At 43.6% G+C, this 72,089-nt stretch overlaps 1 protein-coding gene across 1 annotated transcript; it reads right to left on the reverse strand.

Moving 5' to 3' along the window:
• Nucleotides 1–10,431: 10,431 nt before the first annotated feature.
• On the reverse strand, nucleotides 10,432–12,481 carry LOC109759302 (myb family transcription factor EFM). The gene is made up of 5 exons (XM_020318124.4): nucleotides 12,147–12,481; nucleotides 11,868–12,022; nucleotides 11,329–11,743; nucleotides 11,092–11,168; nucleotides 10,432–10,958 (listed from the first exon to the last, which is right to left on the reverse strand). The coding sequence occupies exons 1-5, from the start codon at nucleotides 12,346–12,348 to the stop codon at nucleotides 10,737–10,739; spliced, it is 1,071 nt and encodes a 356-aa protein (XP_020173713.1). The 5' UTR covers nucleotides 12,349–12,481; the 3' UTR covers nucleotides 10,432–10,736.
• Between the last annotated feature and the right edge of the window lie 59,608 nt (nucleotides 12,482–72,089).

Below are 72,089 nucleotides of genomic sequence, written 5' to 3' on the forward strand. Positions count from 1 at the left end.
TCCTCCGGTAAACGGGAGTTGCATAATCTCATAGTCATAGGAACATGTATAAGTCATGAAGAAAGCAATAGCAACATACTAAACGATCGAGTGCTAAGCTAACGGAATGGGTCAAGTCAATCACATCATTCTCCTAATGATGTGATCCCGTTAATCAAATGACAACTCATGTCAATGGCTAGGAAACATAACCATCTTTGATCAATGAGCTAGTCAAGTAGAGGCATACTAGTGACACTCTGTTTGTCTATGTATTCACACAAGTATTATGTTTCCGGTTAATACAATTCTAGCATGAATAATAAACATTTATCATGATATAAGGAAATAAATAATAACTTTATTATTGCCTCTAGGGCATATTTCCTTCAAGATCATCACCTATGTACCTTGGTAATTCCACTCATGTGGTGTAGGTGAGGTATCCAAGACCAAATTGTGGTCAACGTCATCATCGTGATGGGATCATGTGGGGGGTGCCTCATCGTCCACCATGGCCATCCTCTTGTCCAAAGGAAGGACGAAGTCGTCGAGAATCGGCGCGTCATCATATATGGGACCTAGCACCAAATGAGAAGACACAATAGAGGTAGAGGTTAAGTTGTTAGAAATCGAAATGACCTCACTCTCTCTATGTGGTGGTGGCTCACTCACTCCCTCAAGGTAGGTGCACTCAATGTCACATATGGTGGAGTCACTCAAATCACTCAAGTGGTAGTGGTGGTGGCTCTCCTCACATGAGAATTGGGGCAACTCGTCATGTATGGGGCTAGTGGTGAAGGCACTCTCACTCTCAATATGGTGGCATAAGTCACTCAAGTCATCATACGTCGTCGTGGTCGAAGGGAAAATCCCATGCTCGACCATCTTGTTGCCGTCTTGTATGAGGTCCATATGATGTGGCACCTCGTAGGTCATCTCCATGACCGAAGGGAATTTCCCAAGCTCGGCCATCTTCCATGAGGGGCTTCCGAAGATGGAAGTGTCGCCCTCGCTCGTAGTTGATCGCCTTGGACTTGATGATGTCGAAGTAGGCATACTCGTGGGAAGTAGGCGAAGATGTCGTACGTTGATGACCCACAAGTATAGGGGATCTATCGTAGTCCTTTCGATAAGTAAGAGTGTCGAACCCAACGAGGAGCAGAAGGAAATGACAAGCGGTTTTCAGTAAGGTATTCTCTGCAAGCACTGAAATTATCGGTAACAGATAGCTTTGTGATAAGGTAATTTGTAACGAGTAACAAGTAATGAAAGTAAATAAGGTGCAGAAAGATGGCCCAATCCTTTTTGTAGCAAAGGACAAGCCTGGACAAAATCTTATAGAGAGAAAAGCGCTCCCGAGGACACATGGGAATTATCGTCAAGCTAGTTTTCATCACGCTCATATGATTCGCGTTCGTTACTTTGATAATTTGGTATGTGGGTGGACCGGTGCTTGGGTGTTGTCCTTTCTTGGACAAGCATCCCACTTATGATTAACCCTTATTGCAAGCATCCGCAACTACAAAAGAAGTATTAAGGTAAACCTAACCATAGCATGAAACATATGGATCCAAATCAGCCCCTTACGAAGCAACTCATAAACTAGGGTTTAAGCTTCTGTCACTCTAGCAACCCATCATCTACTTATTACTTTCCAATGCCTTCTTCTAGGCCCAAACAATGGTGAAGTTTCATGTAGTCGACGTTCACATAACACCACTAGAGGAGAGACAACATACATCTCATCAAAATATCGAACGAATACCAAATTCACATGACTACTTATAGCAAGACTTCTCCCATGTCCTCAGGAACAAACGTAACTACTCACAAATCATATTCATGTTCATGATCAGAGGAATATTAATATGCATAAAGGATCTGAACATATGGTCTTCCACCAAATAAACCAACTAGCATCAACTACAAGGAGTAATCAACACTACTAGCAATCCACACGTACCAATCTGAGGTTTTGAGACAAAGATTGGATACAAGAGAGATGAACTAGGGTTTTAGAGAAGATGGTGATGGTGAAGATGTTGATGGAGATTGACTGCCTCCCGATGAGAGGATCGTTGGTGATGACGATGGGGATGATTTCCCCCTCCTGGAGGGAAGTTTCCCTGGCAGAACAGCTCCGCCGGAGCCCTAGATTGGTTCCGCCAAGGTTCCGCCTCGTGGCGGCGGTGTTTCTTCCCGAAAGCTTGCTTATGATTTTTTCCAGGGTAAAAGACTTCATATAGCAGAAGATGGGCACCGGAGGCCTGCCAGGGGGCCCACAAGGCAGGGGGGCGCGCCCAGGGGGTAGGGCGCGCCCCCCACCCTCGTGGCCAGGGTGTGGGCCCCCTCTGGTGGATTCTTTCGCCAGTACTTTTTATTAATTCCAAAACGTGCCTCTGTGAAGTTTCAGAACTTTTGGAGTTGTGCAGAATAGGTCTCTAATATTTGTTCCTTTTCCAGCCCAGAATTCCAGCTGTCGGCATTCTCCCTCTTCATGTAAACCTTGTAAAATAAGAGAGAAAAGGCATAAGTATTGCGACATAACGTGTAATAACAGCCCATAATGCAATAAATATCGATATAAAAGCATGATGCAAAATGGACGTATCATACGTCCAAAGGCGAAGATGCCTTGATAACACTTGGCGAAGATGCCGAAGTAGTTGTGGTAGCCGGAGCTTCCTCTTGGTGGTGCTTGTCTCACGGTCTTCTCTTTTGCTCATGAAGCTTATCCTTGGTGTGAAGTAGAGCTTGTTCGGACTTGTAGGTTTGCGCGTGTCGAGCATCTTCATGTTGATGGAGACGTTGTCACACTTGAGCTCGTAGTAGATGTCGTTCGTCGTCGTCATGCACATGTTGCTTGGAGGTGACTTGCCCTTCATCGCGAATGTGATGGTGGTCGCCATGGAGATGTGGACGTGGACGAATTGCGATTGCATCGTGTGGGCGCTCCGAAGATGATCGACTTGCTCACCGCCGCCTTGAAGATGACGAAGGGGAAGTAGACTTGACCAAGGCCCGAATCTCCTCCATCCTTGCATCATTCTCCTCCTTTTGTGCGGAAAGCTTGTTGTCGAAGTAGTCTCTTGTACGTAGTTCGGAGTGTCGTATGTCGATGGCGAGGTTGTCGATGCACTCTCGCAATCGTGATTGTGCGCCTTGCATTTGTCGTTGTAGGTCAAAGATTGACGATTTGGTGATACGCCGTCGTTGTTGTCGAAGAGCGGAGATGAAATGCCGTGCCTATCCATCACAAGACTCGAGCAAATGTGAGTGGAAGAAAGGAAGAACTAGACCAATGTAACTTATCCAATGTTGAAGATGGATCAATGATCACTCAATAATGTAAACATGGAAATAGCACAATTGGTACCGGATCTTGTCAATTCTCACACCTACACAAGTAAGGCTTATGGTGGAGCTCGGTGAGGATAGTGGCACAAAAGTTTGATGCAAAATGTTAGCAAGAGTCAATAATGTTGGAAAAGATTCACAAATTCGCAAGTGAAACAAGTAGACCAATAGCAATGGGTGGCACACGGAAACACACACACGGATAGATAAATGGGGTCGTGCAACCAAAGAATGAGCACAAAATGTGGAATCCATGAAAAACGGTCGTGTTGCACAACTTTAGACAGACGCTAGCACGATTGCTCTATAGGCGGATACGACACTTGTGCACAACCTATGAGATGCCAAATGTAGCAACTTTCTATCCCAAGTATGCTATATATGTATGATGTTCCGGTGTTTCGCATACGATGATCCAAGATGATCAATATGGTAGTATGGTATGCAATGTGGCGATGCTATGGCTCTTGCTTACAAGCTTCTTTGCTCTCTTTTTGCTTAAAAGCTTATTCTCTCTTTTTTTTGTATGGCCACTTATGCGAAATGCACAAACCAAGATAGCAATTGTGTATATGCGGGAACAATCTTGTGACACAAGGGATGATATGATGATACCAATATGATTTGGTATGTATGCAATGGAAGGTACGGATCACTAATGTGCACAAGTAACTTTGCCGGCAATACTCAAATGGCTAGTCACGAAAGGCAAGTGACGCAAAATGGGCTAAGGGGTTAACAATGTAATGGCAAGAATGTACAATGATGGGATATCACGATACCAAGATGATATAGAGGTAACCGTTCTTGCTTACGGTTAGGGTGTCAAAATGGTGAAGTGGCTACTGGCTGTCAAAGAGGTTCTAACAATTGTCAACCCCAGGCATACACTTGTAGTCACTACACTTGTCCTATCTCCATCTTGAGTCCCATGATTTGTTTTCATATCATAGTGAGAACTATTATTCATTCTGTTTTGCTCTTCATCTACAGGGCATTCCACTAGCTCATAAGTGATTTTTCATAAAGCATGAAGCAGACACATTTTCATTACTTTGATACTGAAAGCCTATACCTCAATTCGAGAGTACTCAAAAACAAATAATTTATCTGTGCAGTTGTATTGTATGATTATTCTCCACGGACAATACAGCTCTGATTCCTGACATTCGAGGGTGACTTTACTTGTGGTCTTGTTATTTAAACTCTCCTAAGATGCAAAGTGAAGACTGCTTTAGTATTTGGGGAGTACACAGTCGGATATTTGGCTCGAGTCATGTTGATTGACTGAGTGTAATAGACGAACTTCAGAGGTATTGGTATCTGAAAAAAGAAGAGGAAGCATTGTAAATCGTTGTTATTATATGAGATGCCAATCGAGAGTTGCCAGTTTCATTTTGACTTGTTTGAGATCTAGCTTCCGATCAGTTTGCTCCTGTGAAACTATTTTGTCCAATACTTTAATGTTACCATGGTAGTCTCAGAATAGTATGGACATCCTGATGTTCTTCTGTGGTTAGTTGTTCCTTGAAGTGTGGGCTACATGCTGTAGAGGTAACAAAACTATTGGCGTAGCTTACAATATCCACAATATAAGGATTTTTACTTGTGAGCTGATTGTCTAGATTTTGTAAGCACGTACATGATTCTTATTGAACTACTATAATATTTATTTCTCCATTTCTGTATTATGTATGTACAGGTGTTCTTTGGCATGCTTGATGCATTCTTGGCTTCTGAAGAGCTTCCAAAGGAATACCGTGATAGGTGTCAGGTATTCATGTTCTGTTCTTGGTTTCATTATTTTCATCCGCTGTAGTATTTATATTGTGTTGCATCATTCATACAGGATATTCTTTGTAATGATCGCGAAAGAAAAGGTAGATCTCAATTTCATTGGTAAAATCTGGTAATGCAAATCCCCCTCTGCCTCCTCAGTTCAGAGTCATCGTTCTATATTAGTGGATATGAAAAACAATTCTAACTATCCTTGCTCGAAATTGGTTGGTGGTGTCCAATGCAGACTAAAAAAATTGAGTTGATTTTGCTTTCCACAATATGTTCATCTCAGCCACAAGGTAGAGAGAGATCACCAGATAACAAATCTTTTAGTAAAAAGTAAATTACAGCCATCGCTGAACCATAGGTTTGCAAGTTTCTTGGATCGAGACTTGACAAACACGTACTCCCTCCGTCCCAAAATAGATGACTCTACTAAAGTTAGTACAAAGTTGAGTCATCTATTTTGGGACGGAGGGAGTAATTAATTAGACAGCTGGCCTACTAAACGAGGAACCAATATCGCTGAGATTCAACATTCAGGAAAGTATTACATATGGAAAATCCTCTACAACAGAGGAGACTGTTAGAATTGTTTTTGATGGTGTTTATTTGAATTTTGTCAGTGTGAATACTGAATCAGCAGGAAACCTTCGAGAGATGTCAGTGCAACATTCCTTATGCAACTGCTACTGCAATTGATTCCTTTCCAAGCGCCTTCTATAGAGCTTCGCAGCATCTATCTTCTTGAATTTACATGGATTCGATTTAGTTACTTTACCTGTAATAAGCAGCATCATGCTCATTGTTGAATAGTTTCTCTCAAATAATTTCCATTTTATAGGATTTGCTATGAACTGACAACTTTAAATCTTTGCTTCTTTTCATCAGATCATGTCTGAAGCACTAGAGTGTGGTTCATGTGTAGAGGCTTTCACATACTTCCATGGGTAGATTGTACTTTCATGACGTAGGTGTTTATTTAATATACTAAGTCAAGCATCCTTGTCCCGAAAGAGTGTTAGAGGCAACAATACTCCTCCCGCTGGACAGCCAACTCTACGCCCTCCACGTCCTGACATCTTGTTATTCTCACCCTAGCCCCCGCGTCGTCCTCCCCCTAGGGCGACTCGGGCAGAGCCAGAAACCTAGCCGCCGCCGCCGCAAACTCCCTCCTCCTCTCCCTCCGCCGCCGCCGGAGGACGCCGCCGGGCTAAGCCCGGGGGCCGACGGCGGTGGCGGGGGATCTCCTCTCGCGCGCGTCTCCGGGGTGGGGCGGACCCCAAGGCATGTGGTGGCGCGACCGATCTGGGATCTGCGGCGCGGCGGATGGCTGTAGCAGGCGGCGGGAGGCCGGCCCGTCCTGGCGGCGGGCGGCCCAGTCGCGGGCGGCGGCCAGGGCTGCGGGCGCTGCGGATGGCCCTTCGGGCGGCGGCGGCAGCTGCGGTCGGCGGCGGCCGGCTTGGCTGCGGTGGCGTGCGTGCTGCCTTCAGATCGGCGATGGCGGCGTGGAGGGCCTGGTGGTCTCGTCGGCGGCACCTTCGTTCAGATCTGTTCTGACCGGTGCAGCCGGCGGTGGTGGTCATCTCTTCCGTCAGAGGTGGTCGACCTGAGGCTGGGTGTTCGGATCTTGGGATCCGTCATCTAGCACCAGCTGCGAGTCGGGGAGACGTAGTTTCCGGTGAAAACCGAGCCGACGGCGGGCGATGGCGGCGTTCCATGTCGTTACCTTGATGAAGGCATCGTCATGTGACTACCATCGACCCACTCGTACTGCTCCGGGGGAAACCCTAGGATCTGGTGTTCCAGACCGGATGATGGCGGCACTGCGGTGTCGTTTCTCTCTTGGGAGCATCGTTTGTGGAGCAGTGCTGGAAGTCAGAGGCAGGACGTGGAGCGGCTTCGTCTTGCACGGAGCTTTGGTGGAGATGTCAAGTCATGCCTGATCGACAGGTGCTACGCTTGGTCATGCCTGGTCGGCAGGTGCTACGCACGACAGATCCTCCAAGGACTTCAAGCTGTGTCGGCTGGTGGTACTTGGCAGCATGGCGCTGAGGTGTATCAGTGGCAACCGCGACGTGTTCAGCTGTTTGCGCGCAGGGAGGAGGTGCCGTTGGGCGCCGTGGTGGCGTCGACGATAGCTGGACCGAGCAAGGTTGATGCATCAGTACAGTTCTGAAGATGGAGCGGTGGCAGTTGGCGGCGGCGGCCTCTGAGAGCACGCCGGACCAGTGTGTGTCCCAGACCCGACAAGTGGCTATGTTGGGGTCTCGGGTCTTAGATGTTAGGCTTGGCTGCGATGTCTGTTTGGTATTAGGCCCAGGCTATCTGCGCCCCTTCATCAACTGGATAGGTGTAGCGACAGTTTGTTGCTTAGACGGCGGCTTTAGTCTTACTATTGTATGACTTTGTAAGGTCTTGTGAGAATAATTAATAAAGTGGCCGTATGCATCGCCCAGATGCAGAGGCCGGGGGTCATCCTCCTTTTCTAAAAAAAGAAACTACTATTCAGTTGTTATGTTTTTTTGTTTTCGTTGTCTGTCATCAAAGAGTTATATTTATATAATGTAGATTATCTTCCTACAATTTTTAAATTGTTTGCGTACTGTGGAAGTGTTTATTTCAATATGGCATGCTGTTCTAAATGGATACTTTTTCTACTTGCTGGTTAGCTTTGCGAAACAATAACTATTATAGCCACTGATCTGCTCAGGTCCAATTCCTTATTGTACAGTTTCCCATTCTAGAGTAGACTTTATCCACTGTTAAGATTTTGATAGCACGGTGACATCTTTAGCTCATGTTTAATCTTGCTAGAACTAAGTTGCTTTATAAAAAGTTTGGCGTGCATGTCATCCATGCCATACATAAAATGTTAAATTCATTCTGCATTTTCTGATTATTAATCTAATACTTTATCAATTTGTTTTTGGCTTCTAAATGTTCTACAACTATATATCTAACAGGCATCTCTCTCAACCGTAGTTCCACTTTAGGAGAAGTCGGAAGAAAGTGAGTGGGGGCCTTCATCAGGCCTTCAACTTATGAAGATGACGAGCAGCCTGAATCCAAGATTTCCAAGACTAATTTGATTTTTTATCTTTGCTCCAAGTTTGCATCTCCACCATGTTCACTTGGAGTCTTGTACAGTATTTATATGTTCCTTCCAAAATTCACCCAAGAAAATTAAACATTCTGAAATCTTTATCAGACGTTGGATTACATTTTCACTATACAATGTTTTGAGATTTACTTGAATTTCATGTTTGTTCAGACGTGCGTTGCACGTGCACACTTACTAGTTAGGCCTAAATGGGCCTAAGTACGTCGCATTGTATCAGATCACTGCCCGTCCATTAGCGCGCGAAAACCATAACCCAACGCGTCGCTCGTATCTGGCGCATGTACGGTTAGGACGGAGGATCACGGTGGCGGCGTCGGCGAGCCGGAGCCGGCGTACTATAGGCGATGCCCATCTCGGAGGCAGACCCTCTGTCGTGGTCGACACGATTGGTGTTGGTCGTGCGCTAGGGTTCCATGGTTCTGCCGAGGTAATCTTTGATTCTTTGTACTTCCGCAGCACTCCTCCATTGCGAAGTGATAAACAGTTTCCCTTTCCTGTCGGTGCAATATATGCAACCAGAATATTCATCATCGGAATATTCAATATGAGCTAAAGTATAAATGAATATTCGTCCAAGAGCAAGGGAAAACAGCAGCGGAAACTGCAAGTCCAGACACTAATATTCGCGTGTTATAATGAATGAAACTACTATACCATACTCATATTCATCATCTGCTACAGCTAAACCATGACATCGTTGAGACCAAGAAAATTCAGCAGCACATGCAGGCGGTCCGGATGAAAGAAAACACGCAAGTCGCATGCCAAGAAAATGAGAAGTGTTTTTAAAGGAACTGATCGTTGCAATGCAGAAGAAGAGGAAGCGGGCAGTTCACGAGTCAGGACCAACAAGCATATACTCCAAGCCTGCGTCTGATCGTTCAACATTTGGCGGTGACGACAGACAAGGGAAAGCTCGAGGAATATTCATCCGCACATCCATCACAGGATCCTAAGCTCGTCGTATGATCCTAGAACGATTCCGCGTCCAGTGACCAACCGTTCGATCACGTACTGATGGCCAATTCCAGCAGCCTCTTCGCTTCTGTCCTAATGAAATGAAGTTCACACACAATCGGAAAATGCAGTGTTCCTACCGGGGCCTTAACTGAAACTGGAGCAAACCATATCTACTACCTGAAACTGAGTGTGCAACCTCAGCTCCTTGTTCAGGCGATACGATCGGCGTCGAGTTTTTTCCGGTTTCGCCCAACTACAGCCATACAGGATAGCGCGACCAGAACTCTGCAAGAGTACGTAGTGTGGACCAAAATCTGGATAACACCGCAAGATCAGCGCAAGAATGCAGAGTCAAGGTCGGGACATGTTCAAACAAGCATGCTAGCAACGCCTCACAATATATATATACTAATCTCCCGGATAAGCATAGGCAGAAGAACCCAGTAATCAATCATATAACACTTGTTTGACTCGCAGCGACGATAAGCATGACAAAACTGAACATTATCAGCAAAAACAAAAAGAGTTATCATGAAGGACGAAGAATGTGATGCTGACTTCTGGTCCTGTGACTGTGAGCCTCACACAGCAACAAACTCGCAAGAAATCAAGGGTGTGCGGGCGACCTGGAAACCTAGACTTTCATGCCAAGAATGCACGGTTAGTTAGGTTCTGCAGCAGCAGCAGCAGGTGAGAAATGAGCGGAGCCGAGGAAGATTCTTGGTGTGCACTCCTGCCATCCTGGTTTTCAGGCGACAGATCATGATCAGATTCTTGGTGTCCCAACATCCCAGAGCAGATATTTGGTCAGGTCAGGTGAAACACATGATGCTTTGCTTGATAATAGGTAGAGGTAGGATCATTTCAAGTTTCTGATAGGTTATTGACAGGATGGCGAGCAGTACTGCTCTAGTTATGTATTATCCGGATTCAGGACCACCTCAAGTTCCAAGGGAAAGGATGAGGGGTCCAAAGCATTTTTCTTCTGTTGTGGAATCCAGAGCAGACATCTTGATGTTTTCTCCATTCAGTCTTTGAATTGGGTCTTGATGCTCTCGCTGTGATGCTCATGGCCATCAAGAAGCAGAAAAATGCACCTTAATTTGCTGGAGAGAAGCAAAACACGGGCACAATCACAAGTTCAGAATCTACCTGCAACTGACTTCCAGTTGAATCAACAAACGACAGCAGCAAGCTTTATGAAAAGCTGTATACTGTACTACTTAATCGAAACGGAAATTTGCTTATCAAGAGAAAGTCTGACACTGAACATTGGTAAATTCTCTGGGCGAAAATTGTAGCTCTGCCCCAACCTTTTTAGATTAACATATCCGCAAAATTGTAACTGGTATAACCTCTTCCCGATGTACTTACATAATAACAGCAAGAGTTTCATCTCAAAGCACTCAAGGCTTGATCACCCTGCATACAACAAAAAAGACTACACTATAATCCTGTCTCAGGAATCTCTCAAGATACCACTGTCATCGCGCGCCATGGAAATCTCTGAACAAACACTAATATAACTTGTTGATCATTTCCAGCCATAGCTCTCGGATCTGCCATCTTCCTCCTCGCCGCTGACCGTCACCGATGAGGCAGCTACGCCTGAGCTTGAGAAGTTTAGGGGCCCCGGAGGTGATCCCCCTGACTGGGAGCTGCTCTGCTCCTGAGTTATCCAGAGCCCTCCCATGAGCACGATCGGCCGGTTGGCTGCCGGAGATCCTGGCGCCCTTCGGTTGTGCAGACGGTATTTCTGAACAATAAGAAAAACAATACGTACAGGATTCACATTAGTGTCAATGCAAATTACGTACTAAAAGCCAGTAATAAATTCCATCATTAGTACATGGACAGAAGTTTGTGAAAGATAGTGGTGAATTGCTCACCTGGAGATGGCTCTTCACTTCATCATTGGTCAGGCCATCCACCTTCATCAGCTCCCTGATTTGCTTTGGAGTAGCAACTGCAATCATGCCAAGGATAACAACCATGTAAGCACTCAATAATTTGATGCTTATGCCTCGATGAAATTAGTTATAATTGCTATTATATGTAGTGGGTGTACGGGATATTATATCTAGAAATGGCAGGAAATTTCTGTGGTTTATTTGTGAAGCTCTCACCTTGGGGACCACCGAGTTGGTGCAGGGCAGTGACGAACTGGCGGTGCAGCTCCGGCGACCAGCACCGCCGCGCCTTCCTCGCTTGCTGCTGCTGCTGCTGTGCTGTCTGCTGCGACTGCGCCTGGAGGCTTAGGGAAGGGGCAGCCGGTGCCAGGGCGGCTGCAGCCCTCGCCGCTTCTTGCGCGAATCCAACAAGCTGGCGGCGGCTTTCTTCAGCGCCGCCGGTAGCAGCAGCCGGAGAGGTCTTGATCGGTGCCGGCGACAGAAACGGCAGATCCGGCATCCGCACAGCCTTGTCATCCTTCCTCAAACTCGGCGGCGCGAACGCCGGCGCGCCGGAGCCCACGGCCTTGGACGGCAAGCCAGCGCCGTCGCGAGATTCCGGCTCCGACGACCTCCTCCTCTCATCCTGCTTCTGCAATCGTAAAAAGGCGCAAACTTTCAGAACCCAAAACACAATAAAACCACACGATTTAATGATCAATGCTTCACGACAACAAGCAAGCACGCGGGCAACCAACTGAATCGCCGGATCCTACCTCGGAAGCATCGTCCCCCCGGACGGAATCGCCGGTCCAGAGCTGCGCGGTGCTCATCCAGTTGCTCTTGTCGCCTGCGCCGGCGTCCTCCCTGTCCTCTCCTCGATCGCCGCCTCTCTTCTTCTCCTCCACCTCCTTCTTCATCACATCAATCACTGCGCAAGCAACCAAACCACGTCAAGAAAGACTCCCCAAAAAGAAGAAAACAACAAAGGGATAATACTAGTAGCTACTACGGAGTACTAGCGAAAGCAAGCTAGCAAGAGGTTTCTCTCTCACCGTCGGCGAGGAGGCGCGCGCAGAGGGGGAGCTCGCGCCGGAACACCTCGATCTTGCTCTTCTCCTCCTCCAGCCTCCGGATACAGTCGTCCATGGCGGCCGCCGGCGCTTCCCTGACCCGCCCCAGGCTCTTGGCCGCGAACATCTTCAAATCCAGGCTCAAATCTGCGCCCATGCCGATCTCTCCTACGTCCAGACCCATCGATTTTACACCGGAGCTCTCGCTCTCGCTCTCCAAACGGAATCTTTACTGACTTGTTGCAAGAGAAAGTATGAGGTGGATGTGAACTGGAGGGAGGAGGTGGGTGAATGGGGACGTTTATATAGAGGAGGAGAAGCATTCGGGAGGGAGGAGAATCTCGAGAGTGTGCGAGGATGAGACGAGGGCGATTTTTCACGTCACCTACAGATAGCTACAATGGACGTTAGTTTCCGCCAAGGCCCTTGGGTTTTACGGCTTTTAAGCTTTAGCCCGCTTTCCTATGCATGCCAACAAATTGAAAATGTGTCTTGCACATATACCTCTCCAAACCTCGGGCCGGGCCGGGCTTCGGGCCGGGCCTAGCCAAGCCCGAGGCAAAAAACCTAGGCCCAGGCCCGGCATGGACCGGCCATCAGGCCTGGTTTTTGGCCCAAGCCCGGCCCGAATGCGTAAAAGCTCGTCAGGCCTCGGATCGGGCCTCTTCAGAAAAGCGCATAAACGACGGGCCCGGCCCGGCCATTGGGCTCAAAATCTAGGCCCGAGCCCGGCCTGGGACCTGCGTCGGGCCGGGACGGGTCGGGCTTCCCATGGCTAGGACTACTTGCACACACTTTTTTGTGTGTGTGCGTGTTGTACACACTTTCAACCAGATTAAGTTTGTATGATTGGAGTCAGAGGGAAGATGCAAAACGCCTTTTTCTTCAGGGTGTTAAAAGAAATAAAATATGCGGTCGTATTAACTGGAAATGTTTAGTTTTGGAAGCAATTAATCGTTGGCGTCAAATATGTGTTTATCTTATCAAGGTAGTATATCGGTCAGGTACGATAGACAGCGGGGATGTGCACACAAATTACGAATTTAATTGTATGTGTATTCGTTCTATATTCTGGATTTGTATTAGCTGGATATATTGATTTGTCTAGATATGCATGCATACGCGGCGCTGAGGTTACATAATAGGTTCGTATTGATTGTCTCGTAAAAGCGCGTGGTTGGTTTCCTTTTCTTTAATTTTTGCGGTTGGTCATTATAATTTTCGTTCGTTTTATCTTTAGAATTTAGTTTTTATACAATTTTATGCTTCTTCGGAACATAGTGTGTTGCGCTCATGGGTCAAGTTCGTTATTTGTTGTTATATTAGTTTTGCAACTTGTAACACTCTAACCAACATTGACTTATCGTGCAAAAATATGACATAAACTGCTCTCTAAACCGTCTTCATTTCAATTTTCTATACATGTCTAACTTGGTGATCATGTTTGGTTGGTGGCCACCCGGTTGTGAAGTTTTCAACAACAAGAATAGGTAAAAGTATGGCATGCTTTATATAAATAGTTGTCACATATGGTCATGAGGTATTTTCTTGTGAAAAATGTATGCCTCGTATTTGGCCATAGAAAGTGTATTCTGCCGCACAACCTAGTAGAATATACGCATATCACGTCCATATAAAAAGTAGTACTTGACAACTATGAAAGTAATAAAGAAACATCAAACACAACAGTAATCCCAAAGTCGAATTTAGAGACACAATTTGTGAGAAGATATGAATTGCCCCCCTTTGATCTGTGTCTCATTAGAGTGGTGACATCATTTCACAATGGCATATGCATGGGGTTTTTGAAATATCCAGCCATGAGATATCCTTTTCTAGGAAACACCTCCAGATATGCATCACCCGACCTGTAGGATAGTTAGCATGATATATGGTGTCATTCCCATTAATAATTTTAGCCATTGCTAGCATAAACTAAAATGCAGAATATGTTATCATCTACAACGGACTATAGGACACTCTAAAATAAACTGAAAGTTGAATCAGTATTAACTTTTAATATTTGAAATAAGTTTGGGTATACCCTATGAATATTTGATGAAGCAGCATAAATCGTTAGCACTTGCGTAAAATAATATACATATTTAGTTGCACACATATTCGTTCTCAAACGCTAGCACTTGAATACAAGAATATACCCTATGGATATTTGATGAAGGGGCATTTCAATTGTGACAGATAGACCTCTAAGAAGAAAGAAAGTTATGCGATGGTATTAATTGGATATGTTGAGTTTTGGTATCAATTAATCGTAAGCGCCAAATACGAGTGTATCTTATCAAGGTAGTATATCGGCCAGATACAATACACAAGGGTACTATGTACATAAATTACAAATTTAATTGCATACGTATTCATTCAATATTTTGGATTTGTATTAGCTGGATATATTGATTTGTCTGGATATGCATGTGTACGTGGCACTGAGGTTACATGATAAGTTCATATTCATTATCTCGTAAAAGTGCGTCATTAATTTTCTTTTCTTTAATTTTTGCGGTTGGTCAATATAATTTTCTTTTGTTTTATCTTTTGAATTTAGCTTTTGTAGAATTTTCATTCTCTCGTAAAAGCGCGGCGATTTTCTTTCGCCATTTTAGTCTCACTGATGAGAGTCTAGGCATGTTTGGTTGGTTGTCACCCTGTTCTGGAGTTTTCAACAACCAGAATAGGTAAAAGTATGGCATGCCTTATATAAATAGTTGTCACACATGGTCATGAGGTATTTTCTTGTGAAAAATGTATACCTCATATTTGAACACAGAAAGTGTATCTACCGCACAAGTAGTAGAATATACACATATCACGTCCATCTAAAAACTAGCACTTGACAACTATGAAAGTAATAAAGAAACATCAAGCACAACAGTAATCCCAAAGTCGAATTTAGAGACCCAAACCGTGAGAAGATATGAATCGCCCCACTTTGATCTTTATCTCATTAGAGTGGTGACACCATTTCACAATGGAATATGCATGGGGTTTTTGAAATATCCAGCCACGAGATATTCCTTTTTAGGAAACACCTCCAAATATGCATCACCCGGCCGTAGGATAGCTAGCATGCTATATGGTGTCATTCCCACTACTAATTGCCATTGCTAGCTTGAAGTAAAATGCTGAATATGTTATCATCTATAACTGACTATAAAACACTCTAATATAAGCTAAAAGTTGAATAATTATTAATTTTTAATATTATAACTAAATTTAAATATACCCTATGAATATTTGATGAAGCAACATCTCAATCGTTAGCACAAAAGAATAAATATATTTAATTGCATACGTATTCGTTCTCAATCGCTAGCACTTGTGTAAAAGAATATACTCTATGAATATTTGATGAAGCAGCATCTCAATCGTAACAGATAGATCTCAGAGAAAGAAAAATATGTGGTAGTATTAATTGGATGTTGAGTTTTGGTATCAATTAATCGTAAGCACCAAATGCAAGTGTATCTTATCAAGGTAGTATATCGGTCAGATATGATAGGCAAGGGTGATTTGTACGTAAATTGCAAATTTAATTGCATATATATTCGTTCTATATTCTGAATTTGTATTAGCTGGATATACTGATTGTCTGAATATGCATGCGTTCGCGGCGCTGGTGTTAGATAATAAGTTCGTATTCATTACCTCGCAAAAGCGCGTAGTTGATGTCCTTTTCTTTAATTTTTGAGGTTGGTCAATGTAATTTTGTTTTGTCTTACCTTTTGAATTTAGCTTTTGTACAATTTTCATTGTCTCGTAAAAGCGCGTCATTGATTTTCTTTCACCATTTTAGTCTCATCGGTGAGAGTCTAGGCATGCTTGGTTGGTTGTCACACGGTTCTGAAGTAAAAGTACCGCATGCCTTATATAAATAGTTGTCACACATGGTCATGAGGTATTTTCTTGTGAAAAATGTGTACCTCGTATTTGGCCACAAAACGTGTATCTACCACACAACCTATTCTTGTAAAAAATGTATACCTTGTATTTGGCTATAGAAAGTGTATCTACCGCACAACCTATGCTTTTGAAAAATGTATACCTCGTATTTGGTCATAGAAAGTGAATTTACCGCACAACCTAGTAGAATATATGCATATCATGTCCATGTGAAAAGTAGCACTTGACAACTATGGAAATAAAGTAACTTCAAGGACAACATCAACTTCATAGTTAAATTTAGAGATCCAATCCGTGAGAAGATATGAATTGCCACATTTCATCTTTGTCTCATTAGAGTAGTGACATCATTTTACAATGGCATATGCATGGGTTTTTTGGAATATCCAGCCACAAGATATCATTTTCTAGGAAACACCTCCATATATGCTTCATCCGACCCGTAGGATAGCTGGCATGCTATATAGTGTCATTGCTAGCTTAAAGTAAAAATGCAGAATATGTTATCATAGACTATAACCTATCGAATCAGTATTAACTTTCAATATTGGAACTAAGTTTAGGTATACCCTATACGAATATTTGATGAAGTAGCATCTCAATCGTTAGCACTTGCGTAGGAGAGTGGAGAAATTAATTTAATACAACTCCCAGCTGTCCTGCTCTTTTGTGTTCATCCCAAATTTTGAAAGCCAACAGCAAAATCTTTACAATAAAAAGAAAGAATATTGTGGATTAGTGGAGGATATGCCATGGACGGCTGGCGATTCAGATTCCGATGCCTTTCTGTTGAATCCAATACCAAGATGTCTCTATTGGAATATATATTTTCTCGAAAGAGAAAGTGAAAGGCCAGAGATAGAAAGAGTGGGGATTACCAGTGGAAATGTTCTCCATTATTTTTTACGAGATGCCTTTGCTGGACCTGTACAGAAGGATTGCTGGTGGCCGGGAATATACCGTGAAATGGCATTCATGTCATTTGTGCACAGGATGAGGGGTAGTTTGGGGTTTGTCTCCGGGTGAGTGACAGATTATGCGCGCTCGGCTCGCCACGTACGTACCTGTCTAGGGCGAAGATAAGAGAGAAGACAGCAGCTTGACCCGTTTCGTGCATCATCTCGTGTACCAGTACTGCACTGCTAGCAAATAGGCCCGTCACGCTACATGCAACCGTAGACCCGTGGACTTTAATTTCTCTTACGTTTTTCGCGTGGCCAAATTGAAGCAAATAATCGATCATCAAGCACCGAATGTGTATGACTTGCAATTATGGGAGCTGGGGATGGTATGATTTACCCGTAGTGTAGAGTAGATCTGACGCACGGCAAGATTATCTCTCTGCATCGGCATCGGTGGGGCTAGCTATATTTCCCTGTGTTGAATGGTGGTTGACCTATCTTGCAGCCAAAATGTGTACAAGTCTGTAATGCATGCCCACAAAGCGTCGTACCTTCGTACGGCGTAGTATACACTAGGAGTATATGTCAAAATGCACACGTATGTCAAGTAATCTTTTAGATAGGCTGTATGATATACGGCTCTCGTCTGCAAGTGATCGACTACACGCATGGCATGCGCACGAGCCAGTTTGTTGCGAATAGATGAGTGATCCCTTGCCTTGCCTTGTACGATGAGATAAGATATACTCCACGCAGGCCTTGGCTCTAGCTATTTTAGCCATATATATACGGTATAGTAATACACATTTGTACAGAGAAAGTACAAGAACCATCCCGTACGTTTATCCCGTGCGTTCCAATCTTGTGATGAGATATGCGTGCATCGTCGTGCAAGTTACATGAAGTCAATTGATATTATGTATGGTAGATGTTGGGCGATTCGCAGAGGGAAAACTCTGACTTTGTACAAGTCAAGGGTCGTTTCCGATCTTTGCTATCTAAATGGACTGGAAATATATTGATTTGTTAATGTGCATGTGCGCTCTTTTATCGCTAGCTTCAACAGTGTACGGGGTGCGTGTGACTCGGAGAGAGAAACGTGTGGGTGTGGGTGTGGGCGTGGGTTTGCAAGAGGACAAGACGGGCCCCGAGATTCCGTTCCGTTGGGGAGAGAGAGAAAGCGGAGTGAGGAGAAGCGACGCCGTCGTCTCTCTCGCGCGCGCGTGGGTGGGGCTGTGCCCACGCGGACGCGGTCGGGCTCCTGCGTACACCAACGCCGCGTCGGTGGCCCCAAATGGAAACGTCCTCTTCCTTTCCTCCTTTTTCTTTATTGTGCTCTCGTGGGTGTGGATGGAATCGGTTCGGTTCGCCGCATCGCCTGCGGTGGGCCCAGCCATTTGTCTTTTCTTATCTTCTGCTACCGGCAGGGGATGGCCTCTTCTCTGCTTATCCACTGCCTCCCATTTTCCTTGATACTCCCTCCTTTTCGCTTCAAAGGGCTCTTCTAAAAAAATATCATATTTTCATTATGTTAGACGGGCTGTAATGAAAGTATCATAGGTAGTGTCATGAATGTCAACCATCCAATTTCGATGAGCTGACATAGATAAAATTAAATAAAGAAAGAAATTGGTCGCCGACCGACAGGGTTACATCAGAAATACTTGGAAGAGTAGGAGCAGAATAGCCTCTTCCCCTCCCCTCTCGCGCGATGACCGTGAGGGCAAACCCTAGCGTCGGCAGGCGAGCCCCCTTCCCCTGCCCTCTTCTCGCCGCCGCCAGGCAAAGCCCGGTCGGCGTCGGCGGCGGTAGGGCATCTCCTCCCCACGCGCGGTGTTGGCAGGCGCGGGCGTCTGCATCGAGCGGTGGCGGCGCGCTGGCGACGGGGCGTGATGGCGCGATGGTGGGCGGCACGGGGGTGAGCGGCACTGCCTGCTGCTCCCGTTGGCGCCTGGTCGAGGCGCGGAGGCTGCGCGGGGCCGCCGGTCTGGCTCGGCTAGATCTCCTGAGCTGTGCGGGCACCGCCGGGGCTACCGTCGGCGGGTGGTCCGGTGTTGCTACGCTCGGGCGGCGGCCACAGGCTGAGGCGGATTCGCTCTCTTCTCCCCAGAGCGGAGGCGCGTCGCGGTGGCGTCTCGAGAGTTGCGGCTGATGTGTTGTGGCGTCCCGGCGGAGGCGCAACTGTCCCTGGCCGTGAGGGCGGCGGAGATGTGGCGGGTGGATGCAGGTGTTGGTCTCCCTCGACCAGGGGCTACGGTGGATGCGCCTACTAGGCGGCGTGGTGGTCTGCGGATGGTGGCGCGGCGGCATTCGGTTCCCCTCTCCACGGTGATGGCCAAGGTGGCAGCTTTGCCCCCCACTTCCAGTTTGCTGAGCTCCGGAAATGATGGACATGGCCAAGGAGAAATCCGGCGTGGCTACGGCTGCGGGTAACGGCGATGCTCATGGGCACCGTCTCCTCCATGGAGGAGTTATCATGGCCATGTCCATCCGCTCTTCTGACACCGGAGGAAACTCTAGGTTCGGTTCATCGGGCAGGCAGCGGCGGCGTATCGGGGCCGTCCCCTTCTTGGAGGCGCTGCCTAGGTGCTTGGGGTGCCGGCCCGTGATGCAGCTGCTGGGTTGCCTCGCTCGCCCCGGCGGTGTAGCTTGGGGTGGAGGGTTGTCATGTGTGGGATGTTGCTGTGGGCATGAGCATCCGGGGCGCGATGTACTCCATCATCGATGCCTCATCGGCGACGTCTTCTTCGAGTCAGGCTAGCTCTCACTGTCCACTGGACGATCTTCTAGGCACCATCTGTAGAGAGTGCATTGATCTAGTTTGGTTAGGTGGTTTGTCGTGCTATGAGGTGTTTGATATCGGGGGACACGGCCTGTGTGCTCTGTGTCCGTACTTTGCGCCATTGTTTGGCTTGAGTTTGGGCAAGGGGGTTAGTTACCGATGTTGTCATGGTGATTATGGGTGTTAACCTCTCGGGGTGGCACATTGCCGAAAGGCGTTGTATCAGCCGTATTGGTTCTTCTTCCATGAATATATGATACACATGCTTGTGCGTATTTGAGAAAAAAAATAATTGAGTATTATATCATGATACCGTACTACCCCCGTCCTGGTTTATTAGTCCCCTTCGCATTTTGTGCGAAATTTTGACCTTAGATTTAACTACTCCCTCCTTCCCGGTTTATAGGGCTTATCTCAAAAATTTCGGTTTCCCGTTTTATAAGTGTCAATTTGATTGTTCCCCATCACATGCTCAGATTTCAAGGTGCATTAATTCATTGCATGCAAGGATTATGAGAAACTTGACAAATGCATGTAATTCATGCATGCATTGGTAAACACAATTCTTTGAGGAAAACGAGCGCATTAATTGAGTGCTTTTACAAACCACGAAAATTATTCCACCACCCATCTTCTACCTTGGTTGGTGAGATTTTTGAATTGAGCCTTATAAACCGGAAAGGAGGTTGTAACAAAATATTAGTGCATGTAACCAAAAATAATATCACTGGAAACTATTTTCAAATTTTGAATCTAAGGATATAATTTTTGGTCACATGCATTGTTATTTCCTTAGTTAAATGTATGGTCAAAACTTGGCACAAAATACTAAGGGGACCAATAAGCCAGGATGGAGGTAGTATCATATTAAATGATGTGCTACTATGTGTCTTGCATGACAATAAATGAAGTCATTTGTGATACCAACATATGATAATGTGCATTACGGATGTAGTAACATATACTAGTATCATGATATGATAGTAGTATATGATACTCCCCACTACGACCAATCTTTACAGTGCTTTAAGGGGGTGTTTGGTTCAGGGACTTTTTAGTCCCAGACTAGAAAAAAGTTCCTAAAAAGTCCCTAGGAACCAAACGGGAGGGACTTTTTCTACAGGGACTAGAAAAAGACTCTACTAGAGAGTCTTTTTTGATTAGTCCCTGAGACTAGAAAAAGTCCTAGGACTTCTGAACCAAACACCCCCTAAGTCTCACGCCGCATTTAATTCATAGAGATACGAGAAAGGAAATTAGTGGTCATGCATGCCATGCAAGTTCAACGAGAGGAAGGGTCCTACACTTATTGCTTCGGGAATTGAATATGTGGGAAATATTTCATTGGGCGGTTTAGTATCCATAAAACTCATGTCATCCACTCATAATCTACCTTGGTTGATGAGATTTCGGATTTGAACCCTCTAAGCCGGAAAAGAGGGAGTATTATTCTTCTTTTTCAGTTTTCCACAATTACTATTTTTCGACAAAGGGTGAATTTTATTAGCTCAAATTGGAGCATCAAGAAGATACATAACACAATGATGACACATCTGGCCTCTGCATAGTTAGGATGCACTCAGCTCACCAACTCAACAGACGTGAAAAAACACCGACAATAAACAAAGTCATATAAGACCAAAGTTATGCTAGAATGCACTCAGCTCACCAACTCAACACACGTGAAGAAACGCCGACAATAAACAAAGTCATGTAAGACCAAATTTATGCGAAGGCAGAGAAAAATGAAAAAAAAGAAACCCTAAAGCGACCGGATTTGTGATCTGCAAACTACAATAATGACCATATCCGTAGTACATATATTTGGTCATGGAATCAAGCCCTTATAAGTACATATATTGTTGTTCTATATGCAATGACAACGCAACGGACCATACTAGGACACTCTCGGTGATGAATTCATCAATCGCTGACAATTGTATACCAGCAAGCGTTTGCCCACAACACACACGACTTATTAGCAGAAATTGTCTGTGTTATTATGGGTCTTCGCACACATTTCTGATTAGGAACTTGTTTGCCGCATATCACACACATCTTGTTAAGTTGAATCGTTTCTGTTGTGTTGCCTAATCAAAAACAGTTCATCCAAGTGAACTGTATGTCGTATATCGCACACACCTTGATCTGGGTGACTGTTTCTGTTGCGTTCCCTGCAGGAAATATGCCCTGGAGGCAATAATGAAATTGTTATTTTATATTTCCTTATGTCATGATAAATGTTTATTATTCATGCTAGAATTGTATTAACCAAAAACTTGATACATGTGTGGATATATAGACAAAACACCGTCTCCCTAGTAAGCCTCTACTAGACTAGCTCGTTAATCAAAGATGGTTAAGTTTCCTAACCATAGACATGTGTTGTCATTTGATGAACGGGATCACATCATTAGGAGAATGATGTGATGGACAAGACCCATCTGTTAGCTTAGCATTATGATCGTTCAGTTTTATTGCTATTGCTTTCTTCATGTCATATACATATTCCTTTGACTATGAGATTATGCAACTCCCGAATACCGGAGGAGTACCTTGTGTGCTATCAAATGTCACAACGTAACTGGGTGATTATAAAGATGCTATATAGGTATCTACGAAGGTGTTTGTTGGATTGGCATAGATCGAGATTAGGATTTGTCACTCCGAGTATCGGAGAGGTATCTCTGGGCCCTCTTGGTAATGCACATCATAAGAAGCCTTGCAAGCAAATTGAATAACGAGTTAGTTGCGGGATGATGTATTACATAACGAGTAAAGAGACTTGCCGGTAACGAGATTGAACTAGGTATGAAGATACCGACGATCGAATCACGGGCAAGTAACATACCGATGACAAAGGGAATAATGTATGTTGTCATAACGGTTCGACCGATAAAGATCTTCGTAGAATATGTAGGAGCCAATACGAGCGTCCAGGTTCCGCTATTGGTTATTGATCGGAGAGGTGTCTCGGTCATGTCTACATAGTTCTTGAACCCGTAGGGTCCGCACGCTTAACGTTCGATGACGATTTAGTATTATATGAGTTATGTGATTTGGTGACTAAATGTTGTTCGGAGTCCCGAATAAGATCGCGGACATGACGAGGAGTCTCGAAATGGTTGAGAGGTAAAGATTGATATATAGGATGATAGTATTCAGACACCAGAAGTGTTTCCGATAGTATCGGGTATTTATCGAAGTACCAGGGGGGGTTACCGGAACCCCCGGGGGAATAATGGGCCTTATGGGCCATAAGAGGGGAGCACACCAGCCCACAAGGGGTGGCATGTCCCCCCTTTAGGCAGGAGGCCGAATAGGAGAAGGAAGGGGGGGGTTCGGCCCCCCTTTCCTTCCTCCCTTCCCTCTTCCCTTTTCCCCCTTCTGGTAATAAGGAAGGGGGGCGAATTGGGATAGGACCCCAAGTAGGATTCCTCCTACTTGGGGCACCCCATGGCTGCTCCCCTCCCCCTCCCACCTATATATACATGGGGAGGGGGCGCCTAGAACACACACCAACAATTGTTAGCCGTGTGCGGCGCCCCCCTCCACAATTTACGCCTCCGATCATATCTTCGTAGTGCTTAGGCAAAGCCCTGCGCGGATCACTTCACCATCACCGTCACCACGCCGTCATGCTGACGGAACTCATCTTCTTCATCGACACCTTTGCTAGATCCAGAGGATGAGGGATGTCATCGAGATGAACGTGTGCAGAACTCGGAGGTGCCGTACGTTCGGTGCTTGATCGGTCGGATCTAGAAGAAGTTCGACTACATCAACCGTGTTGTCAAACGCTTCCGCTTTCGGTCTACGAGGCTACGTGGACACACTCTCCCCCTCTCGTTGCTATGCATCTCCTAGATAGATCTTGCGTGAGCGTAGGAATTTTTCTTTGAAATTGCATGCTACGTTCCCCAACAGTGGCATCCGAGCCAGGTCTATGCGTAGATGATATGCACGAGTAGAACACAAAGAGTTGTGGGCGGTGATCGTCATACTGCTTACCCCCAATGTATTATTTTGATTCAGCGGTATTGTTGGATGAAGCAGCCCGGACCAACCTTACATGACCACGTTCATGAGACCGGTTCCATCGACAGACATGCAACTAGTTTTGCATAAAGGTGGCTGGCGGGTGTCTGTTTCTCCTACTTTAGTTGAATCAAATTTGACTGCGGCCAGTCCTTGTTGAAGGTTAAAACAACAAACTTGATAAATCACCGTTGTGGTTTTGATGCGTAGGTAAGAACGGATCTTGATAGAAGCTCGTAGCAGCCACGTAAAACTTGCAACAACAAAGTAGATGATGTCTAACTTGTTTTTGCAGGGCATGCTGTTATGTGATATGGTCAAGACATGATGTGATATACGTTATTGTATGCGATGATCATGTTTTGTAAAAGTTATCGGCAACCGGTAGGAGCCTTATGGTTGTCTCTTTATTGTATGAAATGCAAACGCCATGTAATTTCTTTACTTTAGCACTATGCGTTAGCGATAGTTGTAGAAGCAATAGTTGGTGAGACGACCACGGCGCTACGATGGAGATCAAGGTGTCGAGCTGGTGACAATGGAGATCATGACGATGCTTTGGAGATGGAGATCAAAAGCACAAGATGTTGATGGCCATATCATGTCACATATTTTGATTGCATGTGATGTTTATCTTTTATGCATCTTATTTTGCTTAGTACGGCGGTAGCATTATAAGATGATCCCTTAACTAAAATTTCAAGGTATAAGTGTTCTCCCTGAGTATGCACCGTTGCGAAAGTTGGTCGTGTTGAGACACCACGTGATGATCGGTTGTGATAGACTACGTTCACATACAATGGGTGCAAGCAGTTTTGCACACGCGGAATACTCAGGTTAAACTTGACGAGCCTGGCATGTATAGACATGGCCTCAGAACACTGGAGACTGAAAGGTCGAACGTGAATCATATAGTAGATATGATCAACATAGAGATGTTCACCATTCATGACTACTCGATCTCACGTGATGACCGGACATGGTTTAGTTGATTTGGATCACGTATCATTTAGATTACTTGAGGGATGTCTATCTAAGTGGGAGTTCTTAAGTAATATGATTAATTGAACTTAGTCCTGATTGTTTTTGCATATTTATGTTGTAGATCAATGGCCCGTGCTACCGTTCCCTTGAATTTTAATGCATTCCTAGAGAAAGCTAAGTTGAAAGATGATGGTAGCAACTACACGGACTGGGTCTATAACTTGAGGATTATCCTCATTGCTGCATAGAAGAATTATGTCCTTGATGCACCGCTAGGTGAAAGGCCTGCTGCAGGAGCAGATGCTGATGTTATGAACGTCTGGCAAGCTCGATCTGATGACTACTCGATAGTTCACTGTGCCATGCTTTACGGCTTAGAATCGGGACTTCAAAGACGTTTTGAACGTCATGGACCATATGAGATGTTCCAGGAGTTGAAGTTAATATTTCAAGCAAATGCCCGAGTTGAGAGATATGAAGTCTCCAACAAGTTCTATAGCTGCAAGATGGAGGAGAACAGTTCTGTCAGTGAACACATACTCAAAATGTCTAGGTATCATACTCACTTGATTCAGCTGGGAGTTAATCTTTCAGATGATAGTGTGATAACCCACAAGTATAGGGGATCACAACAGTTTTCGAGGGTAGAGTATTCAACCCAAATTTATTGATTCGACACAAGGGGAGCCAAAGAATATTCTCAAGTATTAGCAGTTGAGTTGTCAATTCAACCACACCTGGATAACTTAATATCTGCAGCAAAGTATTTAGTAGCAAAGTAGTATGGAAGTAACGGTAACGGTGGCAAAAGTAATAGTAGCAGTTTTGTAGTAATTGTAAAAGTGGCAACGGTAAAGTAACTAAGCAAAGAACAATATGTGAAAAGCTCGTAGGCGTTGGATCGGTGATGGAGAATTATGCCTGATGCGATTCCTCATGCAATAGTTATAACATAGGGTGACACAGAACTAGCTCCAATTCATCAATGTAATGTAGGCATGTATTCCGAATATAGTCATACGTGCTTATGGAAAAGAACTTGCATGACATCTTTTGTCCTATCCTCCCGTGGCAGTGCGGTCCTGTCGGAAACTAAGGGATATTAAGGCCTCCTTTTAATAGAGTACCGGACCAAAGCATTAACACTTAGTGAATACATGAACTCCTCAAACTACGGTCATCACCGGGAGTGGTCCCGATTATTATCACTTCGGGGTTGCCGGATCATAACACATAGTAGGTGACTGTAGACTTGCAAGATAGGATCATGAACTCACATATATTCAAGAAAACATAATAGGTTCAGATCTGAAATCATGGCACTTGGGCCCTAGTGACAAGCATAAAGAATAGCAAAGTCATAGCAACATCAATCTCAGAACATAGTGGATACTAGGGATCAAACCCTAACAAAAGTAACTCGATTACATGGTAAATCTCATCCAACCCATCACCGTCCAGCAAGCCTACGATGGAATTACTCACGCATGGCGGTGAGCATCATGAAATTGGTGATGGAGGAAGGTTGATGATGACGATGGCGACAGATTCCCCTCTTTGGAGCCCCGAACGGACTCCAGATCAGCCCTCCCGAGAGAGATTAGGGCTTGGCGGCGGCTTCGTATCGTAAAACGCGATGAATCCTTCTCTCTAATTTTTTTCTCCCCAAACGTGAATATATAGAGTTGGAGTTGAGGTCGGTGGAGCACCAGGGGGCCCACGAGGCAGGGTGGCGCGCCCAGGGGGTAGGCGCGCCCCCACCCTCGTGGACAGGGTGTGGGCCCCCTGGCCTTGATTCTTTCGCCAATATTTTTTATTAATTCCAAAAATATTCTCTGTGAAGTTTCAGGTCATTCCGAGAACTTCTATTTCTGCATAAAAATAACACCATGGCAATTCTGCTGAAAACAACGTCAGTCCGGGTTAGTTTCATTCAAATCATGCAAGTTAGAGTCCAAAACAAGGGCAAAAGTGTTTGGAAAAGTAGATACGATGGAGACATATCAACTCCCCCAAGCTTAAACCTTTGCTTGTCCTCAAGCAAGTCAGTTGACAAACTGAAAGTGATAAAGAAAAACTTTTACAAACTCTGTTTGCTCTTGTTGTTGCAAATATGTAAAGCCAGCATTCAAGTTTTTAGCAAAGATTATGAACTAACCATATTCACAATAACATTTAGATCTCATGTTTACTCATATCAATGGCATAATCAATTAGCGAGCAATAATAACAAATCTCGGATGATAACACTTTCTTAAAACAATCATAATATGATATAACAAGATGGTATCTCGCTAGCCCTTTTTGAGACCGCAAAACATAAATGCAGAGCACCTTTGAAGATCAAGGACTGACTAAACATTGTAATTCATGGCAAAAGAGATCCAGTCATAGTCATACTCAATATAAATTAGTTAATAGTAATGGATGCAAATGACAGCGGTGCTCTCCAGCTGGTGCTTTTTAATAAGAGGATGATGACTCAACATAAAAGTAAATGGATAGGCCCTTCGCAGAGGGAAGTAGGGATTTGTAGAGCTCGATTTTGAAATAGAGATAAATAATATTTTGGGTGGCATACTTTCATTGTCAACATAACAACCGAGAGATCTCGATATCTTCCATGCTACACACATTATAGGCGGTTCCCAAGCAGAATGGTAAAGTTTATACTCCCCCACCACCAACAAGCATCAATCCATGGCTGGCTCGGAACAACGAGTGCCTCCAACTAGCAACAGCCCTGGGGGAGTTTTGTTTGCAATTATTTTGATTTGATTTGCTTAGATCATGGGACTGGGCATCCCGGTGACCAGCCATTTTCTCGTGAGTGAGGAGCGGAGTCCACTCCTCTTAAGAATAACCCACCTAGCATGGAAGATACAGAAAGCCCTAGTTGATACATGAGCTATTCGAGTATGCAAAACAGAATTTCATTTGAAGGTTTAGAGTTTGGCACATACAAATTTACTTGGAACGGCAGGTAGATACCGCATATAGGAAGGTATGGTAGACTCATATGGAATAACTTTGGGGTTTATGGAAGTGGATGCACAAGTAGTATTCCCGCTTAGTACAAGTGAAGGCTAGAAAAAGACTGGGAAGCGACCAACTAGAGAGCGACAACAGTCATGAACATGCATTAAAATTAATAAACATTGAGTGCAAGCATGAGTAGGATATAATCCACCATGAACATAAATATCGTGGAGGCTATGTTGATTTTGTTTCAACTACATGTGTGAACATGTGCCAAGTCAAGTCACTCGAATCGTTCAAAGGAGGATACCACCATATCATACCACATCACAACCATTTTAATAACATGTTGGCACGCAAGGTAAACCATTATAAACTCCTAGCTAATTAAGCATGGCATAAGCAACTATAATCTCTAATTGTCATTGCAAACATGTTTCATTCATAATAGGCTGAATCAGGAACGATGAACTAATCATATTTACAAAAACAAGAGAGGTCGAGTTCATACCAGCTTTTCTCATCTCAATCAGTCCATCATATCATCATTACTGCCATTCACTCGCACGACCGAACGATGTGGATAATAATAATAGTGCACGTGCATTGGACTAAGCTGGAATATGCGAGCATTCAATACAAAGGAGAAGACAAGGTAATATGGGCTCTTGATTAAATCAACAATAATGCATATAAGAGCCACTTCAACATTTTCATTATGGTCTTCTCCTCTCGACCCCAAAGAAAAGAAATAAAACTATTTACACGGGAAAGCTCCCAACAAGCAAAAGAAGAACGAGAAATCTTTTTGGGTTTTCTTTTAATTATTACTACTACAGGCATGGAAAGTAAACTAGCTAAAGGCTACAACTAATTTTTGGTTTTTCTTAATGTTTTTCAAACACACAAGAAGAAGGCGAGAAAAAGAAAATAAACTAGCATGGATATTACAAGGAAAAAGTATGAGCACCGACAACTGGAATGAGTGTGTGAACATGAATGTAATGTCGGCGAGAAATACATACTCTCCCAAGATTAGGCTTTTGGCCTAAGTTAGTCTAGGGCCACGGCTGGCCTGGCAGATATCCAAAGTTGTAGCTGGGGTCGTACTGAGAAGGATCCTCGGGGTTCCACTGGTTGGCAATCTCCTCTAGATCCCACTGGTAAACAGACTGACGGTGAGGATCAAGTTGTGGCTCCGGCTCTGGCTCTGGAGCTGGTGTGAGGTTCCGGTAGGCATGAATGGCTTCCGGCAGAACAAGATACTTGCCTGAAGATAAGTTGAACAAAGAAGGAGCAGGCAAAGCAATAGTCTCAAAGTAATTTTTATCAAATATCAGTCTATAGTTAAGCATCTTTTTCTTATTCTTAACAATAAAATCATGTGCTACCATACTCTTATAGTCTAGAAAAACAGGAGGCAGCAACTTTTCTTCTTTCTCATAATGCCTAATAGGTATGTTAAAGTGTGCAGCGAGGCGCGAGGCGAAGATACCTCCCAAGATGGGACCCTTCGTACGGTTCAGATTTAACCGCTTGGCAACAATAGCGCCTAGACTAGAAGTGTTATCACGAAACAAGGCATGGCACAAAATAACAATATCAGGGGCACTAAGGTTTCCACAATTCCCGCGACCAATTAAGCATCTACTAGCAAATATTGCAAAGTAACGTAGAACAGGAAAGTGTATGCTAGTAATTCTTGCATCGGAAACTTTCCTCGTTTCCCCTACATCAATCATATCAATAAACCCTTCCACATCATCACGATGTGGTTCGACTATGCTGCCCGCAAAGGGTAACTTGCAAACCTCACAAAAATCATATAGGGACATCTCCTTATACTCATCATATAAATAAAAGGTGGTGATCTCGCATGGAAATGAAAATTTTGCACGAAAATATTAGTGAGTAGGAGATACTGTTCGCGCTGGTCACGGAGGAAGTCGGTGAGGCCCGCATTCTCAGCCAAATAATAAAAATCATCATGTATCCCAGCTGCCCTCAAGAAATCATCACAAGGCCATTGACACGGCCGAACCTCCGCAGTGCGAGGGAGATTATATTTGGGCCTTTTATCCTCTTCACTTTGCTTATCCTTCGAGCTTTGGCTCGAAGAGCCCCTCAAAAATCTCTTCATCAATTTCTGAAATTTTTAGTAACTTAAAATAAAAGTGAACCAAATCAACAAAATTGATAGCAACTACTCCCACAAATGCCTAGAGACTATATCATGCATTAGAACTACTTGGGACCATATAAATTTGACATGAAAGCTCAAGAACAGGGTCACCTAAGCAGCAAAAATTTGCAATGAATAAAGCAATAGAACAAAAACTAATTGGACCATTGGAGGAGTCACATACCAAAGAACAATCCCCAAAGTAGTTTTGTGAGTGGAGCTTTGAGAAAGGAGATCGAAAGTCGCAACAAGATGAGCTAGAACTCGTGCTTGAGCTGGTTGGTGATTTTTTTGGGAGGAAGAAGGAGTGTGTGGTTGCTGGAATAAGTGGAGGGGGGCCACCAGGGGCCCACGAGGCAGGGGGCGCGCCCAGGGGGGTGGGCGCCCTGGACCCTCGTGGCCAGGTGCTTGCTCGCCCTGATGTGTTCTCAGTGCCAAATATTCTCAAATATTCTAGAAAAAAATCATATTTCATTTTCAGGGCATTTGGAGAACTTTTATTTTCGGGGTATTTTTTATTGCACGGATAATTCAAAAAACAGACAGAAAATACTATTTTTTTCTTTATTTAATTTAAATAACAGAAAGTAAAAGGAGGGTACAGAAGGTTGTGCTTTCTAACTTCATCCATCTCATGCTCATCAAAAGGAATCCACTAACAAGGTTGATCAAGTCTTGTTAACAAACTCATTTCGAATCGCATGAAACCGGAGAATTTTCGAATAGCATTAGGTTACCTCAATGGGGATATGAACATCCCCAACAATAAGAATATCATATTTCTTCTTGACAGTAGGAAGAGGAAATTCAAAACCTCCAATAGTAATCGTTGAAATTTTTCCAATAGAATTGATACTGTGGACTTGAGATTGTTTCCTCGGAAAGTGTACTGTATACTCATTACCATTAACATGAAAAGTGACATTGCCTTTGTTGCAATCAATAACAGCCCCTGCAGTATTCAAAAAGGGTCTACCAAGGATAATCGACATACTATCGTCCTTGGGGATATCAAGAATAACAAAGTCCGTTAAAGTAGTAACATTTGCAACCACAACAGGCACATCCTCACAAATACCGACAGGTATAGCAGTTGATTTATCGGCCATTTGCAAAGATATTTCAGTAGGTTTCAACTTATTCAAATCAAGTCTACGATATAAAGAGAGAGGAATAACACTAACACCGGCTCCAAGATCACATAAAGCAGTTCTAACATAGTTTCTTTTAATGGAGCATGGTATAGTTGGTACTCCTGGATCTCCTAGTTTCTTAGGTATTCCACCTTTAAAAGTATAATTAGCAAGCATGGTGGAAATTTCAGCTTCCGGTATCTTTTTTTTATTAGTAACAATATCTTTCATATACTTAGCATAAGGATTCATTTTAAGCATATCAGTCAACACATACGCAAAAAGATAGGTCTAATCATTTCAGCAAAGCGCTCAAAATCCTCATCATCCTTTTTCTTGGATGGTTTAGGAGGAAAAGGCATGGGTTTCTGAACCCATGGCTCTCTTTCTTTACCGTGCTTCCTAGCAACGAAGTCTCTCTTATCATAACATTGATTCTTTGATTGTGGGTTATCAAGATCAACAGGAGGTTCAGTCTCTACATCATTGTCATTACTAGGTTGAGCATCAGCATGAACATCATCATTAATATTATCACTAGGTTCATGTTCATCACCTGATTGTGTTTCAGCATCAGAAATAGAAATATCATTGGGATTCTTAGGTGTGTCAATAACAGGTTCACTAGAAGCATGCAAAGTCGCTTACTGGACATACGGTCAAGAACTTCTTGCAGCCTTCGAAAGAAGACTATAGACATGACGCCAACACCTATGATAGGAATGCCGAATAGTATATCGTCTGCGTAGCGAGCGAAATAGACGTACTTGGTAGAATCCCCATTCTCCTCTTGGGTCATTTTTCTTTTTCTTCTTCTTAGAAGGACTAGGTGTATCAACATTAGTTCTCTGAGAATCCTGCTCAATTCTCTTAGGGTGGCCCTCATGATACAATGGTTCCTGAGTCATTTTACCCCCTCTAGTCATAACTCTAACAGCATTACCATTTTTCTTATTATTTAATTCATTGAGCAAATCATTTTGAGCTTTAAGCACTTGTTCTACTTGAGTGGTAACCATATAAGCATGTTTACTAATGAGTTTAAGTTCACCTTTAACTCTAGACATATAATCACTCAAGTGTTCAATCATATAAGCATTTCATTTCAATTGTCTACCAACATAAGCATTGAAGTTTTCTTGTTTAACAATAAAATTATCAAACTCATCTAAGCATTGGCTAGCAGACTTATAATGAGGAATATCACCTTCATCAAATCTATAGAGAGAATTTACCTTTACTACCTGTGTCGGGTTATCAAGACCATGTACTTCTTCAACAGGCAGCAAATTAAGACCATGTATTTCTCAATAGGAGGTAAATTCTTAACATCATCAGTTTTAATACCATTTTCTTTCATAGATTTCTTTGCCTCTTGCATATCTTCAGGACTGAGAAATAGAATACCCCTTTTCTTCGGAGTTGGCTTAGGAGTTGGTTGAGGAAGTGTCCAATTATTTTCATTAGTCAACATATTATTCAATAACAATTCAGCTTGATCAACTGTTCTTTCCCTGAAAACACAACCAGCACAACTATCCAGGTGGTCTCTGGAAGCATCGGTTAGTCCATTATAAAAGATATCAAGTATTTCATTTTTCTTGAGAGGATGATCAGGCAAAGCATTAAGCAATTGGAGAAGCCTCCCCCAAGCTTATGGGAGACTCTCTTCTTCAATTTGCACAAAATTATATATTTCCCTTAAGTCAGCTTGTTTCTTATGAGCAGGGAAATATTTAGCAGAGAAGTAATAAATCTTATCCTGGGGACTACGCACAGAACCAGGATCAAGAGAATTAAACCATGTTTTAGCATCACCCTTTAATGAGAACGGAAATAATTTAAGGATATAGTAGTAGCGAGTTTTCTCATCATTAGTGCACAGGGTGGCTATATCATTTAATTTAGTAAGATGTGCCACAACAGTTTCAGATTCATAGCCATAAAAAGGATCAGATTCAACCAAAGTAATTATGTCAGGGTCGACAGAGAAATCATAATCCTTATCTGTTGGGGATATAACTATTGAGCATAAACCGCCCAGGAGGGGCCGGGTTATACTCATAGTAAGTTATTCATACTGAAGCCCACGAAGACAAGGTGTATGGCGCTTTACGAAGGAGATCTAACAAGAAGGCCCAAGGCCCAAAGGCGGGTTAGGGCCTGTAGATGTAAACCGCCATATGATGTATGACTTGTGTTGTAAGATAGGAAAGGGTAGAAACCGAGCCGGACACGTTTATGAACCAGCCGGGATTCTGTAAGCCGCCGGGCGTCAACCTGTGTATATAAAGGGACGACCCGGCGACGTTTTAGGGACAAGAAACAACAGATCGAGAGCCAGGCAAAGCGTATTTGCTCCCTGATCATCGAAACCCTAGCAATTCCACCACAACTGGATTAGGCTTTTACCTTCACCACAAGGGGTCGAACCAGTGTAAACTCCTTGCGTCCTTTGTCCCGCTTTAACCCCTTTAAGCTAACTACGTTGCGATGGCTCCACGACTAATTCCTCACACTAGGACATCTGTCGTGACAAAACCACGACAGTTGGCGCCCACCGTGGGGCTATCGCACGATGGTTTCAAGTTCTTAGAGGGCAGCTTTGAAGAGCTCAAGGGATACGCTGTGGGCCGGATGACCAAGAGTCGTCGCGGCAAGCTCTACATCGATGATGCAGGCTGGGGTCCCGAGGCCGGCTCAATTGAGTACGGGTACCGGGTCCCCTTCGGCGGTATTCACGTCTTCATTGGCAAGATCGGCGAACCGGGCCCTGAGCCGGACATCTGCACCGACATCGTCGAAATGGCTCAGCGTGCGAGATCCGCCCGGGTTCAGCCTTCCATGAAGTGTGCCTTCGTGGGAGTCATCCACGGAGCGGAATCTGAGGATAGATCGGCGTCTGGTGGTGAAACCGTCGTTTATTCTGATGACGAGTCATCTACTGGGGAGACCGAGTCATTGTACCAACTGCAAGACGGCCGGCTTGGGGTCTGTTCCGATGGCAACAGTATTCCGGACCCCCTTGATCCGCCGAGCCGGGTTGCGATCTTCATGGCCGGACACAACCTGCGCAGCACTCTTCGATTGCAGCGGCGATGATCTCTGGGTCAGCGGCGGCGACAACAGCCGGGGCAGGAGGCCCTGTGCGACCGTCAGCCCAGGTTTTGTCCGACTTATTTGACGCTTTGGCAGCGAGGCTGGCGGCAGAAGTTAACCCGGCGAATCAGGATGAGCATAACACAGAAGTTGCGAAAGTGAAGGATCAGATAGCTCAAGCCAAGGCAGACCTGGCAGCTGAGGATACCAAGATGGCTGCAGAGCGGGCCGAGTTGGATGCACAGGCTTATCGGCTTATGTTGGATCAGAACGCATCAAATGATGTCATGAGGAGAAGGTATCGGTCTCACCTGCCTCCAGTTTATGAGGAAAGGAATCTCTTCAACACGCCAGGAGTAGGAACCAGTAACCAACCAGTAGTAAACCGGATGGAAGCACCTGGAACGGGGGTGCCAGTTCAGCAGCACATGATGGAACCGCCTCGTCAGAACAATGTCCCGTCACCACGCATATCAACGCCCCCGGGTCATTACTCTAACCCTTTGGATAACATAGTCACCGCCGCTTCACCATTGGCGGCTCTCCCAGTCGAAGGCGAGTCCCCAGTAGCGGTTGAGACGCGACGGGCTAGAGAGCTCCTTCAGACAGCCTTGACTCAGCAGCAGGCTTATTCGTACAGCCGCGAGAGGATTCATTCCACCCACCCACCCCCCCCCCCCCCGCCCAAGCCGGAGTTACAGCAGGCATATTGATGAACCAGTTGTGTCAAGCAGTGCGCGGAACCGTAACCCGCCTCGAGGGCATAACCCGGCGGGCGGCGGTGCTAACGCTCAGGACGTGGTGGATCACGGTAGGGCACATCGAGAAGCCGAGTTAGCGGCGCAGTACGCGGCCCATCAGCTTACTCCGGCTTGTCCAACAACTTCGGTGGAACCAGGTGTTGCTTTCAGTTCTTTGGGGGTGCCGTGTCTCTGTTGGGGAACGTAGTAATTTCAAAAAAATTCGTACGCACACACAGGATTATGGTGATGCATAGCAACAAGAAGGGAGAGTGTTGTCCACGTACCCTCGTAGATCGAAAGCGGAAGCGTTAGCACAACGCGGTTGATGTAGTCGTACGTCTTCATGATCCGACCGATCAAGTACCGGACGTACGGCACCTCCGAGTTCAGCACACGTTCAGCTTGATGACGTCCCTCGAACTCCGATCCAGCCAAGCTTTGAGGGAGAGTTCCGTCAGCACGATGGCGTGGTGACGATGATGATGTTCTACCGATGTAGGGCTTCGCCTAAGCACCGGTACGATATTATCGAGGTGGATTATGGTGGAGGGGGCACCGCACGGCTAAGAGATCAAGAGATCAATTGTTGTGTCTCTAGAGGTGCCCCCCTGCCCCCGTATATAAAGGACTGGAGGAGGAGGGGGAGAGGGCCGGCCCCTATGGCGCGTCCTGGAGGAGTCCTACTCCCACCGGGAGTAGGATTCCCCCCTTCCAAGTAGTAGGAGTAGGAGTCAAGGAAAGGGAAGAGAGAAGAGAAGGAAGGAGGGGGCGCAGCCCCTCCCCCTAGTCCAATTCGGACTAGGCCTTGGGAGGGCGCGCAGCCTCTCCTCTCTCTTTCCCCTAAAGCCCAATAAGGCCCATATACTCCCCGGCGAATTCCCGTAACTCTCCGGTACTCCGAAAAATACCTGAATCACTCGGAACCTTTCCGATGTCCGAATATAGTCATCCAATATCGATCTTTACGTCTCGACCATTTCGAGACTCCTCGTCATGTCCCCGATCTCATATGGGACTCCGAACTACCTTCGGTACATCAAAACACATAAACTCATAATACAAATCGTCACCGAACGTTAAGCGTGCGGACCCTACGGGTTCGAGAACTATGTAGACATGACCGAGACACGTCTCCGGTCAATAACCAATAGCGGAACCTGGATGCTCATATTGGCTCCCACATATTCTACGAAGATCTTTATCGGTCAGACCGCATAACAACATACGTTGTTCCCTTTGTCATCGGTATGTTACTTGCCCGAGATTCGATCGTCGGTATCTCAATACCTAGTTCAATCTCGTTACCGGCAAGTCTCTTTACTCGTTCCGTAATACATCATCCCGCAACTAACTCATTAGTTGCAATGCTTGCAAGGCTTAAGTGATGTGCATTACCGAGTGGTCCCAGAGATACCTCTCCGACAATCGGAGTGACAAATCCTAATCCCAAAATACGCCAACCCAACAAGTACCTTCGAAGACACCTGTAGAGCACCTTTATAATCACCCAGTTACGTTGTGACGTTTGGTAGCACACAAAGTGTTCCTCCGGTAAACGGGAGTTGCATAATCTCATAGTCATAGGAACATGTATAAGTCATGAAGAAAGCAATAGCAACATACTAAACGATCGAGTGCTAAGCTAACGGAATGGGTCAAGTCAATCACATCATTCTCCTAATGATGTGATCCCGTTAATCAAATGACAACTCATGTCAATGGCTAGGAAACATAACCATCTTTGATCAATGAGCTAGTCAATTAGAGGCATACTAGTGACACTCTGTTTGTCTATGTATTCACACAAGTATTATGTTTCCGGTTAATACAATTCTAGCATGAATAATAAACATTTATCATGATATAAGGAAATAAATAATAACTTTATTATTGCCTCTAGGGCATATTTCCTTCAGTCTCCCACTTGCACTAGAGTCAATAATCTAGTTCACATCGCCATGTGATTTAACACCAATAGTTCACATCACGATGTGATTAACACCCATAGTTCACATCGTTATGTGACCAACACCCAAAGGGTTTACTAGAGTCAATAATCTAGTTCACATCGCTATGTGATTAACACCCAAAGGGTACTAAGTTGTGATCATGTTTTGCTTGTGAGAGAAGTTTAGTCAACGGGTCTGCCACATTCAGATCCGTATGTATTTTGCAAATTTCTATGTCTACAATGGTCTGCACGGAGCTACTTTAGCTAATTGCTCCCAGTTTCAATATGTATCCAGATTGAGACTTAGAGTCATCTGGATCAGTGTCAAAACTTGCATCGACGTAACCCTTTACGACGAACCTTTTGTCACCTCCATAATCGAGAAACATATCCCTGTTCCACTAAGGATAAGTTTGACCGCTGTCCAGTGATCTACTCCTAGATCACTATTGTACTCCCTTGCCAAACTCAGTGTAGGGTATACAATAGATCTAGTACATAACATGGCATACTTTATAGAACCTATGGCTGGGGCATAGGGAATGACTTTCATTCGCTTTCTATCTTCTGCTGTGGTCGGGCTTTGAGTCTTACTCAACTTCACACCTTGCAACACAAGCAAGAACTCTTTCTTTGACTGTTCCATTTTGAACTAATTCAAAATCTTGTCAAGGTACATACTCATTGAAAAATCTTTATCAAGCGTCTTGATCTATCTCTATAGATCTTGATGCTCAACATGTAAGCAGCTTCACCGAGGTCTTTCTTTGAAGAACTCCTTTCAAATACTCCTTTATGCTTTCCAAATTATACATCATTTCTGATCAACAATATGTCATTTACATATACTTATCAGAAAGGTTGTAGTGCTCCCACTCACCTTTTTGTAAATACATGCTTCACCGCAAGTCTGTATAAAACTATATGCTTTAATCTACTCATCAAAGCGTATATTCCAACTCCAGATGCTTGCACCAGTCCACAGATGGATCGCTGGAGCTTGCACATTTTGTTAGCACCTTTAGGATTGACAAAACCATCTGGTTGCATCGTATACAACTCTTCTTTAGTAAATCCATTAAGGATTGCAGTTTTGTTATCCATTTGCCAGATTTCATAAAATGCGGCAATTGCTAACATGATTCGGACAGACTTTAAGCATCGATACGAGTGAGAAAATCTCATCATAGTCAACACCTTAAACTTTGTCAAAAACCTTTTTCAACAAGTCTAGCTTTGTAGATAGTAACACTACTATCAGCGACCGTCTTCCTCTTGAAGATCCATTTATTTTCTATGGCTTGCCGATCATCGGGCAAGTCAACCAAAGTCCACACTTTGTTCTCATACATGGATCCCATCTCAGATTTCATGGCCTCAAGCCATTTCGTGGAATCTGGGCTCATCATCGCTTCCTCATAGTTCGTAGGTTTGTCATGGTCAAGTAACATGACCTCCAGAACAGGATTACCGTACCACTCCGGTGCGGATCTCACTCTGGTTGACCTACGAGGTTCGGTAGTAACTTGATCTGAAGTTACATGATCATCATCATTAGCTTCCTCACTAATTGGTGTAGGAGTCACAGAAACAGATTTCTGTGATGAACTACTTTCCAATAAGGGAGCAGGTACAGTTACCTCATCAAGTTCTACTTTCCTCCCACTCACTTCTTTCGAGAGAAACTTCTTCTCTAGAAAGGATCCATTTTTAGCAACAAAGATTTTCGCCTTCGGATCTGTGATAGAAGGTGTACACAACATTTTGTTTTGAGTATCCTATGAAGACGCACTTCTCCGATTTGGGTTCGAGCTTTATCAGGTTGAAACTTTTTCACATAAGCATTGTAGTCCCAAACTTTAAGAAACGACAACTTTGGTTTCTTGCCAAACCACAGTTCATAAGGCGTCGTCTCAACGGATTTAGATGGTGCCCTATTTAATGTGAATGTAGCTGTCTCTAATGCATAACCCCAAAACGATAGTGGTAGATCGGTAAGAGACATCATAGATCGCACCATATCTAATAAAGTACGTTTACGATGTTCGGACATACCATTACACTGTGGTGTTCCAGGTGGCGTGAGTAGTGAAACTATTTCACATTGTTTTAACTGAAGTCCAAACTCGTAACTCAAATATTTTACCTCTGCGATCATATCGTAGAAACTTTTATTTCTTGTTACGATGATTCTCCACTTCACTCTGAAACTCTTTGAACTTTCCAAATGTTTCAGACTTATGTTTCATTAAGTAGATATACCCATATCTGCTCAAATCATCTGTGAAGGTGAGAAAATAACGATACTTGTCGTGAGCCTCAACACTCATCGGACTGCATACATCAGTATGTATTATTTCCAATAAGTCAGTAGCTCGTTCCATTGTTCCGGAGAATGGAGTTTTAGTCATCTTGCCCAAAAGGCACAGTTCGCAAGCATCAAGTGATTCATAATCAAGTGATTCCATAATCCCATCAGCATGGAGTTTCTTCATGCGCTTTACACCAATATGACCTAAACGGCAGTGCCACAAATAAGTTGCACTATCATTATTAACTTTGCATCTTTTGGCTTCAATATTATGAATATGTGTATCACTACGACCGAGATCCAACAAACCATTTTCATTGGGTGTATGACCATAGGAGGTTTTTATTCATGTAAACAGAACAACAATTATTCTAACTTAAATGAATAACCGTATTGCAAAAAACATGATCATATCATATTCATGCTCAACGCAAACACCAAATAACACTTATTTAGGTTCAACACTAATCCCGAAAGTATAGGGAGTGTGCGATGATGATCATATTAATCTTGGAACCACTTCCAACACACATCGTCACTTCACCCTTAACTAGTCTGTGTTCATTCTGCAACTCTCGTTTCGAGTTACTAATCTTAGCAACTGAACTAGTATCAAATACTGAAGGGTTGCTATAAACACTAGTAAAGTACACATCAATAACATGTATATCAAATATACCTTTGTTCACTTGCCATCCTTCTTATCCGCCAAATACTTGGGGCAGTTCTGCTTCCAGTGACCAGTCCCTTTGCAGTATAAGCACTCAGTCTCAGGCTTAGATCCAGACTTGGGCTTCTTCACTTGAGCAGCAACTTGCTTGCCATTCTTCTTGAAGTTCCCCTTCTTCCCTTTACCCTTTTCTTGAAACTAGTGGTCTTGTCAATCATCAACACTTGATGCTTTTCTTGATTTCTACCTTTGCAGCCTTTAGCATTGCAAAGAGCTCGGGAATTGTCTAATCCATCCCTTGCATATTATAGTTCATCACAAAGTTCTACTAACATGGTGATGGTGACTAGAGAATTCTGTCAGTCACTATCTTATCTGGAAGATTAATTCCCACTTGATTCAAGCGATTGTAGTACCCAGACAATCTGAGCACATGCTCACTGCTTGAGCTATTCTCCTCCATCTTTTAGCTATAGAACTTGTTGGAGACTTCATATCTCTCAACTCGGGTATTTGCTTGAAATATTAACTTCAACTCCTGGAACATCTCATATGGTCCATGATGTTCAAAACGTCTTTGAAGTCCCGATTCTAAGCCGTTTAAGCATGGCGCACTAAACTATCAAGTAGTCATCATATTGAGCTAGCCAAACGTTCATAACGTCTACATCTGCTCCTGCAATAGGTTTGTCACCTAGCGGTGCATCAAGGACATAATTCTTCTGTGCAGCAATGAGGATAAACCTCAGATCATGGATCCAATCCGCATCATTGCTACTAACATCTTTCAACATAGTTTTCTCTAGGAACATATTAAAATAAAACAGGGGAGCTAAACGCGAGCTATTGATCTACAACATAGATATGCTAATACTACCAGGACTAAGTTCATGATAAATTAAAGTTCAATTAATCATATTACTTAAGAACTCCCACTTAGATAGGCATCCCTCTAATCGTCTAAGTGATCACGTGATCAAAATCAACTAAACCATGTCCGATCATCACGTGAGATGGAGTAGTTTCAATGGTGAACATCACTATGTTGATCATATCTACTATATGATTCACGCTCGACCTTTCGGTCTCAGTGTTCCGAGGCCATATCTGCATATGCTAGGCTCGTCAAGTTTAACCTGAGTATTCCGCGTGTGCAACTGTTTTGCACCCGTTGTATTTGAACGTAGAGCCTATCACACCCGATCATCACGTGGTGTCTCAGACCGAAGAACTTTCGCAACGGTGCATACTCATGGAGAACACTTATACATTGAAATTTAGTGAGAGATCATCTTATAAAGCTATGTAAGTGCATCTAGTGCCCCTTAGTGATTTTGGTGTATTGAATACTTATAGGTTAAGGGACTAATGTGTTTATGAGTGTACACAGGTCTATAAGTCTATGAGGAGATTGATATTTACAGAGAAAGTCGACCCCTAAAAATGAAGTTCTTTGACTGAAGACTTTGGAATTCTGAAGACTTTCTGAAGACTTTGAAAGTTAAGAAATTGGTGTGACCTTGAAGACTTGGTATTCATTGGAGGAACATGAAGCGTGAAGACTTTTGTTTTTGTAGTTTCATTTTCTCTTTCTTGAGTCATAGGAAACACCGTACTGTTAAAGGGGGTCGAGGAAATACTAAGGAAAAATTTCCATGTGATGCTCAACTCAAAATCCTACACCTACCAATTCCTTCGAGTGAAGCCATTGGAAATCTCATACAGTTCAGTCATATTCTTCAGTGACAGAGACGGAGTTCTTCAGGTCTCTGAGGAATTTGTTCTGACTGAGGAGTTAGGAATTCGCCAGTGTGGATTGCCTACACAGTGAGGAACATGATAGCCCCGAGGAATTTGATACTCAAATTTCCGACCGTTGCTGTGCTATGCGCCAGCTGTCCCAAAATATCTACCCACCTAACGGTCATATCATTGAAGGGCATTTATGTCTTATGATGACGGGCTGCTCCCTAGGCTATAAATAGCCGCCCCCTACAACCACTAGCTGGTTGGCTGCTCCGAGAGAAACTGACACTTGTCAATTGAGAGCATCCCATCCTCCGAGGACTTTGAGCGAAAATCATCAAGTGAGGAAACCCAAACCCAAACACCTACAAACCCAAAGTGATTGAGCATCACTGAAGAGATTGATCCTGCGTGGATCCGATGCTTGTTACCTTTGAAGACTGTGCTTCTTCCAGACGGTTAGGCGTCATGGTCTAGAGCATCCAAGAGGAAATTGTGGATCGCCAAGTGACCGAGTTTGTGAAGGTTTGGAAGTCACCTGAAGACTTACCACGAGTGATTGGACGAGGTCTGTGTGACCTTAGTTCAAGGAGAATATGGTGAGGACTGTGTGTCCTCGGGTTTAAATACCTAGCCGCTCCAACCAGACGTACAACTGAGACAACAGTTGGAACTGGTCTACCAAATCATTGTCTTCACCAAGCTTACTGGTTCTATTTCCTCAACTCTTTCATTTCCTCATTATTGTGCTGTGCACTTGTTCATATCTGTGTTTGAAGACTTTGACTGAAGACTTTCTCAATCTCCTCAGTTCAATTTCTTTAGTCTGTTTGTCTTCATCCTATGTTATCCTATGTTCACGCTTTCTGTACTCTGTGCTTGTTTTCATTTCATCATGATGACTATGCTTGTGTTCTGCTATGCATACTTTTGAGTACTTATTCTGCTGCAAGTAGTTCTTTGCTAAGGAATCTCCTCACTAGCAAATTCCTGAGTGAAGAATTCATAAAAATCGCCTATTCACCCCCCTCTAGTCGATATAACGCACTTTCAATTGGTATCAGAGCAAGGTACTCCCTTGTTCTGTGTGATTTTGGTTTAACCACCTGGAGTTTTAGTTATGTCGACCGCAGGTATGAAGAAAGTGACATGCCCCATCTTTCACTGTCATGATTATGCCAAGTGGAAGGCCATGATGAGGAAGCGCCTCATGGCGATGAACAGTGAGCTGTGGACCGTCACTGAGATTGGTCTTACTGATCTATGCAAGATGGCGGACGCTGATGATATTCGCAAGTACACTCGACTTGACATCATGGCGAAGGATATCATCTTTTCCTGCCTATCCAGAGATGAATTCATGCGCATTATGCATCTTTGCAATGCGAAGCTTATCTGGGACCGCATCTCTGACGTTTATGAAGGTCATCAAACTTGTCATGATCCCTGGTTTGAGGATTTCAAGGAATCACTCAAAACGATGACATTCGAACCAGAATCATCATCCTCCTCACCATGCCTTATGGCAGATGGTGAAAAGGTAACTGAATGCTATCTGTCTGAATCTAGTGATGATGAATCTGATGATGAATTTGGACCCAGTTATGTCAAACTTGCTTCCCTTGCCTCTAAACAACAAAGAGCTTTGGAAAAAGTTCAGAACATGCTTAGTAAGAGTGATGATATGTTGGGTGAAGAAATGGATTAGTCAAAAGCTTTGGCTGAAAGTCTTCAGAGACTTCATACTAAGTATGACACCCTTCAAGATCAACATAACACTCTCGTGTCTGATCATGAGAAGCTTTCTTATGAATTTCTTCAAAGAAAGCAAGATCTTGAAAAGCTAAGAGTGAGTTATGAAGATTTTCAGAAGGAGCGCGATTCATTACTTGATCAACAAATCAGCGTTGCTCAGGAAAAATTTGTTCCTCCATGTTTGAAATGCATTGAACGTGAATCTGCTAATTCTCCACCTAAATGTTCAAATGCTTCTAATGCTACAAATTATTCAACTGTCTCTGTTATCACTAATTCCTCATCTGAGGATATTGCTAGTATCACTGACGATGCAGGACTGAAGGAATTGTACATGACAGGCATGTACAAAAGCCTCAAAGGGCATCAGACTCTTTGTGATGTGCTTAAAAAGCAGATCCTCAACAGGAACCCTAGGAAAGAGGGTATTGCCTTTGAGAGGAAACTCAATGATGATGGTACATATTGGAAGCCTGAGGAGTACCCCAAAACCTCATGGGTTGCTGCAAAGGGACCTCCAGTTGATCCATCTAATTTATCTGGCTTTACATGTGAATCTTCTTATTCTTCTGATGAGTCATTTGACTCCAACTATAAACTGTTCAAAAATCAGAATGGTGAAGTATTTGCTAGATATGTTGGCACTAACTGCAGGAATGGTTCTCCTATGAAGAAAATCTGGGTTCCCAAAAAGTGCCTTGAAAGTCTTCAGGTGAATGTCCTCATGACACCACCTGTGAAGAATATGAACCCCAGATCAAATTCTTCATATGGACCAAATTCTTCATATGGATCCAAGTCCTCATACGGAAAAAATTCCTCACATGGATCAAATTCCTCAAAAGGATCAAAGTCCTCATATGAACATCATCGTGCTAACAACTCTGTTTCGCAGGGAAGAGCCAAGGGCTATGAATATGAGCATTATTCTTCTAATCATTATGTTCATAAGTCCTCGAAGAATTTCTCTGCTTATTCATATGATTACCCTAACTTCTCTTATGTGAAACGAAATGGATTGGCTTCTATGCCACCTTTCTCGTATGGAGCTCGCAGAGTGATGAACTCTTTGCCACCCCTTTAGATGTGGGTGGTGAAGAAAAAGAACTAATCTCTTCTGCAGGGTCAGGTCTCCACACGTGCGTAAACGTCTGAAGAATTTGCTGGAGACCTGAAAAGTGCCTGAACGGACGCAGGCTAATCATGAAGAAAAGAACTTTCATTTCCCACGTCCTCATACTGTTTTAACTGTTGCATTGCTTGATGAAATTCGTCTGATGAATTGTGATGTCATATTCTTCACTGATGAAGTATATGAAGTTCGTAAGCTGCACTAATTCATCTGCAGGATGATCAACCCAAAGCCACTGAGTGGGTCCTCGATAGTGGATGTACAAATCACATGACTGGTGACAAGAATCTATTGATGCATGCACCTTTGTCACCATCGCATCTGAAGCATATCATCTTCGCTGACAAAGGCAAAAGTCAGGTATTGGGTCTAGGTAAGGTTGCGATCACAAAGGATCGACACATGGACAAAGTCATGCTTGTCGAGTCCTTAGGATACAATCTTATGTCTGTCTCAATGCTTTGTGATCTTGATATGGTAGTTGTCTTTGGCAAGTATCATTGTGTTGTGGTTATGGAAGCTGACAATTCCAAAGTCTTCGAAGGCTTTAGGAGAGGAGACTTGTATATTGTTGATTTCTCTACAGGACCGCAACCAGCCGTGTGCCTACTTGCAAAAGCTTCAGAAGGGTGGCTATGGCATCGATGACTTGGTCATGTAGGCATGAGGAATTTGCACACTCTTGCGAAGAAGAAGCATGTCATTGGCATTGAGAATGTCAAATTCCTCAAGGATCACTTTTGTGGAGCTTGTGAAGCTGGAAAGATGACCAAGGCTAAGCATCCAGCGAAGACTATCATGACCACCACTCGACCATTTGAATTGCTTCATATGGATCTCTTCGGTCCTAACCATTACTCAGCAGTCACAAATGATGCATCTCTCTATGGCCTTGTTATTGTTGATGATTACTCTCGTTACACATGGGTACACATTGTTACTTACAAACATGAAGTGCAGGAAGTCTTCAAACGATTTTCCTCGAGGGCTTCAACCAACTTTGGCGTGAAGATCAAGCACATTAGAAGTGACAATGGAACTGAGTTCAAGAATTCTGGTCTTGATGACTATCTTGATGAACTTGGTATTACTCACGAGTTATCTGCTCCTTACACTCCTCAGCAGAATGGCGTCGTGGAGCGCAAGAACAAGACTCTTGTTGAGATGGCTCGCACTATGCTTGATGAGTACAAGACACCTCGTCACTTCTGGATTGAGGCAATTTATACTGCGTGCCACATCATCAACAGGGTATATCTTCACAAATTCTTCAAGAAGACTGCCTATGAAATCCTCACTGACAAGAAACCCAATGTGAGTTATTTCAAAGTCTTCGGTGCTAAATGTTGGATTAGAGATCCTCATCACAATGCTAAATTTGCACCGAAAGCACATGAAGGTTTTATGCTTGGTTGCGGAAAGGACTCGCACACCTACAGAGTCTTCAACAACGTTCTTCACAAGGTTGTTGAAACTGTAGATGTGCGGTTCAATGAAACTAATGGCTCGCAAAGAGAGCACCTACCCTCTGTGATAGATGAACCAGCACCTGAGGAAACTATCAAGTTCAAGGCTACTGAGGATGTCATTCGTACCGAAGAATCTGCTGAAGAATTCATTCCAGAACGAGAAGAACGTCGAGCTAATGCACCTGAAGAAAATGCTGAAGAAAATGGTGCTGAAGAAAATGCTGATCAAATTCCTTGATGACAACCAACTCATCCTCGCATTGCCAGAGAAGTGCAAGTTGAAAAGATCATCGATGACATTGAAGCACCAGGTCCTCTCACACGCTCAAAAGCTTCACATTTATCTAACTTTTGTGGGCACTATGCTTTTGTCTCTATCACAGAGCCCACTAAGGTAGATGAAGCATTTCTGGAGCCTGAGTGGATCCAGGCCATGCAAGAAGAATTACATCAGTTCGAGCTCAACAACGTTTGGGAACTGGTAAATCGTCCAGATCCTCGCAAACACAATATCATTGGCACAAAGTGGATCTACCGCAACAAGCAAGATGAAAATGCCCTTGTGGTGAGGAATAAGGCACGGCTAGTAGCTCAAGGCTACACACAGGTTGAAGGAATTGATTTCGATGAAACTTTTGCACATGTTGCTAGACTTGAAGCTATTCGCATATTACTTGCTTATGCTAACCATCATGATATCACTTTATATCAAATGGATGTGAAAAGTGCATTCCTCAATGGTAAGCTTGAGGAAGAAGTATATGTTGCTCAACCCCCAGGTTTTGAAGATCATAAGCATCCTGACAAAGTCTTCAGACTAAATAAGGCCCTCTATGGCCTCAAGCAGGCCCCTCGGGCGTGGTATGATACTTTGAAGGAATTCCTCATGAAGAAAGGCTTCAAACCCGGTTCACTCGACCCTACTCTTTTCACTAAATCTTATGATGATGAATTGTTTGTGTGCCAAATATATGTTGATGATATCATCTTTGGCTGTACTGACCAACGTTATAGTGATGAATTTGCCTATATGATGAGTGAAGAATATCAAATGTCTATGATGGGAGAGTTGAAATTCTTCTTAGGTCTTCAAATTCGTCAACAGCGCAATGGCATATTCATATATCAGGAGAAATACCTCAAGGATGTACTGAGGAAATTCGGCATGCAAGATTGCAAAGGCGTAAAAATTCCTATGCCCACAAATGGCCATCTGTTGATGAAAATGGTATTGACTTCGATCAAAAGGTATACCGCTCCATGATTGGTTCTTTACTGTATTTATGTGCATCTAGGCCAGATATTATGCTTAGTGTTTGCATGTGTGCCCGATTTCAAGCTACACCGAAGGAATCACACCATAAGGCTGTGAAGCATATTCTTTGATATCTAGCTCACACACCAACACTAGGATTATGGTACCCCAAGGGCTTGGTTTTTGATCTCATTGGATATTCTGACTCTGACTATGCTGGTGATCGTGTGGACCGCAAGTCAACATCTGATACATGTCATTTCCTCGGACGATCTTTGGTCTGTTGGTCCTCGAAGAAACAGAACTACGTATCACTGTCTACTGTTGAAGCTGAGTACATTGCTGCTGGCTCTTGCTGTGCTCAATTGCTGTGGATGAAGCAAACTCTCAAGGACTACGGCGTGAACGTGAAGAATGTGCCTCTCTTCTGTGACAATGAGAGTGCCATCAAGATTGCTCACAGCCCTGTTCAGCACTCGAAGACAAAGCACATTCAGATCCGTCATCATTTTCTTCGCGATCATGTGTTGAAGGGCGACATTTCTATTGAGCATGTGAAGACTGAAGAACAGCTAGCCGATATCTTCACAAAGCCCTTGGATGAGAAGAGATTTAGCAAGTTGCAGTGTGAGCTAAATATCCTAGAATCTTCGAATGTTCTTTGAAAAGGACACTCATCCTAACACTTATGCAAAATTGATGACTTAGATGTGCAACACATGAAGAAACGTTTTTCTTCAATCAATGAAGAATAACACTCTAAGTGTGAAGAAATTAATGAAGAATTTGATTCTCAGAACCCTACGACAATTGTACGTGATGTCTGAAATCATCATTCTTATACGGTGGGTCATGCCACCACAAAAGTTGAAAATCTTAAATTTGAGTTTCTCCTCAGTTGTTCAAATTCTTCAACTTTGCAAAATCTTCACTGTTTCCGTCGTTTTCTTCATTTATATATATATATATATATATATATGAGTTTATGTCCTCTACAGCATTCACTTATGGCTAATTCTTCAAGTTGGTTTTTCTGCTAAGTGAATGTGATCGGACCCTTCCCCCTCTATGCTATACTCAACCCAATCTATTCACAAATTCTTCATGTGCGTTCTATTTGAAACTCGTTCCAAATCTTCACTGTGTCCTTGTCAGTTGAAGAATTTGCGAACGGAACTTTTAACTTATATTATCCAAATTTTCGTCTTTGCCGCTCAAACTGTTCCGCATCCCACGATATACTTATCTATTCACCCACGATCTAACACGATCTCCACTTCTCAGTACGTGGGTGACACATGTCAAGCGAATGAGAAGGGTCAGGGGCACGTTCGTTCAATTTCTTCGGGCGAACAGTTTTTCACCGTGGCTATAAATACCCCCTCTCCCCTTCCTCACTTCTTTTACTCCGCTCGACCTCTCTCCAGCTCAAGCTTCTCAAACCCTAGTGCCACCGCTACTTCATCGTCGCCGGTGAGGAAGAGCTTCACTGCCTCGACCTCGTCGCCGCCGTACTCGCGCCGGCCGCGGAAATCTTCACTCCGCCGCCGCCGTAGCCGTCTTCCTCCGCCGAGTTAGGGCGTGGAAGATCTGCACAGACGAACCTCACTTCTCCACCTCACAGTTCGTCGTGTTCTTCATTCATGGTAATTAAAAGTTACTTTTACTGCCCCTTTTGATTCAAATGATTCCTACAAAATCTTCAAAGGTGTTTATTCTTCAAATTTTTCACACATAAAACACCTCACATCTCATGTGTTCTTGATTCGTTTCCCTAAGCATCATTTTTCTTCAAGATTCCTCAATTGTGTAGATCTTCGATCTATACAACTCTGGAACCTAAGACAAAGAACGCTTAGTGAAATTCTTCAAGACTCAACTGGTCAAATTCCTCAAACTTGTTCTTTTTGAAAAACCTTCTGAGAACGCATATGACCTCTCCAAATTCCTCGCAACTATACTCTCTTCACATGTACTCATGTCTGCTGCTGAATCACTAGGTTCTCATCAACTTAACTCATTTGCAGCGTTCCTCGAAGAAAAGTTGCATACTTCTTCAGAGAGTTCAATTGTTCAAATTCCTCAACTGAAGAAAATGGCTGATGGAAAGAAGCCACAGAAAGGAGGAAAGAGGCCTGAAATCAATACTGCCTTTGAAATCCCTGAGGACATTTATGCTGGGTACTGCACACCCCCTGAGGAAGATAAAAATCAGCGCAAGGTGCGCATTCAGAGGATAGAAAGGGGATGGGCAAAAGAGTGGAGGGAGTACAGGTATGTGACTCCAAAATACATGAAGAAATTCGCTGTTACTCCTCCATGCTCAAGACCACCATTGGCACCTGGCCAAGAGGCAGATCCCACTAGCATCAAGCGCGGTGAGGATTTTCCTGAAGAATGGGCCAAGCGCCAGGCCAAGTTGGCCAAACAGGCTAAGGAAGCAGTGAAGAAATTCAACGAAGACTCTACTGCTGCTGCTACTGAGGCCTCTGTAAGGCTGAAGAAATCCATGGCAAAGAAGCCTGCGCACAAGCCAAGTGCCTCTTCTTCAATGCCCTCACGGCCAATTTCCTCAGCTAAGCCCTCACGGACAATTCCTCAAGCCGCTCCTGCTCCTCCAAAGTCCTCGGTTGCTCCGCCCAAATCCTCAACACCTGTGCATCTTGCCACGTGCCAAAGGACTACTGGCATCTCCATTGCCTCAGGAGCTTTACCTAGTTCCTCAGCTGCACCAAATTCTTCAACAGGACCATCTCTGCTGAAGACAAAGACCACTGCTGGACGAGGCTCTCGCCCAAGTCCTCACAAGAGGCAGGTCGCCTTCCAAGTACCGTCTGAAGAAGACGAAGCTGATGATGAAGAACTTGCTGAAATCATCAGAGATAGGCAAGTTAGGGCTGCTAGAGCCAAGGGCACAGATGTGGCACTGCTTTTGGATCCAAAGTTGATCCTCGACTACATTGACCTCTGGCACAAGGAACCAAACACTCCTATGCCTGACTTCAAGCTGACTCCTGGTCAAAGTCATATGCTGATTGCCTTCATCCAAGAAGAAAAATGGAAATTTGAGAAGGCCAGACAGCTCAAGAAAGCTCAGTACACGAAGGAGAAATTCTTGAAGAATAACGTTGTCTCTATGACAACTGATGAACTTGTGAAGATCCAATCTGAAATCAAAGTCCTTAGCGATGATTTCAATGCTTACTATGTTGATTGGAAAGGAGCCAAGGTCAGGTTTGTCAAACTGACTAAGATGTTCACCTCAAATGTTGCAGCCCCATCGCAATAAGAAATTCCTCAGGCTGAAGCCTCTGCTCAGCCAACTGAAGAACATGCCAGCACCGCTGATGACAATCAGGCTGCTGAAGAAAACGTGAGTTCCAGGGCTGATAACTGCATTCCAGCCGCTGAAGAAATTGCCAGGGCACCCACTAGTGGTGCGCCTGAAGAAAATGAAGACGTCAGGGCAACTGCATCAGTTGTGCTTGAAGAAAATCAACCACATTCCTCTGCTCCTCCTGCGCCTAATCCAACTCCAATCCTTCCATCTGCATCAGATGTGAAGAAGACCAAGGCTGCAGAGGGTGCAACAGTGAAGAAAAGGAAAGCATCAGCTCCTTCAGATTCTTCAGCACCGAAGAAGATGAAGAAATTGACAAGCTCATTTGCTCATCCAATTGATGCTGTTCTAGTTTCCTCCATGCCATCAAAGGAAATAATCCCTTTTGATGAAGAATATGTTATCCCTAGCGGATCTGATGAAGAAAATCCTTCTGCTGCTATGTCAGAGCAGATGGATGAAGAAATTGAAGTGGATAAAATCCCTTCAACCCCCACAGTTTCCTCGCCTATGCCTCAGTTTACTGCTGAAGAGGCTGGTGTTGAAGAAATTGGAGAAGAAGCTGTGGACATTGGCTGTACCACACCAGTGATGAATGATGACTTTTGGGAAAGTCAGCACCCCAATTCTCCACTCTTCACTCCACTGCAGCAAATTCCTCAGTCCCCAGCAACTACAGTTCAAATGGGATCTGATGAAGCTCATGAAGACATTCCAGCCGCTAGTGCTGAAGAAAATGAGAATGAAGAATTGAAGAACCAGGCTGCCACTGAAGAGGAACCAGAAATTCCTCAGCCTGAAGAACCTGAGATTGCGATTCCTGAGGTCATCATGCAACTGACTGACACTCCACTGCCCAAGCCAAAGGATCCATTCTCAAGGAAGCAAAAATTCAAGGCTGATGCCTTCTTTGGCGAGCATGTATTCTTCACTGATTACAACCCTTATGACTCTGCTCGCATAAGGAAGAGGCATTTCTGGACTGCCAGTCAGGCAAATTTCTATTCCTCAGTGCTGTTCAACAAAGACAAATTCTTCGATCATGAGCACATTCCTCACGTGGATATGGAATCTCTGCCATGCTTCGGGCCAGTCCTCAGTGTTCTCTATGACGCTGGACTGTTAAATTTCTGCACTGACATATGTGATTGGAATGAAGAGCTAATTCTTCAATTTTATGCAACTCTGCACATCACCGGCAACTCTGAAGACGTGAATTCATGGGTGCTGGACTGGATGTCTGAAAACACTCACTACAAAGCACCAGCTACTGAATTGCTTCGTGCTTTGCCTCTCAGTCCGCCCCTTGAAGGTGCTTGTTGCGTCTATAATGAACCTGAGCTTACCGATCACTATATGCAAGTGCTGATGAAGCCTTTGAAGCCAGGTCAGGCCCCAAGAACAAAATTCCTTGTGAAGGAATTGTTGTATGTGCCTCGGACTGTCTATCGCATTCTGACGAAGACAATGAGTCCTATCAAGGGCCACGACTCGAATGAAGAAGAAGTCGTTGGCATCATGAAGAATCCGCTCTTCAATATCATTCATGGCGTTCCCGTCAAATTCCATGATTTCTTCATGAGGACTTTGGCCAATGTCGCAATGTCACCCTTTGAGTTGAAGCCTTATGCACCATGGATTATGAGATTCATCAGAACAAGGTCTTCACTCAACTACAAAGCTGATACACTGAACCATTGCAGCTACTTGCCCCCGATTGAAGTCCTCAAATGGACATTTTCCTCAGGTGATGAAAAGGGCAAGGCTACTGCTGTAATTGATGAAGGCATTCGTCCATTGGATGGTCAATTTCGCAAGGCTGCATCCTACTCCACCAATGATGACTCTGCCACCCATGACTCTGCCGCCAACGCACCCAAGCAAAATCCTCAAGGCTCAGCACCCAGGGTGATGACTGACCGTGAGCTTCTCCTCAGTCTTCACCTGAAGGTTGACCGCAATCATAAATGGGTCAAGCGTCAATTTGGTTCAATTCTTCACAACATGGCTGCTACCCATAATGCAGTGAAGAAAAACCATTACTACCTTCATGAAACCCTCAACCGCACCTGGGCTGTTCTGTCGCACATATATGGTGAAGAAGATCTGAAGAAAATGGGTCTCAAGGAAGATCTTGACTGGGCTGCACCTCCTCCGAAGGAGTACAAGAAGGTCAAGGTTCCTTCCTTGGTGGCCAGCTCCTATTCTTCATCACGTGACACTGTTGAACATGAAGACTTGGACGACACTGCGGCAGGCCCTACATCAACAAACGACCCCAACGACGCTGGCGCTCCTTCATCACCTTGATATTCTTCAAGGGCGTTAGTCCTCGTTTTCGACCCTTTTGGTCATTTGATGACAAAGGGGGAGAAATTTGAGTTAGTCTTCAAGCGGGTCTATCTTATATGGGCGTTTTTTTTTCTAAGTTGCAACTCTCGTTCTTTTGAAGACTTTGCTGGATCGAGTTGTAAACTTAAACTCTATGGTGGCTTGATACTTTTGCTGTTTTCTTCTGCATGCTTATTCCTCGTTAATGTTATTGTACGCATGCTGAAGTACATCAGTCACCATATTTCATCATGTATTTCAAATTCTTCATAAATTATGTCAAATGCGTGTATGAATTACAAGATATAGGGGGAGACCTCCATGATTCAACTCTTCAAGTGTGCATTGCTTCAAAAGCAAATTCCTCACTATGCACATCTTCAGGGGGAGTTCTTCTATATCTTGCAATCAAATTCCTCAATATCAGTATTTGCACTTCATATGTTTATCCCCATTGAAAACTTAACCTATATTGTCATCAACCACCAAAAAGGGGGAGATTGTAAGTGCATCTAGTGCCCCTTAGTGATTTTGGTGTATTGAAGACTTATAGGTTAAGGGACTAATGTGCTTATGAGTGTACACAGGTCTATAAGTCTATGAGGAGATTGATATTTACAGAGAAAGTCGACCCCTAAAAATAAAGTTCTTCGATTGAAGACTTTGAAAGTGAAGAAATTGGTGTGACCTTGAAGACTTGGTATTCATTTGAGGAACATGAAGCGTGAAGACTTTTGTTTTCATAGTTTCATTTTCTCTTTATTGAGTCATAGGAAACACCGTACTGTTAAAGGGGGTCGAGGAAATACTAAGGAAAAATTTCCATGTGATGCTCAACTCAAAATCCTACACCTACCAATTCCTTCGAGTGAAGCCATTGGAAATCTCATACAGTTCAGTCATATTCTTCAGAGACAGAGACGAAGTTCTTCAGGTCTCTGAGGAATTTGTTCTGACTGAGGAGTTAGGAATTCGCCAGTGCGGATTGCCTACATAGTGAGGAACATGATAGCCTTGAGGAATTTGATACTCAAATTTCCGACCGTTGATGTGCTATGCGCCAGCTGTCCCAAAATATCTACCCACCTAACGGTCATATCATTGAAGGGCATTTATGTCTTATGATGACGGGCTGCTCCCTAGGCTATAAATAGCCGCCCCCTACAACCACTAGCTGGTTGGCTGCTCCGAGAGAATCTGACACTTGTCAATTGAGAGCATCCCATCCTCCGAGGACTTTGAGCGAAAATCATCAAGTGAAGAAAACCCAAACCCAAACACCTACAAACCCAAAGTGATTGAGCATCACTGAAGAGATTGATCCTGCGTGGATCCGACACTTGTTACCTTTGAAGACTGTGCTTCTTCCAGACGGTTAGGCGTCATGGTCTAGAGCACCCAAGAGGAAATTGTGGATCGCCGAGTGACCGAGTTTGTGAAGGTTTGGAAGTCACCTGAAGACTTACCACGAGTGATTGGACGAGGTCTGTGTGACCTTAGTTCAAGGAGAATACGATGAGGACCGTGTGTCCTCAGGTTTAAATACCTAGCCGCTCCAACCAGACGTACAACTGAGACAGCAGTTGGAACTGGTCTACCAAATCATTGTCTTCACCAAGCTTACTGGTTCTATTTCCTCAACTCTTTCATTTCCTCATTACCGTGTTGTGCACTTGTTCATATCTGTGTTTGAAGACTTTGACTGAAGACTTTCTCAATTTCCTCAGTTCAATTTCTTCAGTCTGTTTGTCTTCATCCTGTGTTATCCTGTGTTCATGCTTTCTGTACTCTGTGCTTGTTTTCATTTCATCATGATGACTATGCTTGTGTTCTGCTATGCATACTTTTGAGTACTTATTCTGCTGCAAGTAGTTCTTCGCTAAGGAATTTCCTCACTAGCAAATTCCTCAGTGAAGAATTCATAAATATCGCCTATTCACCCCCCCTCTAGTCGATATAACGCGCTTTCAAGCTACCGCCGAACTAAGCAAAATAAGATGTATAAAAGATAAACATCACATGCAATCAAAATATGTGACATGATATGGCCATCATCATCTTGTGCCTTTGATCTCCATATCCAAAGCATCGTCATGATCTCCATCGTCACCAGCATAACACCATGATCTCCATCATCTTGATCTATATCAATGTGTCGTCACATGGTCGTCTCGCCAACTATTGCTCTTGCAACTATTGCTATCGCATAGCGATAAAGTAAAGCAATTATTTGGCGCTTGCATCTTATGCAATAAAGAGACAACCATAAGGCTTCTGCCAGTTGCCGATAACTTCAACAAAACATGATCATCACGTCTTGACCATATCACATCAGAACATGCCCTGCAAAAACAAGTTAGACGTCCTTTACTTTAGTGTTGCAAATTTTATGTGGCTGCTACGGGCTGAGCAAGAACCGTTCTTACCTACGCATCAAAACCATAACGATAGTTCGTCAAGTTAGTGCTGTTTTAACCTTCTCAAGGACCGGGCGTAGCCACAATCGGTTCAACTAAAGTTGGAGAAACTGACACCCGCCAGCCACCTGTGTACAAAGCACGTCGGTAGAACCAGTCTCGCGTAAGCGTACGCGTAATGTCGGTCTGGGCCGCTTCATCCAACAATACCGCCAATCCAAAGTATGACATGCTGGTAAGCAGTATGACTTGTATCGCCCACAACTCACTTGTGTTCTACTCGTGCATATAACATCTACGCATAAAACCAGGCTCTGATACCACTGTTGGGGAACGTAGTAATTTCAAAAAAATTCCTACGCACACACAGGATCATGGTGATGCATAGCAACGAGAGGGGAGAGTGTTGTCCATGTACCCTCGTAGACCGAAAGCGGAAGCGTTAGCACAACGCGGTTGATGTAGTCGTACGTCTTCATGATCCGATCGATCAAGTACCGAACGTACGGCACCTCCGAGTTCAGCACAGTTCAGCTCGATGACGTCCCTCAAACTCCGATCCAGCCGAGCTTTGAGGGAGAGTTCTGTCAGCACGACGGCATGGTGACGATGATGATGTTCTACCAACGCAGGGCTTCGCCTAAGCGCCACTACAATATTATCGAGGTGGATTATGGTGGAGGGGTGCACCGCACACGGCTAAGAGATCAAGAGATCAATTGTTGTGTCTCTAGAGGTGCCCCCCTGCCCCCGTATATAAAGGAGTGGAGGAGGAGGGGGGAGAGGGCCGGCCCCTATGGCGCGCCCTGGAGGAGTCCTACTCCCACCGGGAGTAGGATTCCCCCCCTTCCAAGTAGTAGGAGTAGGAGTCAAGGAAAGGGAAGAGAGAAGAGAAGGAAGGAGGGGGCGCAGCCCCTCCCCCTAGTCCAATTCGGACTAGGCCTTGGGGGGCGCGCAGCCTCTCCTCTCTCTTTCCCCTAAAGCCCAATAAGGCCCATATACTCCCCGGCGAATTCCCGTAACTCTCCGGTACTCCGAAAAATACCCGAATCACTCAGAACCTTTCCGATGTCCGAATGTAGTCGTCCAATATATCGATCTTTATGTCTCGACCATTTCGAGACTCCTCGTCATGTCCCCGATCTCATCTGGGACTATGAACTACCTTCGGTACATCAAAACACATAAACCCATAATACAAATCGTCGCCGAACGTTAAGCGTGCGGACCCTACGGGTTCGAGAACTATGTAGACATGACCGAGACACATCTCCGGTCAATAACCAATAGCGGAACCTGGATGCTCATATTGGCTCCTACATATTCTACGAAGATCTTTATCGGTCAAACCGCATAACAACATACGGTGTTCCCTTTGTCATCGGTATGTTACTTGCCCGAGATTCGATCGTCGGTATCTCAATACCTAGTTCAATCTCGTTACCGGCAAGTCTCTTTACTCGTTCCGTAATACATCATCCCGCAACTAACTCATTAGTTACAATGCTTGCAAGGCTTATAGTGATACGTATTACCGAGTGGGCCCAGAGATTCCTCTCCGACAATCGGAGTGACAAATCCTAATCTCGAAATACGCCAACTCAACAAGTACCTTCGGAGACACCTGTAGAGCACCTTTATAATCACCTAGTTACGTTGTGATGTTTGGTAGCACACAAAGTGTTCCTCCGGTAAACGGGAGTTGCATAATCTCATAGTCATAGGAACATGTATAAGTCATGAAGAAAGCAATAGCAACATACTAAACGATCGAGTGCTAAGCTAACGGAATGGGTCAAGTCAATCACATCATTCTCCTAATGATGTGATCCCGTTAATCAAATGACAACTCATGTCAATGGCTAGGAAACATAACCATCTTTGATCAATGAGCTAGTCAAGTAGAGGCATACTAGTGACACTCTGTTTGTCTATGTATTCACACATGTATCATGTTTCCGGTTAATACAATTCTAGCATGAATAATAAACAGTTATCATCTAATAAGGAAATAAATAATAACTTTATTATTGCCTCTAGGGCATATTTCCTTCAGTCTCACCCCGGCTCTACGTAATGTGCGGCTCCTAAGGATTTCAAAGGTCCTCGTAAAGTGCCCAATTACACTGCCGACTTACCCCCCGAATCATGGGTTGAGAGCTATGAGATGGTGATGGAGATGCTGGATGTGGATGATGCGGCATGCTCTAAATACTTCACCATGATGCTGGAAGGAACAGCTCGTACTTGGCTGAAATGTTTGCCAGCTAACTCCATTGGATCATGGGCCGAGTTAAAGGCCCGGTTTATCCAGAATTTCAAGGACACGTGCAAGCAACCCATGTCAATTATGGATTTAGCCGCCTGTGTCCAAGAAGAAGGTGAATCGACAACTCATTGGGTGCGTCGGGTTTCAGCAATCTTACATTCATCGGACCGCATCAATGCCGACACAGAAGTCTTAACGTTGGAAGGCAATTGCCGGTTCACGCCTCTGAAGCTGAAGTTGGGATGGCTCAAGCGTCACTGCAATGACATGGGGATGCTTATGGCAGCTCTGGTTAAGTATGCTGACTCTGTTAGTACCAAGGACCCCAAGTCTGACGATGAAAAGCCGGGAAAGGGAAAGAAGAGCGGCAACACCAAAGGGCAACAACATAACCCGGCGGGCCATGGAAACAACGGTAAGCGCAAGGAAGATAACAGTTTGGATTTTGTGGCTAACACCAACACACAGAATAATGGTCGGCGTCGTAAGGGTAAACCGCCCCCGCGGAGTGGAGGATCAAGTATCAATCTTGAGCACCTGTTCAACTAGCCTTGCCCAAGACACGGGACGCGAGAAAGGCCAGCTACGCACCTCTGGAAGGATTGCTTTATTATGAGGGAGTTCAAAAACTCAAATCTTTTCCAAGATGGTCATGGACCGGGCGGCGGTTCAGGACCCGGTTCTCATGGGTCGGGTTATGGTGGAGGCAGTTCTGGCTCAGGACTTCAAGGCAATCAAGGTAATCATGGCAACCAAGGTGGTTATAATCAACAACATCATCAGGGGAGTCAACAGCAGCAACAGTTGGTTTATCAGAGCAACCCGAAGCAGTTGAATAGTGGGCAGTATCATGTCTTCACCACTAGCCTATGAAAGCACGACCAGAAGCTTCATAAGAGAGCAGTGAACTCCGTTGAACCGGCAATTCCCCGTTATATATTTGCGCTGGTCTGAGCAGCCCATCGTATGGAGTCGGGAGGATCACCCGCCCCGGGTTGACAATCCGGGTCACCTGGCACTGGTGCTGGCGCCTCAGGTTGGAGGGTATAAGTTTACCAAGGTACTCATGGGCAGGGGGAGGAGCATCAACATTATTTATTATGAAACCTTCCATCGCATGGGGTTGACAGATAAAAATCTTAAACCGTCGAACACTGTTTTCCATGGTGTGGTGCCTGGTAAGTCAGCGTATCCGGTCGGTAAGATAGCCCTAGAGGTGGCTTTTGGAGATGATCATGACTCTAGATCAGAGACATTGACCTTTGAAGTGGTGAAAATCAAGAGCCCTTATAATGCCCTGTTCGGACAGCCGGCTTATGCTAAGTTCATGGCAAGGCCCTATTATGTTTATCTACAGCTCAAGATGCCGGGTCATAAGGGGACCATCACGGTACATGGGAGCTGTAAGATAGCTTTGGCGTGTGAAGAAGGTGATGCGGCTTACGCAGAGTCAGTTTGTGCAATAGAGGAGTCAAAGTTTTATAAGGACAATGTTGATCCGGCGGACATGACTTCTTTGAAAAAGCCAACTATAGAGCATGATCCGGCATTGAAGTTTAAATCGGCTGATGAGACTAAGTTGGTGGATTTTGTTCCTGGCGATTCATCCAAGCAGTTTAGCATCAACGCTATTTTGGATCCGAAATAGGAAAGCGCGCTCATCGAGTTCATCCGTGAGAACCGGGACATCTTCGCATGGAAACCTTCTGACATGCCAGGTGTACCGAGGGAACTCGCTGAGCACACTCTTAACATCGATCCCAAGTTTAAACCGGTCAAGCAGTTTCTCCGCTGCTTCAATGAAGAAAGGCGTAAAGCTATTGGTGAGGAGGTAGCCCGGCTCTTGGCGGCTGGGTTTATCATTGAAGTATTTCATCCTGAGTGGTTGGCTAACCCGGTGTTGGTACTTAAGAAGAATGGTACCTGGCGCATGTGTGTGGACTACACGGATTTAAACAAGGCTTGTCCGGCTGATCCCTTTGCTCTTCCTCGTATTGATCAGATTATTGATGCGACGGTGGGTTGTGAGCATTTGAGCTTTCTGGATGCTTATTCTGGTTATCATCAGTTCAAAATGGCAGTTAAGGACCAGGAGAAGACAACTTTTATAACTCCCTTTGGAGCCTTCTGCTATGTATCTATGCCTTTTGGGCTCAAGAGTGCCCAGGCGACTTATCAGCGTTGTGTGCAGAATTGTCTTCATAATCAGATTGGGCGCAATGTTCATGCTTATGTGGATGATATGGTGGTGAAGTCCAGGAAAGATGAGACGTTAATAGATGATTTGAAGGAAACTTTTGATAATCCCCGGGTCTATAAGATGATGCTTAATCCGGCCAAGTGTGTTTTTGGTGTACTGGCACGCAAGCTCTTGGGTTTTCTGGTGTCTAACAGGGGCATTGAAGCTAATCCGGAAAAGATCAAAGCTATTACGTCTCTGGCTAAACCTGCGTGTATCAATGATGTTCAACGTCTGGCGGGTCATATTGCAGTGCTGAGCCGATTTATAAGCCGATTGGGAGAGAAGGCTATCCCTCTATATCAGATGATGAAAAAGACAGATAATTTTGTCTGGAGTGATGCTGCTAATGCGGCGTTTGTGGACTTGAAGAAACAGTTAACTGAGCCACATGTCATTGCTGCTACGGTTGATAAAGAGCCGCTGTTGTTATATGTGGCTGCCAATGCCCGGGCTGTCAGTGTGGCCATTGTGGTAGAACATAAGGAGGCTGGCAAGGAATATCCGGTTCAACGGCCGGTTTATTATATCAGTGTGGTGCTTATTGAGTCCAAGCAGAGGTACCCACATTGGCAGAAGCTGGTGTATGGAGTTTTCATGGCAAGTCGGAAGCTTAAGCAGTATTTTCAGGGTCATCCCATCACTGTGGTCAGTTCCGCCCCTTTGGGAGATATAATCCAGAACAGGGAAGCAACTGGCCAGGTTGCCAAGTGGGCCATTGAGCTTGGACCTCACGGGTTAAAGTATATGCCTCGTACGGCAATCAAGTCCCAAGCGTTTGTGGATTTCATCAATGACTGGACGGAGTTGCAGGCGCCGGAAGAAAAGCCGGATAACACTTATTGGACTATTCATTTTGATGGATCCAGGCAATTGGAGGGCTCGAGGGCTGGAGTCGTGTTATTCATACTGAAGCCCACGAAGACAAGGTGTATGGCGCTTTACGAAGGAGATCTAACAAGAAGGCCCAAGGCTCAAAGGCGGGTTAGGGCCTGTAGATGTAAACCGCCATATGATGTATGACTTGTGTTCTAAGATAGGAAAGGGTAGAAACCGAGCCGGACACGTTTATGAACCGGTCGGGATTCTGTAAGCCGTCGGGCGTCAACCTGTGTATATAAAGGGATGACCTGGCGACGGTTTAGGGACAAGAAACAATAGATCGAGAGCCAGGCAAAGCGTATTCGCTCCCTGATCATCGAAACCCTAGCAATTCCACCACAACTAGATTAGGGTTTTACCTTCACCGCAAGCGGCTGAACTAGTATAAACTCCTTGCGTCCTTTGTCCCACTTTAACCCCTTTAAGCTAACTACGTTGCGGTGGCTCCATAACTAAGTCCTCACACTAGGACATCTGCCGTGACAAAACCACGACATTATCAGTAACACGATAGGTGAAGTAGCAAAAGCAGGGTCATATTTCATTATAGCATTCAAAGGTTTTTTGCTTCAGCTTAGCTAATAATTTCTAATTTCTTAAGATCATATCTATCATTGCAAGCAAGAGAGTCTATAGCAGTTTCTTCATCCATAACATAACCCTCAGGCACAACAGGCAATTCATATCTAGGGGGAGAATCTTCATCATCACTTTCATCAATATTATCAGGTTCAATAATTTCATTCTCTCTAGCCCTAGCAAGTTGTTCATCAAGAAATTCACCTAATGGCACAGTAGTATCAAGCATAGAAGTAGTTTCATCATAAGCATCATGCATAGCAGAAGTGGCATCATCAATAACATGCGACATATCAGAATTAATAGCAGAAGCAGGTTTAGGTGTCGCAGGTTTACTCAAAACAGAAGGTGAATCAGGTGCAGAGCTAGATGGCAGTTCCTTACCTCCCCTCGTAGTTGAGGGAAAAATCTTAGTTCTTTCGTCTTTCAAGTTCCTCATAGTGACCAGCAGATATAAATCCCAAGTGACTCAAAGAATAGAGCTATGCTCCCCGGCAACGGCGCCAGAAAATAGTCTTGATAACACACAAGTATAAGGGATCGCAACTGTTTTCGAGGGTAGAGTATTCAACCCAAATTTATAGATTCGACACAAGGGGAGCCAAAGAATATTCTCAAGTATTAGCAGTTGAGTTGTCAATTCAACCACACCTGGATAACTTAATATCTGCAGCAAAGTATTTAGTAGCAAAGTAGTATGGAAGTAACGGTAACGGTGGCAAAAGTAATAGTAGCATATTTGTAGTAATTGTAAAAGTGGCAACGGTAAAGTAACTAAGCAAAGAACAATATGTGAAAAGCTCGTAGGCATTGGATCGGTGATGGAGAATTATGCCGGATGCGATTCCTCATGCAATAGTTATAACATAGGGTGACACAGAACTAGCTCCAATTCATCAATGTAATGTAGGCATGTATTCCGAATATAGTCATACGTGCTTATGGAAAAGAACTTGCATGACATCTTTTGTCCTACCCTCCCGTGGCAGCGGGGTCCTGTCGGAAACTAAGGGATATTAAGGCCTCCTTTTAATAGAGTACCGGACCAAAGCATTAACACTTAGTGAATACATGAACTCCTCAAACTACAGTCATCACCGGGAGTGGTCCCGATTATTGTCATTCGGGGTTGCCGGATCATAACACATAGTAGGTGACTATAGACTTGCAAGATAGGATCAAGAACTCACATATATTCAAGAAAACATAATAGGTTCAGATCTGAAATCATGGCACTACAAGCATTAAGCATAGCAAAGTCATAGCAACATCAATCTCAGAACATAGTGGATACTAGGGATCAAACCCTAACAAAACTAACTCGATTACATGGTAAATCTCATCCAACCCATCAGCATCCAGCAAGCCTACGATGGAATTACTCACGCACGGCGGTGAGCATCATGAAATTGGTGATGGAGGAAGGTTGATGATGACGATGGCGACGGATTCCCCTCTCCGGAGCCCCGAACGGACTCCAGATCAGCCCTCCCGAGAGAGATTAGGGCTTGGCGGCGGCTCCGTATCGTAAAACGCGATGAATCCTTCTCTCTAATTTTTTCTCCCCGAACGTGAATATATAGAGTTGGAATTGAGGTCGGTGGAGCACCAGGGGGCCCACGAGGCAGGGGGTGCGCCCAGGGGGGTAGGCGCGCCCCCCACCCTTGTGGACAGCGTGTGGCCCCTCTGGCCTTGATTCTTTCGCCAGTATTTTTTATTAATTCCAAAAATATTCTCTGTGAAGTTTCGGGTCATTCCGAGAACTTTTATTTGTGCACAAAAATAACACCATGGCAATTCTGCTAAATACAGCGTCAGTCCGGGTTAGTTCCATTCAAATCATGCAAGTTAGTGTCCAAAACAAGGGCAAAAGTGTTTGGAAAAGGTAGATACGATGGAGACATATCATAGTGTTATTGACAGAGTTCTTCAATCACTGCCACCAAGCTACAAAGGCTTCGTGATGAACTATAATATGCAAGGGATGGATAAGACTATTCCCGAGCTCTTTGCAATGCTCAAAGCTGCGGAGGTAGAAATCAAGAAGGAGCATCAAGTGTTGATGGTTAACAAGACCACTAGTTTCAAGAAAAAGGGCAAGGGAAAGAAGGGGAACTTCAAGAAGAATGGCAAGCAAGTTGCCATTCCCGGGAAGAAGCCCAAAGATGGACCCAAGCCTGAAACTAAGTGCTTCTACTGCAAAGGGACTGGTCACTGGAAGCGGAACTGCCCCAAGTATTTGGCAGATAAGAAGGATGTCAAAGTGAACAAAGGTATATTTGATATACATGTTATTGATGTGTACCTTACTATTGCTCATAGTAGCGCCTGGGTATTTGATACTGGTTCGGTTGCTCATATTTGTAACTCGAAACAGGGGCTACGGATTAAACGAAGATTGGCTAAGGACGAGGTGACGATGCACGTCGGGAATGGTTCCAAGGTCGATGTGATCGCCGTCGGCATGCTACCTCTACATCTACCTTCGGGATTAGTTTTAGACCTGAATAATTGTTATTCGGTGCCAACGTTGAGCATGAACGTTATATCTGGATCTTGTTTAATGCGAGACGGTTATTCATTTAAATCAGAGAATAATGATTGTTCTATTTATATGAGTAATATCTTTTATGGTCATGCACCCTTGAAGAGTGGTCTATTTTTATTGAATCTCGATTGTGCTGATACACTTATTCATAATATTGATGCCAAAAGATGCAAAGTTGATAATGATAGTGCAACATATTTGTGGCATTGCCGTTTAGGTCATATTGGTGTAAAGCGCATGAAGAAACTCCATGCATATGGGCTTTTGAAATCACTTGATTATGAATCATTTGATACTTGCGAACAATGCCTCATGGGAAAGATGACTAAAACTCCGTTCTCCGGAACAATGGAGCGAGCTAATGACTTATTGGAAATAATACATACCGATGTATGCGGTCCGATGAGTGTTGAAGCTCGCGGCGGGGATCGTTATTTTCTGACCTTCACAGATGATTTGAGCAGATATGGGTATACCTACTTGATGAAACACAAGTCTGAAACATTTGAAAAGTTCAAAGAATGCAGAGTGAAGTGGAGAATCATCGTAATAAGAAAATAAAGTTTCTACGATCTGATCGCGGAGGCGAAATTTGAGTTACGAGTTTGGCCTTCATTTAAAACAATGTGGAATAGTTTCACAACTCACGCCACCTGGAACACCACAGCGTAATGGTGTGTCCGAACATCGTAACCGTACTTTATTAGATATGGTGCGATCTATGATGTCTCTTACCGATTTACCACTATCATTTTGGGGTTATGCATTAGAGACGACTGCATTCACATTAAATAGGGCACTGTGTTAATCCATTGAGATGGCACCATATGAACTGTGGTTTGGCAAGAAACCTAAGCTATCGTTTCTTAAAGTTTGGGATTGCGACACTTATGTCAAAAGGCTTCAGCCTGATAAGCTCAAACCCAAATCAGAGAAGTGCGCCTGCATAGGATACCCTAAGGAAACAATTGGGTATACCTTCTACCACAATTGGTTGCCGAGAATGGAAACTTTATAGAGAAGGAGTTTCTCTCAAAAGAAGTGAGTGCGAGGAAAGTTAAATTTGATGAGGTAATTGTACCTTCTCTCGAATTGGAAAGTAGTTCATCACAGAAAACCGTTCCCGTGATGCCTACACCAACTAGAGAGGAAGCTAATGATAATGATCATGAAACTTCAGATCAAGTTACTACCGAACCTCGTAGGTCAACCAGAGCACGTTCCGCACCAGAGTGGTATGGTAATCCTGTTCTGGAAGTCATGTTACTAGACCATGACGAACCTATGAACTATGAAGAAGCGATGATGAGGCCAGATTCCGATATTGGCTTGAGGCCATGAAATCTGAGATAGGATCCTATGTATGAGAACAAAGTGTGGACTTTGGTTGACTTGCCCGATGATCGGCGAGCCATAGAGAATAAATGGATCTTCAAGAAGAAGACTGATGTTGATGGTAATGTTACCGTCTACAAAGCTCGATGTGTTGCGAAAGGTTTTCGACAAGTTCAAGGAGTTGACTATGCTGAGACTTTCTCACCCGTAGCGATGCTTAAGTTTGTCCGAATCATGTTAGCAATTGCCGCATTTTTGGATTATGAAATCTGGCAAATGGACATCAAAACTGCATTCCTTAATGGATTTCTTAAAGAAGAGTCGTATATGATGCAACCAGAAGGTTTTGTTGATCCTAAAGGTGCTAACAAAGTGTGCAAACTCCAGCGATCCATTTATGGACTGGTGCAAGCATCTCGGAGTTGGAATATACACTTTGATGAGGTGATCAAAGAATATGGTTTTATACAGACTTTCGGAGAAGCCAGTATTTACAAGAAAGTGAGTGGGAGCTCTGTAGTATTTCTAATATTATATGTGGATGACATATTGTTGATTGGAAATGATGTAGAATTTCTGGATAGCATAAAAGGATACTTGAATAAAAGTTTTTCAATGAAAGACCTCGGTGAAGCTGCTTATATATTGGGCATCAAAATCTATAGAGAAAGATCAAGACGCTTAATCGGACTTTCACAAAGCACATACCTTGATAAAGTTTTGAAGAAGTTCAAAATGGATCAGTCAAAGAAAGGGTTCTTGCGTGTATTACAAGGTGTGAAGTTGAGCCAGACTCAATGCCGACCACTACAGAAGATAGAGAGAAAATGAAAATCATTCCCTATGCCTCAGCCATAGGTTCTATGATGTATGCTATGCTGTGTACCAGACCTGATGTGTGCCTTGCTATAAGTTTAGCAGGGAGGTACCAAATTATCTAGGAGTGGATCACTGGACAGCGGTCAAGAACATCCTGAAGTACCTGAAAAGGACTAAGGATATGTTTCTCGTTTATGGAGGTGACAAAGAGCTCGTCGTAAATGGTTACGTCGATGCTAGTTTTGACACTGATCCGGATGATTCTAAGTCACAAAACGGATACGTATTTATATTGAATGGTGGGGCTGTCAGTTGGTCCAGTTCAAAACAGAGCGTCGTGGCGGGATCTACGTGTGAAGCGGAGTACATAGCTGTTTCAGAAGCAGCAAATGAAGGAGTCTGGATGAAGGAGTTCATATCCGATCTAGGTGTAATACCTAGTGCATCGGGTCCAATGAAATCTTTTGTGACAACATTGGAGCAATTGCCTTGGCGAAGGAATCCAGATTTCACAAAAGAACCAAACACATCAAGAGACACTTCAACTGCATCCATGATCAAGTCAAGGAGGGAGACATAGAGATTTGCAAAATACATACGGATCTCAATGTGGCAGACCCGTTGACTAAGCCTCTTCCACGAGCAAAAGATGATCAACACCAAGACTCCATGGGTGTTAGAATCATTACAATGTAATCTAGATTATTGACTCTAGTGCAAGTGGGAGACTGAAGGAAATATGCCCTAGAGGCAATAATAAAGTTGTTATTTTATATTTCCTTATGTCATGATAAATGTTTATTATTCATGCTAGAATTGTATTAATCATAAACTTGTACATGTGTGGATACATAGACAAAACACTGTGTCTCTAGTAACCCTCTACTAGACTAGCTCGTTAATCAAAGATGGTTAAGTTTCCTAACGATAGACATGTGTTCTCATTTGATGAACGAGATCACATTATTAGGAGAATGATGTGATGGACAAGACCCATCTGTTAGCTTAGCTTTATGATCGTCCAATTTTATTGCTATTGCTTTCTTCATGTCATATACATATTCCTTTGACTATGAGATTATGCAACTCCCGAATACCGGAGGAATACCTTGTGTGCTATCAAACATCACAACGTAACTGGGTGATTATAAAGAGGCTCTACAGGTATCTCCGAAGGTGTTTGTTGGATTGGCATAGATCGAGATTAGGATTTGTCACTTCGAGTATCGGAGAGGTATCTATGGGCCCTCTTGGTAATGCACATTGCTACCTCTTGAGCACTGCGTTGGTTTTCCCTTGAAGAGGAAAGGGTGACGCAGCAAAGTAGCGTAAGTATTTCCCTCAGTTTTTGAGAACCAAGGTATCAATCCAGTAGGAGGCCACGCACGAGTCCCTCGCACCTACACAAACAAATAAATCCTCGCAGCCAACGCAATAAAGGGGTTTTCAATCCCTTCACGGTCACTTACGAGAGTGAGATCTGATAGATATGATAAGATAATATTTTTGGTATTTTTATGATAAAGATGCAAAGTAAAGAAAAACAAAATAAAAACGGCGCCAGAAATAACTTGTTGTCGGGAGATTAATATGATGCAAAATAGACCCGGGGGCCATAGGTTTGACTAGTGGCTTCTCTCGAGAGCATAAATATTACGGTGGGTGAACAAATTACTGTTGAGCAATTGACAGAACTGAGCATAGTTATGAGAATATCTAGGTATGATCATGTATATAGGCAGCACGTCCGAGACAAGTAGACCGACTCCTGCCTGCATCTACTACTATTACTCCACACATCGACCGCTATCCAGCATGCATCTAGAGTATTAAGTTCAAAAGAACAGAGTAACGCTTTAAGCAAGATGACATGATGTAGAGGGATAAACTCATGCAATATGATATAAACCCCATCTTGTTATCCTCGATGGCAACAATACAATACGTGCCTTGCTGCCCCTACTGTCACTGGGAAAGGACACCGCAAGATTGAACCCAAAGCTAAGCACTTCTCCCATTGCAAGAAAGATCAATCTAGTAGGCCAAACCAAACTGATAATTCGAAGAGACTTGCAAAGATAACCAATCATACATAAAAGAATTCAGAGAAGATTCAAATATTGTTCCTAGATAAACTTGATCATAAACCCACAATTCATCGATCTCAACAAACACACCGCAAAAGAAGATTACATCGAATAGATCTCCACAAGAGAGGGGGGAACATTGTATTGAAATCCAAAAAGAGAGAAGAAGCCATCTAGCTAATAACTATGGACCCGAAGGTCTGAGGTAAACTACTCACACATCATCGGAGAGGCTATGGTGTTGATGTAGAAGCCCTCCGTGATCGATGCCCCCTCCGGCGGAGCTCCGGAAAAGGCCCCAAGATGGGATCTCACGGGTACAGAAGGTTGCGGTGGTGGAATTAGGTTTTTGGCTCCGTATCTGGTAGTTTCAGGGTACGTAGGTATATATAGGAGGAAGAAGTACGTCGGTGGAGCAACGTGGGGCCCGCGAGGGTGGAGGGCGCGCCCAGGGGGGTAGGCGCGCCCCCCTACCTCGTGCCCTCCTGGTTGATGTCTTGACGTAGGGTCCAAGTCCTTTGGATCACGTTTGTGCCGAAAATCACGTTCCCGAAGGTTTCATTCCGTTTGGACTCCGTTTGATATTCTTTTTCTGCGAAACTCTGAAATAGGCAAAAAAAGAAGCAATTCTGGGCTGGGCCTCCGGTTAATAGGTTAGTCCCAAAAATAATATAAAAGTGTATAATAAAGCCCATTAATGTCCAAAACAGAATATAATATAGCATGGAACAATCAAAAATTATAGATACGTTGGAGACGTATCAAGCATCCCCAAGCTTAATTCCTGCTCGTCCTCGAGTAGGTAAATGATAAAAACAGAATTTTTTATGTGGAATGCTACTTGGCATAATTTCAATGTAATTCTCTTACTTGTGGTATTAATATTCAGATCCGAAAGATTCAAGATAAAAGTTTAATTTGACATAAAAGTAATAATACTTCAAGCATACTAACTAAGCAATTATGTCCTCTCAAAATAACATGGCCAAAGAAAGTTCATCCCTACAAAATCATATAGTTTAGTCATGCTCCATTTCTGTCACACAAGAATGCTCTCATCATGCACAACCCCAATGACAAGCCAAGCAATTGTTTCATACTTTAGTAATCTCAAACTTTTTTCAACCTTCACGCAATACATGAGTGTGAGCCATGGATATATCACTATGGGTGGAATAGAATATAATGATGGGGGTTATGTGGAGAAGACAAAAAAGGAGAAAGTCTCACATCAACGAGGCTAATCAATGACTATGGAGATTCCCATCGATTGATGTTAATGCAAGGAGTAGGGATTGCCATGCAACGGATGCACTAGAGCTATAAATGCATGAAAGCTCAACAAAAGAAACTAAGTGGGTGTGCATCCAACTTGCTTGCTCACAAAGACGTAGGGAATTTGAGGAAGCCCATTGTTGGAATATAGAAACCAAGTTCTATAATGAAAAATTCCCACTAGTATATGAAAGTGACAAAACAAGAGACTTTCTATCATGAAGATCATGGTGCTACTTTGAAGCACAAGTGTGAAAAAAAGGATAGTAGCATTGTCCATTTTTATTTTCTCCTTTTTTGGGGGCCTTCTTTTTTTGGCCTTTCTCTTTTTTTTATTGGGACAATGCTCTATGAATTATGATCATCACACTTCTATTTATTTACAACTCAATGATTACAACTCGATACTAGAACAAAGTATGACTCTATATGAATGCCTCCGGCGGTATACCGGGATAACAATGAATCAAGAGTGACATGTATGAAAATTATGAACGGTGGCTTTGCCACAAATACGATGTCAACTACATGATCCTGCAAAGCAATATGACAATGATGAGCGTGCCATAATAAATGGAACGGTGGAAAGTTGCATGGCAATATATCTCGGAATGGATATGGAAATGCCATAATAGGTAGGTATGGTGGCTGTTTTGAGGAAGATATAAGGAGGTTTATATGTGAAAGAGCGTATCATATCACGGGGTTTGGATGCACCGGCGAAGTTTGCACCAACTCTCAACGTGAGAAAGGGCAATGCACGGTACCGAAGAGGCTAGCAATGATGGAAGGGTAAGAGTGCGTATAATCCATGGACTCAACATTAGTCATAAAGAACTCACATACTTATTGCAAAAATCTACAAGTCATCAAAAACCAAGCACTACGCGCATGCTCCTAGGGGGATAGATTGGTAGGAAAAGACCATCGCTCGTCCCCGACCGCCACTCATAAGGAGGACAATCAAAGAACACCTCATGTTTCAAATTTGTTACATAACGTTTACCATACGTGCATGCTACGGGACTTGCAAACTTCAACACAAGTATTTCTCAAATTCACAACTACTCAACTAGCACAACTTTAATATCACTACCTCTATATCTCAAAACAATCATCAAGCATCAAACTACTCTTAGTATTCAGCACACTCATAAGAAAGTTTTTTATTAGTCTTGAATACCTAGCATATTAGGATTATTTAAGCAAATTACCATGCTGTTTAAGACTCTCAAAATAATCTAAGTGAAGTATGAGAGAATAATAGTTTCTATAAAACAAAACCACCACCGTGCTCTAAAAGATATAAGTGAAGCACTAGAGCAAAAACTATATAGCTCAAAAGATATAAGTGAAGCACATAGAGTATTCTAATAAATTCTGAATCATATGTGTCTCTCTCAAAAGGTGTGTCCAGCAAATATGATTGTGGTAAACTAAAAAGCAAAGACTCAAATCATACAAGACGCTCCAAGCAAAACACATATCATGTGGTGAATAAAAATATAGCTCCAAGTAAAGTTGCCGATGGAAGTAGACGAAAGAGGGGATGCCTTCCGGAGCATCCCCAAGCTTTGGCTTTTTGGTGTCCTTAGATATCTTGGGGTGCCATGGGAATCCCCAAGCTTAGGCTCTTGCCACTCCTTGTTCCATAATCCATCAAATCTTTTACCCAAAACTTGAAAACTTCACAACACAAAACTTAACAGAAAATCTCGTGAGCTCCGTTAGCGAAAGAAAACAAAACACCACTTTAAGGTACTGTAATGAACTCATTCTTTATTTATATTGGTTTTAAACCTACTGTATTCCAACTTCTCTATGGTTTATAAACTATTTTACTAGCCATAGATTCATCAAAATAAGCAAACAACACACGAAAAACAGAATCGGTCAAAAACAGAACAGTCTGTAGTAATCTGTAACTAACGCAAACTTCTGGAACTCCAAAAATTCTGAAAAATAGGAAGACCTATATAATTTGTTTATTGATCAGCAGAAATTGAAATCAATATTTTATCATATTCTTGTGATTTTTAACAATTATTTTCGTGAACAGAAAGTTTCTGCAATTTTCAGCAAGATCAAATAACTATCATCCAAGAAGATCCTATAGGTTTAACTTGGCACAAACACTAATTAAAACATAAAAACACATATAACAAGAGGCTATATCAAATATTTATTCCTAAATAGAAGAAAAAAGCAAAAAACTAAAAATAAAATTGGGTTGCCTCCCAACAAGCGCTATCGTTTAACGCCCCTAGCTAGGCATTGAGATTTCGATGATGCTCACATGTAAGATAAGAATTGAAGCACAGAGAGAGCATCATGTAACACGTGACAAACACATCTAAGTCTAACATACTTCTTATGCATAGGCATCTTATAGGCAAACAAATCATGATAGCAAGCAAAAACTAGCATATGCAAGGAAGCGGAAAGAAACAATAGCAATCTCAACATAACGAGAGGTAATTTATTATCATGAAAATTTCTACGACCATATTTTCCTCTCTCATAATAATTACATGTGGGATCATAAGCACATTCAACAAAATAGCTATCACATAAAATATTTTCAACACGATCCACATGCATGCAAAGTTGACACTCTTCCAAAATAGTGGGATTAACATTAACTAAAGTCATGACCTCTTCAAACCCACTTTTATCAAAAATTTCATAAGATTGAATATTCTCCAAATATGTGGGATCTAAAGTTGACACTCTTCCAAACCTACTTTCAATATTA

The sequence above is a fragment of the Aegilops tauschii genome, chromosome 2, assembly GCF_002575655.3.
Source record: "Aegilops tauschii subsp. strangulata cultivar AL8/78 chromosome 2, Aet v6.0, whole genome shotgun sequence".
In the NCBI taxonomy this organism is placed as follows: domain Eukaryota; kingdom Viridiplantae; phylum Streptophyta; class Magnoliopsida; order Poales; family Poaceae; genus Aegilops; species Aegilops tauschii.

Coding starts and splice junctions, on each gene's coding strand:
- LOC109759302 (XM_020318124.4), bottom strand. CDS start 12,348: ATGGGTCTGGACGTAGGAGAGATCGGCATGGGCGCAGATTTGAGCCTG. Junction 11,744..11,867: donor GGGGGGACGATGCTTCCGAG/GTAGGATCCGGC, acceptor TTACGATTGCAG/AAGCAGGATGAGAGGAGGAG. Junction 11,169..11,328: donor CCAACTCGGTGGTCCCCAAG/GTGAGAGCTTCA, acceptor GCATGATTGCAG/TTGCTACTCCAAAGCAAATC.